The sequence below is a fragment of the Muscardinus avellanarius genome (genome assembly GCF_963383645.1).
Source record: "Muscardinus avellanarius genome assembly, chromosome: 13".
NCBI classification, from domain to species: Eukaryota; Metazoa; Chordata; class Mammalia; order Rodentia; family Gliridae; genus Muscardinus; species Muscardinus avellanarius.
This window is the reverse complement of record NC_137799.1, coordinates 21425154-21495920: the sequence shown is the minus strand read 5'-3', so window position 1 is coordinate 21495920 and position 70767 is coordinate 21425154. Positions and strand designations below refer to the sequence as shown.

Sequence of the window (70767 nt, the reverse complement as noted above, 5' to 3'; positions counted from 1 at the left end):
GTCTTATTTACTTCTCTCCGTAAAGGACAAACCTGTTTTGCTTTACCCTTGAGATGCTTACAAATTTCGTGGCTGAAGCATTTGACCTTTTGCACTAGTCCTTCTCTCCCTTACCACCGCTGCTCTTTGCAAAAGTCATTTGGAGTCAAGGTTTCCTTGCTTCACTTGAGTTTTTGTACTTGACCTTCTACAGCCAGTTCAGCTGCCTGCATCTTTCTGCTGTCACTGAACGGGTCTTGGAGCTGAAATCACACAAAGGCAAAGAGATTGTGCTCAAATCTTTCTCCAGGATAGTAACTGTATTTGAACAAATTTGCATTTTCAAAACAAGCATTCAGGCAGAACAGACTGTACATGTCTAGGCCAGACATTCTGAACTTCAGAGGTAAACATAATTTATTCACTTGCCAGGTCTCAGTTACATGTTAGTTATTTTATACTTAGAGAAAAAAAGATGCCGGGTGAGTATTTTGATAATATTCTCAAAAGTTTACATCATTCTCATTATCTTCCATCCTTACCTATGTCTTTAAGCAGAGAATTCATTGCATATTTATAAAAATCATAGAAACTCAAGGTGAAAAGTGATTTAAAATCACTTGATTCAACCCCTTTATCTTGCAAAGAAGAAAAGTGATTTTGTTAGCCATGAGCTCCTTAAGGCAAGTGCTAAGCCTGGTTCCTATCTTAGGCCCAACTCAGGACTTAGATACTCAGGATGCACCTGCTGGGTGGAGTCAAAGTAAATTTCCAGTCCAGTGGGAAAGCAAAGAGCAGGGAGACAGAAATCTTGCTTGATATCCTCTGAATTGTTACGGTGAGACTGTTTCGAGGGCCCTATCGGGCTCTCAAACTGTAACAGTGAGATGTAGCCATAGGGTTCTTATTTATTTATTTATTTATTTATTTATTTATTTATTTATTTATTTTTTACAGGTCTGGGGATGGAACCCAGAGGCATTCAGCCTCCGAGCTATACCCCCTGCCCTATTTTTTATTCTTTATTTTGAAGCAGAGTCTCACTAAGATGCAGAGGACCTTACTACATAGTTGAGGCTGTCTGTGAACCATGATCCTCAGGTCTCAGCCCCCCGAATGCTGGGATTCCAAGCCTGTGCCACCACACCCAACAGCTGTGGGTTCTTGTTCTGAGCTATCTGAGGAAAACAATAGCCTGAACTCTTTTGCTGTAAGCTTAAGTGATTTTATTATTACAAAGATGGAAAAATAGAAACATACTAAAGCCCTACACCCCAAAAGGGGGGGGGTAGGTGAGTGACTTGAAAATAAGTCACTGAAGTTGTTGAATACAGAACAATTTTATAGATACATGGTCCTTCATCTTGCTCTACCAATTAATCTTCTGACCCCACTAGATTGCCCCTTCTCTGAGGCAGGTCTTTTGATGTGGAGATTCCATCCTGTAGGCCTGTCCTGTTTCCAGTACAGACCCCAAGCCTTTTGTTCCAACCCAAAATGTGTTGCTTGATTATCAGAGTCTAGGATCTCTTGAAGACTTATGGCATCTCCCCACATCTTTGGGGAATTTTGCTTATCTTCAAAATGTAAAAGACCCTGGGCTCCCTCTATTTTCTTGCTAATCACCCTTGCTTCCTGGAACTCTGCAGGGTCCCTTCCTTGTCTGAGTTCCTGCCCACACCCAAGCTCTGGCACATTAATACCAAAGCTATTTTCAAATACATTTTGAAGCCATTTCCCAATACTGGCACATGAATGGGATCAACTGCCCACAGCCTGTTACTTTCTTCTATCCAACTAGGGCTGGGTTGTGGCTCAGTGGTAGAGCTCCTTTCTTTTTTGGTATTGGAGATTGAACCCAGGAGCATTCTACCTCTGAGCTATACACTAGCCCTATTTTATTTTATTTTTTTTTTTTTGCTTCTTGATGATTTATTAAAATGTTAAATAAGATTAGTTGCCACAATGAATAATTTTCCATGTATTTCTCTAACCTTCATTACTTTGTTTCTGTTTACCAGGTAACATTTAAAAAAAAATTTTAATTACTATCAACAACAACAGCATTCTAAGTAATTTGAGGATAACACCATTTTTCTAAGTATCTTTGGTGTAGGAACCTATCTTCTGGCTGCTAATTTCACCTTATACTATTGCCTGTCTGGACATTTGGAGAACTCTAGTAGGCAATTTTGGCTCAGAAATCATGCATAAATATTCCATGTTTTCTACCCTTTAATTCATTCACTTTGTTTTTGTTTTTCTATACCACTTGCTTCACTTTTGAGATAGCAAATGAACTCAGTTTATGTGTTATGATATTATGAAATACATAGTTGGCCTTCATCCTCATTTCCCGGCCTAGGACTCATAAAACCCTTAGAATCCTATTTTAATTTTTTATTTTGAAACAGGGTTTCACTAAGTTGCTGACAGACTTGCTAAATTGCAGAGGGTAGCCGTGAACCTGGGATCCTCCTGTCTCAACCCCCCAAGTACTGGATTACAGGCATGCACCACCATGCCTGGCAACTAGAGCTCTTTCCTAACATACAAGAGACTCTGGGTTCAATTCCCAGCACCACAAAAATAAACAAACAACCCACACTTCTCTCAGTCCCACCCTCCAAGTGTTTCCTAAACCACCAAAAATACAAAGGCAGCTTCGTGCCCAGGGAGACTGACGGAGCCTCCTCTACCTGTCCCGTTTGATCAGTTTTGCCTATATTATGGTCAGCATAATCAATGATGTGGTTTATAAATGGTCAGACTATATACTCTAAAATGTGACTCCTCTGGGAATTTTTAATCTAAGACCCAGACAGACACAGTAGGGAAAAAAACCGAAAACATCTCTTCTACGTTAGGGAAAATTTACAGCTTGCTTAAGGTTGTCATGGTGATCAAAAGCCAGGAACTATTTGTAGATGCAAGTACCTGTCGATCTCAGGCAAGGGTCAGAGCTGGACTGACAACAAACTGGGCATTTGCCAGGTTGCTTAGAACACGCCACTTCAGTTCTCACAAGTACCCTTGTGGTGGTTAGTAATGTCTTGGTTAGAACTGAGAACACTGAGGCTCAGAAATAGCCAGTTATTGCAGACCACGCAAGACCAATCTGAACTCAGGTCTGTCTGACTCTGAAGCCCCTCGTGAGTTGGGCTTTTTAAGATTATGAAGATGGTCAGGCTGATGCAGGTGTGAGAGTTGTTACCCAAGTGCACGGAGATGTGGGCATTCCCATGGAAGCACATCAGTAGGGTGGACTCAAGAGGATGCCAGCCTCCCCCAGGATGCCACCATTCCTAGGAGCCAGCTCACCAGCTGCTCTGTGCCTGACCACCATCACCAAGTCTAAGATCAAGGCACCAGCAGATTTGGTGCCATCTGCTTCACAGATGGTGCCTTCTGTGTCCTTGCGTGCAAAAGAGACAGGGCAGCTGGCAGGGGCCTTTTTAGGAGAGTATTAATCTACTCATAAAGGGGGAGCCCTCATGGCCTGATCATCTCCTCAAAAGCCCACCTTCTAATACTATCACATTGGTGGTTAGGTTTCCAGGAGGATGTAAACATTCAGACCATCACATAATCCTTCCACAAGCCTGCACTGTTCTTCCAGCACATTTCTGTGATAATAACAGATTATCATTCTGTAACGGCGGGAGCACCTCTTGGTGAGTGCAAAACTGGTAAATTCAACCAGGAGGGAAAAGAGTGAAGAATTATTATTTGCAACAAGTAAGGAGAGCATTGGGGATAATCCCAAGGCAGGGCCTCTTCAACAAAGCAAGCCAGAGGCTTTCACTGGGGGAAACACACATATTCATAGAAAGACTAGGTATCACATGCAGAGGCAGCACATTCCTGAGGATGCTCAGTTTGAAGCCATACGAGGGCTCATGTTTAAAAATATGGCATATTCCTCCACCATCTTGTACCCCATTAAGATGTATGACTACAGTGCCCCAATTTAAAAAATATGGCAGACAGTAATGGCTCGGGGCAGATAATTTAGTCTCATACTGAACAAAGTTTATTCTAAGTTGCCCAGAAAGAGTTGCAGTGATTTGGTGGTTTTGAGTGGCTCCTTTTAAGGTTCTCTGGAGGGCTTTAGCTGAAACAAAAAACAACCTTGAAAAAAGTTAACCACCATTTATAGGAGCAAGTTCCTCCAAGCACAGGGGAGTGCCTTTGAAGCACCTGCCTAGCAGCATTGTCTCTTTGGCTCCTCCCTGCCTCCCTCCAAGGCAGGCACTACTACTTCCACTGGGCAAATGAGAAAACTATCTGGGAATTTCTTTTGCAGGAGATTGCTGTAAGTGCTCAGTGAAAGTTGTGCTGGGGATAATTTACTTCGAAGATAATATTCTATTGGTCTTGACAGGTTGTTTCTATTCTATAATTTATTGCCACTGGCACTTCGTTAGAAGTGCTTTGGGCCAAGTACATGTTCCACCAGTGGCTCGTCTCCCTGGGTCAAATCCACCCTTGCCACACTGCAGAGGAGTGCCAAGATCAGCTTTCCCCAACCAAGAAGTTCTGATTTATCAATGCATTTATCTTGAAGATCTTGTCAAAGACAAAATGCAGGGCACAATGAAAGAGATGACCTGATTCGGACTGTTGCAATGGGAGGTGTCATGCACAGGTGGAGAGTGTTTCTGTGAGCACCTTCGCAGGGAGGAGGAGGCCAGGGCCTGAGGGGATGGTGGACAGTCAGGGTTGTTTTGCAAATACAGGAAGCCTCAGGCAACTGACTGTTTATCTGTGCACCTGACTGGTTTGGGAACAAACAGTTCAATCTTAGGTAAGCATTCAGGATTCAAGAATGAGGAGCCAGAGGAGGGTGGTCTTTGCTTCACTGGCAAGAGCAGAGGTGGACAGAGCCCTGTCTGATTTAGTGGGAGAGCCAGGCATGGTGGCACACACCTGTAATCTCAGTACGTGAGAGGCTGAGACAGGGGCATTGCTAGTTCAAAGCCGGCCTCAGCGACTTAGAGAGACCCTGTTTCAAAATGATACTAAAATAAAAGGACTTGGAGTGTAGCTGGGAGCTAGAATGTCCCTGGGTTCAATCCCCTGTACCACTCACAGACACATATACTAAAATGAAATAAAATAAAATAATATGAGACCTGTAATCCTAGTAGTACTTGAGCGGCTGAGACAGGAGGATCGCAGGTTCAAGGTCAGCCTCAGTAACTTAACAAGATCCCCGTTTCAAAATAAAAAGGGCTGAGGGTACAGCTTGGCGGTAGAATGCCCCTGGGTTCAATCCCAAGTGCCAATGATTTGACCAATTCATTAATTAATGGAAGAATTTTTTATTGTGTTACTTCCAAGAACACAAAATATAGGGAGCTTTTAGAAAACAAAAGGTGGGGGGGGGTGTTCTTTAATGTTGCTGTTTTCCAGGGCCACAGCTTCTGGTAAAGTTCAACACTGTCAGTCTCTTGAAAAAATTATGAGAAATCCCACTCTTATGTACACACACACACACACACACACACACACACACACACACACACTGGCTCTGTCCATTGCAGGTACAGCAGAAGCAATGTTTTCAAACTCAGCCCTGTCATCCCCTGCTCTCTTCCCAAGCTTTAAGCTGAAGATCAAAGTCCTTAGCTTGGTCTCCAGGCCCCACCAGAGCTGGCCTCTGCCTGCTTCTCTGGCCTCATCGCAGAGCCCTCTGCTCCTCTCTTTGGGCAGACCAGCCACATTGCTCTTTCTAGAATATTCCATGTCCTCTTTTGCCTCCAGGCCCTTGCTGAAGTTGCCCTTTTTGCTCTAAAGCGCTTCACCCTCCTGACCTCAGATCCCTAACCCTGCGCTGCACAAAATTCCTTTTCTTTAGAAAGAACCAACAGAAATACAATGCCACTCACATGTGTAATATTAAATTTTTCTATTGTTACATCAAAAAAGTAAAGAGAAAAAGTGAAATTGAGGTGTTTTATGGTTGTTATTAATCTTTCTTTTTCTCTCTCTTTATGTGTGTGTGTGTGTGTGTGTGTGTGTGTGTGTGTGTGTGTAGGGTACTGGGGATTGAACCCAGGGACATTCTACTTCTGAACTACACCTCTAGCCTTTTTAATTTTTTATGTTCAAACAGGGTCTCATTAAGTTCTCAGTGCTGATCTTGAGCACTCAACCCCCCACCCCGCCTCAGCCTCTCAAGTACTAGGGTTACAGGGCTGTACCACTGGGCCTGGCAAAATTTTTCCATTTTTAATTGTGGAAAAATACACATGACTAAGATTACTATCCTGACTTTTTTTTTTTTTTTTTTTTTTTTCCGGCACTGGAGATGGAACCCAGGGCATTCTACCTCAGAGCTACACCCCCAGCTCTATTTTTTACTATTTATTTATTTTGAAACAGGGTCTCACTGAGTTGCAAAGGGCCTCACTAAGTAGCTGAGGCTGGCCATGAACGATGATCCTCCTGTCTCAGCCTCCCAAATGCTGGGATTACACACATTCACCACAATGCCTGGCTCCATCCTGACTATTTTGAAATGTAAAGTCCAGTAGCATTTGTACATTCACACTATTTGGGAGTTTGTCTTCAGAATTTTTTCATCTTATACAAGCTGAAACATCATATTCACTGAACAATAACTCTCCAATTTCCCTCTCGCTCGTGTCCCTGGCAGCCACTATTTTATTTTCTGTCTCAGAGTTTGACTGCTCATAGAGGCGGAATCATAGAGCATTTGTCCTTTTGAGACTGGCTTATTTCACTTAGTATGTGCTTAAGTTTCATCTATATTGTAGCATGAATCAAAATTTCCTTCCTTTTTAAGCTCAAAGGATGTTCTGCTGTAGGTAAACAATGTGCCGGCATTGGAAAATTGCTTTGGTATTAATTTCCAAAATGTAAAATATAGTCAGCACCTGGGCACTCAGGCAGGGAGGGGACGACAGCTGTTACAAAGCAGAGCTCCCCTCTCTCTTTGCCTTCATTCTAATGATTAACCTACAGTAAAAGCCTCAGAGTCAATTGCAGCCTTTAGCCCTAAAACTATATAGAGGCAATCAGTGCCTCTGTTTACCTCCTCTCCTCGGTGACCTGGCCTGGGTGTAGGAAAGGTAAACTCTGTGTGCTGCTTTGAAGCACCCTAGTTGATGAGCAACCAGTACTGCCCAGTACAATAGAGTCAAGGGCCAGGTAGATTCTTGACCCCTGCACTTAGTAAGTGCACAGTCCGGAGACAAAGAGGCTCCCACCTGGCTAAGGAATAAGTTATTAGCTCGTTGCCTTGGTAATGCTGATAAGAAGATACCAATACAAAATCTAGTTAAAGGCTGGGGTCCCAAAAAGAGTTCAGCGTTCCATTTTCGGGCTCTCCAGCCTGTGTATCAGTATGCTGCTTTTTCTTTCTCTTCTCTATTTCCTACTGATTTTGTACTAAAGACTTCTTAAAGCTGCAAGAAGCTGCCTACTAGTTTTACTTTTTTCTATTCAACAAACTTTTGTTGAATAAGAAAAAGAACCCCCACCATTTAAACCCTAACAGACAGCATATTTGGTTTACTCATCCGTTATCTGTTGAGGGACACTAGGGCTGCTTCTTCTTTTGGCTGCATGAGTAATGTTGCTAGGAACAGGGGTGTGTGAATATTTAAGATGCCACTTTCAATTCTTTTAGTATAAACCCAGAAATAAAACTGCTGGATCATAAAGTAATTCTGTTTTAAATATTTTGAAAACCTGACTTACTGATTTGTATCACTTACAGCCCCATCAACAATGCACCAGTGTTTTAACTTCTACTCTTCTTTGCCAGTATTTCTTTGCTATTTTTTCCTTCCCTCCATTCCTGAACTTTCTTCCTTTGAGATGGGATCTCAGTATGTTTCCCAGGCTGGTTTTGAACTCCTGGGATCAGGTGATCCTCCCACCTCGGTTTCCTGTGAGCTGAGACTACAGACATGTGCCATGATATCTGATGACAGTGACGATAATTCTCCTTCTCTTTCTCCTCCTCTTCCTCCTGTGATAATAGCCATTGTAACAAATCTGAAGTGGTAAAATTAATTTTTGTAAGGCTCTTTATTTAGCTCAATATATCTAAAATGTTATCAGATCTACTTGCAATCAATAAAAATGGTGTGTGTGTGTGTGTGTGTGTGTGTGTGTGTGTGTGTGTGTGTGTTGTTGCGGTAAAATGTGTTTGGTGTGTGAGGGGAGACTTAATTCCCCCACCACAACCACACAAACAGAAAAACCGAAAAACAGTGGATTCTTGTCCTAAGCTAAGAATAAATATGCATAGCTTGGACAGTTACTGAAGATTTAAAGAAGTTTATTAAAAAGATAGAAATACAGGATATAGTTACAGCCCAGTGCCCGAGAGAGGGGCACAGGGGGGCAATTCGAATGGAATATACCACAGAACTCCAGTTTACTAAGTGTTTTTATCCCGACCAAGTCCATGGGAGGTCCTTTGATCTGTAGATATGCTAGCCCGGTATATCTAGCCCCTTCTCTGTTATCTCCATCTCCAGCTGGATTTGGGGTGGGAGGTGGGAGCAGTCCTGTCTCCAAATACAGCCCTCTACACCTCTTGTTTCATCCCCCAAGATGTGTGAAATTGTTTCTCTGGGATCTGGAATTTCTTCAGATTTCCCTTAGGCCATTTGTTTCTTTTTTAGAAATGTGAAGAAGCCTTTTTCCTGGCTCCAGATTTCTTCCTTCTCTTTAGAAGTGTAAAGAAACCCCTTTCCTGGCTCTAGCCTTCTTCCTTCTCTTTAGAAATGTAAAGAAACCCCTTCCCCGACTCTAGCCTTTCTTTAGTATATACAATATTTTCAAAATTGGAAATCTTTCCCAATACTGATACATTAATACATATTAAAACCCTTCCCCAATACTAGTACGTGTGTGTGTGTGTGTGTGTGTGTGTGTGTGTGTGTGTGTTACTGGAATTGAATCCAAGGGTATTCTATCTACCAGCTACACTTCCAGTCTTTTGTTGTTTGTTTTGAAACAGGGTCTTGCAAGGTTTCTGAGGCTGGCCTTGAACCTGAATGCTTCTGTTTCAGCCTCCTAAGCGCTGGGATTATAGCTGTGGGCCACTACACCTGACTTTCAAGAAAGTGTTGCAGTCAATATGTTTTTGCTCGTGATTTTGTTCAGACTCATTTGCAGTCAATTTCTAGGAAGGATTTGCAATTCTTTATTTCCTTGAACTCTTTCCAGGCAGGCTTCTTAGCTCCTGGGACAACAGAGGAGCAGATACCCAGGCCAATCCTGGATCTTGGGCTGTGGAGAGACTGAAATAGCAACTAAACACCACCACAGCCAACGCACAGCTGTCTGCGTGGCTCATTGGAGGGCATATACTAACATAGGTAAGATCTAACATAGGTAAGATCGGGGAACATAAACTTATTATCTTTATAATTATCATCAGAACAAATCAAGGGAGAGGAAGGGCTAACCACAAATCCTTCACATTTCAGTGTGGAAAATGTAGGTGGCCAGAGCCAGAGGCCAGGGAACTATCTCCCAAGAGGCCCCAATGGGAGTAGGGCAGTTTGGTCCTTGCCCTAGATTTTATTACAGGGCTACTAGAGGGACCAAGAGTGTTCCTATAAATTAGAATTAAAAGGTGCTTCTTCTGGGCAGTGTACATGGTTTCCGGCCTGGAATTTAGCCTGCTCACCTCTTTATGCAGTATACAACCTGTCTACCATGTTGCAGGGGCAGTACAGGCCTTTAGTAGCAGTTTGTCTGAGATAGTTAACATTAACAAAATATACTAGGCCGATAGATAAGAGCAAAAGGCCTATTGTTGAGAAATCGCCATCACAGGTGCCAGATATGTGCTCTTGAGGTATGAGCACATTCTAAGCTAGTTCCACATATTAACTGATTTAATCCTCCAAATAATCCTATTATACTATTGTTACCCCATTTTTTTTTTTTTTTTTTTTGCAGCACTGGGATGGAACCCAGGGGCATTCTACCTCTGAGCTATACCTTCAGCCCTATTTTTTATTCTTTACTTTGAAACAGGGTCTCACTGAGTTGCAAAGGGCCTAAGTAGCTGAGGCTGGCCATGAGCCGCATTCCTCCTGTCTCAGCCTCCCGAATGCTGGAATTACAAGAGTGCGCCACCACGCCCGGCTCTTGTTACCCCATTTTTAACATGTGGTGTCTGAGTTCAGAAAGGGGAAGTGATTGTTCAGCTTCAGCTAGCAAGTAAAGGCCAGAGCTGGGGTTATGAATTAGGCCATCTGGGAGTTTAGCCTCCATGAGTTACAGCTGAGCAGGGTCTATGAAGATCACCCTTGCTCCCAGCTTGTCTCTGAATGACCGACCCATCAATCTTTCTTAGGTCTGCTATTCCTCTGTACCCTTGGTATGACCTTGTTAATCTCTGCTGCAGGCTCTCAATTTGGAGGGCATTTGCTTCACCCTTACTTCCTAGTTCTTGTGGGCTACCTCCTCAGGGAATCCAGTTCTGACAGCAAACATCCACTCTGATCATCAGAAAATCCAAACCAGTCTGACATTTCAAAGGAGTTATTGTCCAATGTTTCTTTCTTTACACAATAAGCTCTTGGAATGCTTCCAGAAAAAGAATTCTGGAATCTGTAGATGGTGTAAGAAACTGGGCTGTTAACATGAAGCCTAATGTGAAGGCGTAAGTATAGAACCAGATTTGCGAATAAAACAATTATCCCTTACTAGAGGGAAAATCAACAGCTCCACTTGCTGGCACTGGTTACTGACTAGAAACTGCAAGAGGGATTCACAGCCAACTTCCTCATCTCTTTTCTTTAAATAAAAACTTTATTGAGATATAATTCACCTACCGTACTGTCCATTCTTTTAACGTGTACAACTCCCCGGGGCGTGGTGGTACATGCCTGTAATCCCAGTCCTTGGAAGGACTGAAGGTTCAAGGTCAGCCTCTGAAACTTAGGGAAACCCTTAGCAAACTTAGGAAACCCTTAGGGAAACCTGCTTATTTTTTTAAAAAAATAAACAGGTCTGGGTGGTATAGCTTGGAGATAGAATGGCTTTGGGTTCAATCTCCTGTACCACAAAATATAATACATAAATAAAGGGGCTGGGAGTGTAGCTCAAAGGTAAAATGCTCCTGGGTTCAATTCCTAGTACTACCACAACAAATAGATTTACAGCTCAGTGTTTTTGGTTTGTTTTTATACATGCATCAAGATATCCCACAATTGCCATTACCTAATTCTGAACATTTCTTTTCTGTCCAAAGATCATTCAACAAATTATTTGTTGACTTGATTTTAAGTGTGGCGACCTTTTCCCTCCCTGCTTGGTGCTGGGTTTGGAACCCAGGGCCTCTCTACATGCTAGGCAATTAAGAGCTCTATCACTGAGTGACATCCCCAGTCCAGTGTCCCTACTTCTCTAACCCAGGATTCCAGGACTCAATCACTAGAACTGGCAAGAATTCCCTTAAATTGCTCAATAGATTTTTTTGAGTCCCAAGGAAAGTTCCAGAAATGCACGGGGTAAAGCCTGTAGACAGCAAGGGGAAAGTGACTTGGTTCGGTTCCTTCTCTTTACATCGTAATGCAGGAATACCAGACTGAAAGGGACTAGAGCACTGACGACAAAACTATAAGGCTACCAGAATGAAACCAGCCAAGGGTCAGCTATTGAAACTGGCCTCCTGGGAAAGGGGAAGACAGCGAAGAGGGCTCGGCGCAGGCGCAGTCGAGGCATTCGCGCTCCGCTCCCGGCCCCGCCCGGTGGGCGTGGCGAGGAAACTGTCAGCTGACGCAACGGCGCGGGTCACGTGACGGAGGGCGGGGCGTCGGCGCGGAGCGCAGGCGCAGATCTTGGAGGGCGGGTCAGCTGACTCCAGGGGCCTTCGCGCAGGTTTCGGCTGTTCCCCTCGGCCTCTGTGTCATCGCGGCCATGGCCAGCCAGTCGCAGGGGATCCAGCAGCTGCTGCAGGCGGAGAAGCGGGCCGCGGAGAAGGTGTCCGAGGCTCGCAAACGTGAGTCGCGGGCTGGGGCTGCCGGGCGTGGCGGGAGGGGTGGGCGAGGGAGGCCCCGACGGCCGCCGAGGTAGAGGGGACGCTGGCGGCCGCCGGCTCGGCCTCTGAAGGCCTCACCTTTAGTTAGTCAAGGTGGGATTATCTGTTCATTTTTCCCACTTTCTACTGCTAGCTTCGCAGTTCACGACTACAACTTCTTGGAAATTCCTGTAGCGGCCCAAACCGTTTTCTTACATACATTCTTTTGTGTGTGTGGTTTTATTGGTGCATTATAGTCTCACATCATAATGTTTCTTACGTACATCCTTTGTGTATCTCACGCACACATATATACACATAGGGGATGGAACCTGGGGGGGGGTTACCTCCAAGCTACACCACCAGCTCTGTGTGTGTGTGTGTGTGTGTGTGTGTGTGTGTGTGTGTGTGTGTGTGGTACTGGGGTGGAACCCAGGGGGGCATTCTACCTCTGAGCTATACCCCCAGCCCTATTTTTTATTCTTTATTTTGAAACACGGTCTCACTAAATTGCAGAGGGCCTCACCAAGTAGTGGAGTATGCTGTGAAACCAGGATCCTCTTGCCTCAGCCTCTCAAGTACTGGGATTACAAGACAGCGCCACCACCCCCGGCTCACCACCAGCCCTTTTTAAACTTTTGTTTGGACACAAAGTCTCACTAGGTTTCTTACTTTCTCGCTCTGTTGCTGAAGGCTGTCCTTGAACCTGGGGTTTGCTTTCTCACCCTCCCATCCCTGGCCACATAATCGTTTTAATGCGGTTTGTAAGTGCCAGCGTTGTGCTGGTGCGCGAGCATCCTGGCATTACGGGTTCCAGCGAAGGAAGCAGATATTGGATCGGGTAATTGCTGATGAGTGGAAGGTTAGGGTTGAGAGAGAGAAGATTGCTAAAGAATTGAACAGGTGGTTCTAATCTAGATTGGAGCCTGGAAATGGCTTTCCCACCACCTCTCCAGTCAGCAGACCTCTAGTGCCAGCCAAGTAAAGCCAGACTCCTTAATGGATTGGAGGAAGGAAGGGCTTTTGGGTAAGGCATTTGCATTCTTGCCTCATCTCACGTTGAGGTGCTCTTCTTCCTCCATGGGGAAGTGCCACGATTCTGCAAAGCCAACTTCCATTTCTACCTGCAGGCATTTGCATACTGGCTGCCCTAATTGGAGGAACCTTTAACATTGTCCTCCCTTTGGTGTCTATCCCTTAGTCGTGTGTGTGTGTGTGTGTGTGTGTGTGTGTGTGTGTTGCAGGGGATTGAACCCAAGGGCATTTTACCTCGGAGTTACACCCCCAGCGCTGTTTTTTTTACTTTTGAAACAGGGTCTTACTAAGTTGCTGAGGGCCTCAGTAAGTAGCCGAAGCTGGTAGTGAACCTGGATCCTCCTTTCTCAGCCTCCCAAGTACTGGGATTATAGGCATCTGCCACCACGCCCGGCTCCTTAGTCTTCTTTGAAATCTGGAAATGTAGGCAGCAGTTCTTCCCAGAAGCATTTCCTCATTCTTCCTCCTCCCTGTGATTGTGCTAGGAGTCCCTCCCAAGTGCTTGTTTTCTCAGTTTCTCAACAACATGTTTATATTATATGGCTTAGTCACTAGACCAATATTGTCTGATTTAACTTTATCCAATTTCCCACCTGAAGACAAAAATGTTTTTACTCCTATTTTACAGTTGAGAAAATGAGGCTCAGAGAGAACTGATTTGACCAGCTGCTGGAAAGCAGAATAGTTGGAGTTTAGAGTTCTCCTTTCCCTTGTAGGGGTAAAATATCAAGGAATTATTAGTCTAATAATTACTTGATGTTTGTTCTAGTATAAACTCAGATAGCTCACATACAAATAGATTGTAAGTATGGCTCTGGTAGGGACTGTGATACTCTTCATTTCCCAGGAAAAGCTTCCTTTTGAGGGTATTAGCAGTGACAAGGAATCTCTTATTCATGCTCTGGTGTTCTTATTCTTTGTAGGATGTTTCCATTCATGCTGCAAGATGCAGTATTTCCAGAATGATTTCTGAAGAGTTTGTCCAGTGATGACTCATCAGTAACATTTGTGGGGAGGATTTAGACTATTTGGGGGGAATGCAGAAACAAATACTTGGAATATGGTGAGAAGAACTGAGTTCCTTGGAGGTAGCGGTTATGTTTTAGACCTTTCTTTACCCTGTCAAGCCTGATGTGTAGGGATTTTTGTATCTCTGGTAGCTATTATTTGCTGAATAAGTTTGTTTTAAAGGGATTAGTGGCTTGCTAATATACATTTTGGGATTTTCAATAGTTGGAAACAGATGTATTCCAAAGAGCTACAATTTGAAAGAAGTTATGCCTTGTCTGGATGAATAATTATGGCTGATTTGCCTGATTAAGAATTGGAACAAGGCTACTGAGTGTGGTGGTGCACTTCTGTAATCCCAGACAGGAGAATCGCAGGTTTGAGGAGGTGTAGCACAGATGTGGAATACCCCTGGGTTCAGTCTCCAGGATTACAAAAAAAAAGGGAGGTTATGATTCATTTCATTGGAGTGAAACAAAATACTAGCTCCCATTTGTAAGGCCCAAGAAAACAGGACTTTAAAGAAGCATGGAGACTGGGTTCAGTGGTAGAGTGCTTGCCTAGAATGTACAAGGCCCTAGGTTTAATCCCTAATCTTAGGGGATAGATATATTTCCTGTTCATATACTTTGAGTTTCCAGAAAAGCTTATCAAAATTAATTTTGAAGATGTTTGCTGAAAGGCAAAGATGACATTAAGGAATTAATTTAGGGAGCCAAGGGGTTTGGGAGTGATATATTATGAAATTATATGGAGCTACTGTCTGATGTCTGGGCTATAAATGTTGTTTGTAGATTGTTGTTTTGGAAAAGATCTTTGGCTTTTGAATATGGTCCCAAATGGTTAGGATAGCATGTGAAGGATCAGGGTACAGGTGGATTGAAGCTACACCTGTCAGACCCTAGTAGTCTAAATACAGATGTGAAGAAATAATTTTGAGAGCTGGGCGTGGTGGCGCACGCTTGTAATCCCCGCGCTTGGGAGGCTGAGACAGGAGGATCGCACAGGTTTGAAGCCAGCCTCAGCTACTTAGTGAGGCTCTCAGCAACTTAGTGAGACCCTGTTTCCAAATAAACAATATAAAATAGACCTGGGAGTATAGCCCGGAGATAGAAAGCCTCTGGGCTTCCCCCCCCCATCCCCTAGTACCACCAAAAAAAAAAAAAAAAAGAACGAACGAAAGAGATAGTTTTGAGAGATCTGTTCATTGTTTTAGACTAGCTGCATAGAGTGTTGGTGTCATGGGGTCGTTACAGGTTCTTAATCAGTAGGTAGAATGTTAAATTCAGTTCCATTCACCTACATGGGTTGAGTGGGCTCTGGAAAACTGATAATACAATGATATATGACAAAGCTTAGTATTAATTAATTTGGTACTGGGGATTGAACCCAAGGGCACTCTACCTTGGATCTACACCCCCGACCCTATTTTTTTTTTGTTTGTTTGTTTGTTTTGGTGGTACTGGGGGTGGAACCCAGAGGCTTTCTACCTCTGGACTATACTCCCAGACCTATTTTATATTTTATTTGGAAACAGGGTCTCACTAAATTGCTGAGAACCTCACTATGTAGCTGAGGCTGGTTTCGAACCTGTGTGATCCTCCTGTCTCAGCCTCCCAAGCGCGGGGATTACAAGCGTGCGCCACCACGCCTGGCTTGTTTTGTTTTGAAACAGGATCTCACAAGGTTTCTAAAAGCCTCACTAAGTTGATAAGGCTAGTCTTGAACCAGGGGTCCTTTTATCTCATCTTCCCAAGTATTGGGATTACAAGTGTGCATCAGCACACCCAGCTAAAGCTTAGTTTTAGATGCAGGATATCTTTTTCTGTGCAATAAATAAGTGCTTAGGTTGGTAGTCCAGAACTGTTTTTGTTCCTTTGGGGTATCCAAGAATTTTAGTGAGCAGAGATTCAAAGCAAAGAGGATGTGTTGGCTGGATTTAGAGTCTGTTTTCATACAACCCAGAGGTTTTTTTTTTTTTTTTTTTCCCCAGCTGTTGTTAAACTGCTGTCTTCTGGAAACCAGAACCCATTTCTCCCCACCTCTCAGCTGCTTGTGCTGTCCTGCCCCCCCTTAGCATCTTCCCAGTCAACACTTTACTGACTTTTTTGTGTGTTTCCAGTGTTACATCATTTGTTTCGTTAGTTGCACTTTAGATTGATGTCCCTTGAGAGCACATTAGCATCCTTGCTAAGCTCCTAAGCAGTGCTCTAATTATCATCAGAAACATACTTAGATGTTTACTTCCTGGGAGGAAGAATTCCCCAGATGGCTACTGTCACCCATCTTATACTGGTTGGTTGGTTCCTTCATTCATTATGTTGCCCAGGCTGGTCTCAAATTCCAGAGCTCAAGTGATCTTCCTGCTTCAGACTCCAAGTAGCTGGGATTACAAGCAGGTGCCACCATGCCTGGTGTAATATTGATTTTTTTTGGGGGGGGGTGTGGTTATGGGGATGGAACCCAACGGCATTCTACCTTCAAGCTGCACCCCCAGCCTGATATTTTATTCTTTATTTTAAAACAGGGTCTCACTAAGTTGCAGAGGGCCTACTAAATAGCTGAGGCTGGCCACGGATGGGCGATCCTCCTGTACTGGGATTACAAGTGTGCCGCCACCATGCCCAGATTTTTTTTTTTTGGTTGTTGCTGCTATTGTTGATTTTTTTAATAGTTGAAGTGAGAGAATATCCTGACACATTCCACAATTTTTTCATCATCTTTATGAGCTGTCCTTAGGAAAGACATTCTTTTTTTTTTTTTTTTTTTTTTGGTCACTGTTGGGGGTTGAACCCATTGCTTTGGTCATGCTAGGCAAGTACTCTACCACTGATCTCCTTCTCCAGCCCTAGATGGCATTTATCTTAAACAAATACTTCTTTATGCTGTTAGCTCAAAATTCCCCTTTTCTTATGCACATCTCTGGTGTCTTAAATTTTTTTTTAATTTTTTATAGTTAAAACTCACCATTTTGGCCGGGCATGGTGGCACATAGTTATAATCCCAGTACTTGGGCGGCTGAGACAAGAGGATCACGGGTTCATGGACAGCCTCAGGTGCTTAGTGAGATCCTCCATAACATAGACCCTGTCTCAAAATAAAAAAAAAATAGGTCTGGCGCCGGGCATGGTGGCGCACACTTGTAATCCCAGCTCTTGGGAGGCTGAGACAGGAGAATCGCACAGGTTTGAAGCCAGCCTCAGCTACTGAATGAGGCTCTCAGCGACTTAGTGAGACCCTGTTTCCAAAAAAGTATAATAATAGGTCTGGGAGTATAGCCTGGAGGTAGAAAAGCCTCTGGTTAGAAGCCAGCCTCAGCTACTGAATGAGGCTCTCAGCAACTTAGTGAGACCCTGTTTCCAAAAAAGTATAATAATAGGTCTGGGAGTATAGCCTGGAGGTAGAAAAGCCTCTGGGTTTCCATCCCCAGTAACTAACACACATACACATACACACACATGCTGGGGGTATCGCTCAGAGGTAGAATGCACACACACACACACACACACACACACACACACACACACACACACGCTGGGGGTATAGCTCAGAGGTAGAATGCACACACACACACACACACACACACACACACACACACACACACACACGCTGGGGGTATAGCTCAGAGGTAGAATGCCCCTGGATTCAATCCCCAGTTCCGCCACCAAAAAAAAAAAAAAAAAAAATTCACTATCTTAATGTTTTCTTGTCTTTAAACTACTTTCTCATGTGGCTCGCTCTCTCTTAAAAACAGGAAAGAACCGCAGGCTGAAGCAGGCGAAAGAAGAAGCTCAGGCTGAAATTGAACAGTACCGTCTGCAAAGGGAGAAAGAATTCAAGGCCAAGGAAGCTGCGGTGGGTCCCTCTTTTTCTGTTCAAAGCTTAAGTTTCCTGTGCTCCCCCTCCTGCCACCACTCTAAAAATAATAATCCAGCATGGCTCAGAGATTTTGATTCTTGGAGCTTTGAAAATTTTTATTTTATTATTTTACAGTGCTGGATTTTGAACTCTAGGCTTTATATGCTAGTAAGTGTTCTACCACTGAATTACACCTCCAGTGATTTAACTTGACTTCCCTTCCCTTTTGTTCTTGCCATCCTGGGGATTGAATCCAGGGGCACGCTTTCTCTTTTTCTTCTTTTTTTTGGTGGTACTGGGGTTCCTGAAAACTCTTCTACCTCCGGGCTACACTCCCAGACCTATTTTATACTTTTTTATTTGGAAACAGGGTCTTTTAAGCCAGTGCAGCTGGCTTCGAACCTGCACGATCCTCCTGTCTCCGCCTCCCAAGCTTGGGGATTACAAGCTTGCGCCTCCACACCCAGCTCAGGCTTGTATATTTCACTGGATGCTCAGGCTGAGTCTCTTTGGATGATCAGTTTTCTTTCCTCTTAGCATTGAATCTTAGTCTTCACTTAGTCATTTAACAAGTCTGTTACATGGTTAACATGTGTCAGGTAGTATGCTAGATGCTGGGGGATCAGCTGTGAATAGAAATAGGTCCCTGCCCTCACTGAGCTTAATTTACAGGCTTCATAAAAAAAGTATGTGTGCAAACATACGACTGTGAAAAGTGCTCTTATTGTCGTAAACATACGTAAAATGAAGCCCTGCTTTAGTACAGTATGTAGAGATTTACCACCATATAAACTACTGTGATACATGTAATCATGGCACAAAATCACATGGAATGCAAGGAAAATTCTAGAAAGGGGAGACTAGAGGAAGGATTCACAATGAAAAGAAATATCAGGACTCATATGGGTTACAGAGAACACCACTGAAACTGGTTCATAATTTATTGGCCTGTGTAAAAACCCAGGCAGAAGGGCTCTTGTTCTGGGAGCTTAACTAATACATTCAAGACTCTAGCTCTGCTCTGCCTTTGCCTCTTCAAGGTCTGTGCCTTTGTGTCCAGTATCAGATACACACCCTTCCAGGCCCAAGTCCAGTGGTTGAGCCATTAAAACTTAACACTTTTCTCTGGTTGGTGCTGCAGGTTGTCAGACTGCACACAGAATACTCTTGTGCCAGGGCTGCCACCTCCTGCCTGGATCTGCCCTTTCTGTTGCTGATGGAGATAATATCACTGTTGCACTGTAAAGCACATGCTCTTTTCCTATAATGTCCATGGTACCCTCTTTAGTTGTGAGACAACTTTCTGGAGCTTGGCAAATGTTTTGTATTCATACAGCAGAGGTAGTGGGGGGTTTTCCTCCCTTATGTAGGGATTATAGATGTGCGAACATGAATAGCAGCTGAGCTCTTGTGAAATGTACCAGGTTATTCCTATATGTGAGGAGTTCCAGTCTGAAGTGTCCTAAGTTTGAACTCAGAGGACTTGAGTTCGACTCTGTGTGTTCACCTTGGCCTTGGCCCTTGAGCCTTGGTCTCCTCATCTGTAAAAAGTGGAGTGAGAGCTTCCTCATAGGTTCATATGAGAAATAGTAGTGTGTGCAAATGCTGAAGCCATTATGTTATAAAAGGATGAAGGGTAGTGTCGTTAACTTACATATACACACAAATAAAATGAGGTGGGAACAGGTTGGGCGATGAAAAGGGTCAAAGTTACATCTTCTAGAAACCAGCTGGTCAAATTCTAGTAAAATAAGTGGGTGTGGCAGTTAACAAAAAGCCAGCTTTAAAGATGATATAGAAGGTAGAAGGAAATTCACAAAGCAGTGTGTTAATGTGACTAGGAGCTGCACAGTGAAGACATGCATACAGTAACACATGGAAGCACTTACAGCAGCAGTGCCAGGCTAACTTCTCTCACCAGATTTTCAGTCCTCAGAGCTGGCTACAGTTGGCTTGTTTATTTTTTTGGGTATATTTGAGGTAACATACTTCATAAGACCGGTGAATCTCCTAAATTTAAGAGCTAAAACATTAACCATTAATGGTGAAATTCCGTGTATATTCAAATTACACCTTTCTTGTGTTTATTTTTTAAGAGGTTAATGCCAGATATCTTCCCACTTGTAAAACCACACACCAAAATATACCTTACTGACATTTTTCTTTTTCTTTTGGTGGTACTGGGGGTGGAAGCCAGGGGCCTTCTACCTCTGGGCTACACTCCCAGACCTATTTTATATTTTCATTTGGAAACAGGGTCTCACTAAGTAGCTGAGGCTGGCTTCGAACTGGCACCATCCTCCTGTCTCAGCCTCTCAAGTACTGGGATTACCACCACACCCGGCTACTGACAACTTTTATATCTTGTATTTCTCCCCCGTAAACTACATATTTTGTAGTTTATTTCATATTGCTGAACATTATTTTTTTGTTTTGTTTTTCTAGTACTGGGGATTGAGAATTGAGTGCTTTGCCAATGAGTTATATATATCCCTAGTCCCTTTATTTTGAGACAGGGTCTTGGTAAGTTGCCCGGTCTGGTCTGAAACTTGCATCCTCCTTCCTCGGCCTGTGGAGTAGCTTGAATTCCAAGAGTGTGTCACTGCCACTGTAGTGCTGAGTCTTTAGGTTGATTCTAGTCTTTACGAGAAATGTGAATTTGTTTCTGGGAGAATTTTCTAGTAGTGAAATTGCTCTGCAGTTTGCTTTTGCATAGGTGTGGTTTCCAGTCACAAGGTTAGGTTGCTGTCTACTCATTCATTGTGTTGATTGATGAGTTGAGATTTCTCCAAAAGTCAGCAAATAGCTTATGAAACATTCTTGGATGACCAGAGCATCTTCTGATATCCTGTGTCATTATTCCTCAACTCTAGGCCCTGGGGTCTCATGGCAGCTGCAGCTCTGAAGTGGAGAAGGAGACCCAGGAGAAGATGACCATCCTCCAGACCTACTTCCGGCAGAACAGGGATGAAGTCTTGGATAACCTCTTAGCCTTTGTCTGCGACATCCGGCCAGAAATCCATGAAAACTATCGCATAAATGGATAGAAGAAAAGAGCACCTGTTGGTGGATGGGCATCTTAGATGGTCTCATGGAATGTGGAGATTTAGTGTTTAGCTTTAGTTCTGTTCTTGTGAAAGGCATTGCATTATTTCTGTGTGTTCTATCATAGTTTCCTTCACTTCTGGAGAGTAGCAAATCTAGCTTCTTTGTACAGAGTTGTCCTTATCCAGAGCTTTCATCGTTTTACTGCCCTTCATTAGAAATTTAATTGAGTGTATGTTGTCTGTTTTCCTATGCCTTTTAGCCCAAGCCACATATGTGTCAGTGTTGACTTTTCTTTTTAGATCTAGTAGGAAAAAAACACAATTCTTTAAAGAAAGAAAGGGGTTAAATAATTTTTTCCCTTATACTTTCTTGAAGGTCAGGGGCTTTATCTATGAAAAAGTAGTAAATAGCTCTGCGTAACTTGTACCAAGCAGCAGCCAGCCTTAAAGCAGTCCATCCTGGCTAGGGATTAGAACAATGAATAGTGAGAGACTTCTTTGGGCTGCTGTTAGTTTATCTTAATCAAAATTGCTAGATGATAGGACTCAAGAACTTGTTACATGTTATTATTTGGTGTACTTAACAAACATTTAAAAGTAAAGCTTTGTCCTGTATTTCCCCCCTCTGGTTCATCCTTTATGATAATAAAAGTACGCTTTGACCCAGATGTTCTACAGAATTTCTCTTTAGGAAATTAACACATGGATCACATTTGAAAACATAATTAGAAAGTATTTATGGTGTACATTTTTTAGCAGGAAAGAAATTGCTTGTTTTTTCCCCTGTAACTGTTGACAGACAGCCATTAGCCAAGGAGTCTGTTTTTCTGGAGGACCTTGTGGTGGGTGCTTTGGGCAAGTTCTTTCCTGGAGGGTGACATGATGTGGGAGATGCCTGTAGTGACTTCACACTAGCAGCCTGTGGCCTTCGTTGAGCTGACCGCTGTCTGGTCTGGTAGGTAGACATAGTTGAGAACCTGGGGGATTTCCTTGCTTTTCTGAAGCAGTGTGACGTAAGTAGATGGTAGTTTTGTAAAGCATCAAATGTTCTGCAGGGTGAGTAGATCTTAGGTCACTTGCTGTCTGTGCCATTTTTCTGTTCCTTTTTATAATCAAGGGCCTCCAAAGGGTTTACTGTAAGAGCTTTTCTAATTTTTACTGTTTTAAACACACGGCCACTTTACTGAAACTGCTTGCCAGGCTCACAGTGATGTCCCTATTGAGTTCCAGTGCTCTTGCTTCTCAGCCAAGTGTTGACCCTCCTTCCTTGGGCCATGATTAAGAACACTGAGAAGGTCTGGGAGGAGTGAGGAGCAGGGCACAGGTGGAAGGATTTACTCCAGTTCTCTGTCTTGGTTGTTCCTTGGAGCTGGTGGTTTGTGCTCAGGTTCCTCCCAGGTAAGTTGAACTGGTCACTGGGTGGGGCCAAGACTAAGGTCTCAGCAGCTCCCTTGGGCAGTTCCAAAGGGAAAGGCTTCCATTACGATCTTTGCTGGGAAATCATTTTTTTTTTTTTTTTTATACAGTGCTGGGGATTGAACCTAGGGCCTCCCACATGGTAGGCAAGTACTCTACGATGGAGCTACATCCTCAGCCCTTAGGGATTAGCATCTGTGAGACTGTTAGCTCTCCAAGGACAGTGATACAGAATGAACTTGAGATAACATGCAGAGCAGTGGGTGTGGTTTGTTCCTGTGGGAGTGTAAAAGCTGTATGCATGCCTATACTTATATGTGGAGTAACCAGAAGTAGAAATGTAATGGTTATCACTGAGAAAGGAGATAGGGCCTGGGTTTTATTTTTTGTTTTTGTACATTTAATTTGTTAAAGCACTGTTTAGCAAGTCTCTGGTCTCTGCACTAGATTCCAGTAGGACTCTTAGCAGTGTGACAACCAAAACTGTCACTAGATAGTGTCAGGTGTCCCTGGGTGCCACAACTATCCCCAGATTGGAAGAAAGAAGGGTTAAAATACATTGAAGCACTACGTGTGGTGCCTGGAACATTTAGGTGTTGAGTGAATGCTGAATGATGATGGCAGGGGCAGGCGCCACCATGGTGCCTACTGAGACCTTTCAAAATAAAGGCTGAGGAGGATCGCAGGTTCGAGGCTAGCCATAGCAATTTCATGATGGCTCCCCAACAGTGGCTTTCGACAGGCCAGTTAGTGTTCTAAGGACTTTTGCATTTATATTAACCAGTTCACCCTTAGCAACTGTTTCTTTGGCTTAGTGGCCGAGTGGTTAAGGAAGCAGCCCAGCGTCGTGCGGGTGTAGGACCCGGATTGTTCAGCATCATTCAAATGATGAATGCTGATGTTGTGGCAGAGGTTCATCTCTGGCGGCGTTGCCACAGGCTGGGTGGCCTGGGCAGCTTGCCCATGTGTGCCTCCATGGTTCACTATTTCCACTCCGGCTCTCACCACAGTGCATGAAGGTTCCGTGATGGCAGAGAGGGAGGAAAAGTGGATACCTGCACCACTGTGGTATGCTTTAGCCCTGCAGTGACACGTGACACTTCTCCATGAGGCTCTTGTGACCCAGCCTGACTGCAAGAAATAGGGGGACCATGCGTATTCCACTAGTAAAATAGTAAAACAGGATTGCCAGCAGCTTTCCTTCTTTTTTTTTTTTAATGGTGCTAGAAACCACACTCAGGGCTTCGTGTGTGTGAGGCAGGCCCTTTACCACTGAGCCAACCCACAACTCCCCAACAGTGGCTTTCTACATGCCAGTTAGTGTTCTAAGAACTTCTGCATTTATATTAACCAGTTCAGCCTCAGCAACTCTTTCTTTGGCTTAGAGGCAGAGAGTGGTTAAGGAAGCAGCCCAGGGTTGTGTAGGCATAGGGCCAAGCTCCTTCAGCATCATCGGGCGCCTGTGCCTTTAAGTATTGCACATCCTCTCAGTACTGAGCTTAATAATCAGGTTCTTGTGTGTTTCTTCCTCATGTGATTCTCTTCACTGTCCCCATCCCCCCCTTCCTTTTGGTACTGGGAGTTGAATCTAGGAACATTCCATCTATGCCCTCAGCCTTTTTTATTTTGGAAGCAGGTCTCTGAGGGCTGGTGGCACATGCCCAAGTACATCCCAGTACTTGGGTGGCTGAAACAGGAGGATTGCAGGTTAGAGGCTAGCCATAGCAATTTAATGATACTCTGTTTCAAAATAAAAAGGCTAGGAGTGTAACTTGAAGGTTGAGCACTGGGTTCAATCCCAGTACCAAAAAGAAAAGTTCTGGCTAAGTTGCTGAGGCTGGCCTCAAACCTGCGATTTTCCCGTCTCAGCCTCTCAAGTACTAGAATTATAATTGTGTGCCACCATGCCCAGCTTCTCCCATTTCCTTCCTTCCTTCCTTCCTTCCTTCCTTCCTTCCTTCCTTCCTTCCTTTCTTTCTTTCTTTCTTTCTTTCTTTCTTTCTTTCTTTCTTTCTTCTTTTTGGTGGTACTAGGGGTGGAACCCAGAGGTTTTATACCTCCAGGCTATACTCCCAGACCCATTTTATATTTTATTTGGAAACAGGGTCTCACTAATTTGCTGAGAGCCTCACTAAATAGCTGAGGTTGGCTTCGAACCTGCGCGATCCTCCTGTCTCAGCCTCCTAAGTGCGGGGATTACAAGCGTGCGCCACCAACCCCAGCAGCTTCTCCCATTTTCTAAGCTGATGCTCCTTACTTGTGCTTTGGGCAATTTTACAGTTGCTGAGAGAGGAGGATACCCCAACATTGACTGTTTCAAGTACAGAAACTGACCACTCCATTCTTTGGTATAGCTAAGACTTACTCAAGCTTTCCGAGATGGGAGACATAAAAGAGCTTACGGGGAGGCGTTGTGTAACCCTGTGGGTAGTGTCTTGCACAAATTCCCTCAGTAACCACTCCTACTTTATGGATGCGGTGGGGGGACTTGGTAGGATGAAGAAACTTGTTAAAAGCCACACATGAATCTCTGCATCTGTTTAGGGAAGGAGCCTCATGTTCTGGGCACTTTACACAATGGCCCTGCAGATGAGGCCCCACAATCCAGCAAAGCCGAGGGCTGTTCAAGGTCATAGAGAAGTGGCAGACTGAAGTCAGAGCAGTCCGAAGCGGGCATGTGAAAACCCTCGTGCTCAGAGGATGTGGCGCATGCTTGTAATCCCAGCTATTTGAGCTGATGTGGGAAGATCACAAGTTCAAGACCAGCCCGGGCAGCTCAGTGAGACCTTCAAGGAAGGGCTGGGGGTGTAACTCAGTGATGCAGCACGTATCTAGTGTGCTGGAGGGCCCAGCGTTGCAAAAGACCAACTCCCAAAATCCTATGCTCTGCCTTCAGACTCAGGACTCCTGGGCAGGGTACGGCTTCCTCTAGCCCTGGTCAAGCTCTGGGCCCTGCTGAGTGAGGCTGGCAACACACATTCTCCATTTCTTGGGAGGTATTCGGCCTTCCTCCCACTCAGGAAGATTGATGGTACCAGAAATCAATTAAAGCTGTCTGACAGAAAGAATGGGCTGTGGCGGGTTCTGCGGGCCCCTCATTTTTCACTTCTATTTTTCTTTCCTTCAGAGACAAGCTGGCAGATGTCAGAGTTTCTCTCCTGTCAGCTGGTCACCCATCACTTCGGTAGCTCTGAGCTGACTGACAACCAGCGGGTAGTCTTAGCTATGTACTTTCTAAAAATTACTTTTTTTTCTTCCTGTGCACATAGGCACTGAGAGACAAGCTAGGCACATTATTGAAAGGTTTGGTCAGTGGTTTGGGGAGAGGAAGCTGCCAGACATCATGTCAACAAATAACCTTTTCTGGCTTTTCCAGCCTTTTTTTTTTTTTTTTTTTTTGAGGTACTAGAGATTCAACTCAGGGGCATTCTACCTCTAAGCTATACCCCCAGCCCTATTTTTTATTCTTTTTTTTTAAACAGGGTCTCAGTAAGTTGCAGAGGGCCACACTAAGTAGCTGAGACTGGCCATGCACCTGCAATCCTTCTGTTTCAGCCTCCTGGGTACTGGGATTGCAAACGTGCCACCATGCCTGGCTCCTCTGGCTTTTACAGTTTCAAATGGCTCCAATTGGCTCCTGGACTGAGTGAACGCAAGGCCGCAGCGTACTGTACTGTACGTACTGTACTGTACTGTTTGGCCAGTGGGGGATGGGGTTGTTGGTGCAGATGGGTAGACCCAGACAGCAGACCACTTCCTCTTTTTTCCTACTTGAAAATAAAGGGGAAAATGGCAGCATTCTAGAACAGATGGTGGCACTTAACCAAGAGAACCTGGGCTGGGGTTCAGCGTGCACAATGGGGCTGCCAACTGATATTTAAAAGGCCAGTTACCTGTGTGTATATGTGTGTGTGCGAGTATGTTGCTGGGGATTGAACCCAGTCCCTCCCACATATTTTTTTTAAGAAAGCTCTACTACTGAGCTACATCCCCAGCCTTTTTTATTTTATTTTGAGACAGCCTCATGAAGTTGCCTAGGCCGGCTTCAAACTGCAATCGTTTCCAAGTACTGGGATTACAGGTGTGTGTTTGGCCCAGTTACCTTCAGTTGTCCTTCCCACTGTCCCCAGCCAGATGTTTTTTCCCCTTCTGGCCCTGCTCTTTTTCCCCCTTTATACTTGTCTCTGGCACTTACCTTTCTGAATATAGCGTAGAGACGGATCCCTGACACACACACCTCTCCCCACTGCTGTGGATTGTTGGCCTTCCTGATAGAATTCAGAGTCGGTTTTCTTCTTGTTTTGACCCAGTTTTCTGACAAGCAGCATGTGAAGTGTGAAGTGTGTCACTCCCAACCCCCTCCTGACAAGCTCCCGCGCTGTCGACGTCTGCCATGTGTATCCTACAGAGGAATTCAGCATTGGCTGATGTGACTTCCAGGAGTTGAAGTGGATGTGTGAAGCCCCCTGCTCCTGGTTTCAGAAATACGTGTGTGTGTGTGTATGTGTTTGTGTGTGTGTGTGAATGGAAACCAGGGACACTCTACTTCTGACCTATACCCCCAGCCCTATTTTTTTTCTGTTTTCTTTTTTTTTTTTTTTTTGTGGTACTGGGGTTCCTGGAAGCCCTTCTACCTCTGGGCTACACTCCCAGACCTATTTTTATATTTTTATTTAGAAACAGGGTCTCCTAAGCCAGGGCGCGCGGCTGGCTTTGAACCTGCGCGATCCTCCTGTCTCCGCCTCCCAAGCGCGGGGATTACAAGCGTGCGCCACCACGCCCGGCTTCTGTTTTCTTTTGAAACAAGGTTTCACTAAGTTGCTGAGGTTTTTCTCGAACCTGTGATCCTTCTGTCTCAGCCTCCCAGAGTGCTGAAATTATAAGCATACGCTACCACGCCCAGCCAGAAATAAATTTTTAAATAGTTCACACTTAGCCAGGCACAGTGGTACACACCTATAGTCCTACTACTTGGGAGGCTGAGACAGGAAGATTGCAGGTTCAAGGTCAGCTTCAGCAATTTAGAGAGACCCTGTTTCAAAACAAAATAAAAAAGGGCTGGGGGTGTAGTTTAGAAGTAGACTATCCCTGGGTTCAGTCCCCAGTACCACATTTAACAAATGACATTTATTAACAATACAAATTCCAGGTGCTTTACCTACATCACTTAATTCTCTCTCTGTCCCTCTGAGGTAGACATTATTCTCCCCATTTTACCTATAAGGAGACTGAGGCTCAACAGTGATCAAGTCAATTATTCAAAGTCACAGAGCTAATTAGTGGTAGGTAAAGCCTGGATTGAAACCTGTGATTGTCTGATTTCCCAGCTTGAATTACTGCAGATTTATTTCAGTTTGTTCAGGGTATGATAATATTATTATTGGTATGTGTCTAAAAAGAAGTTTTGAAAATTAGCAAACCCATCGTCGGCAGGCCAGTTTCCCCAAAGATCTAGCTTTTGATCTTTGCTTTTTATTTACTCATCCAGTGGTCCTGAGCTCCCCTCCCCATCCGCTGCAACAATCCAAGGTTCCGCCAGGCTGGAACGGAGTTGAGCTGTGCTTCAAACAGGTTGCCAAACAGTGCTGGCAGCCAGGCCCCAGACATGGCTCTAGCTTTGCGCACTCAGCAGGACGGTGGGCCCTACCGAGTAGGGTGGCTATGGCTGGGTTTGCTGTTATTTGGATTTACCTATAGTTAAGGCCCTAGTGATTTTACTCATATGTATTCATTCAGTACTTCATATATCTATATCTATATCTATATATATATATATATATTTTTTTTTTTACTAGAGATGGAGTCCAGAGACATTCTATGATTGAGTCCAGAGACATTGTACCCCCAAGCTACATCCCAGCCCTATTTTATTTTATTTATTTTTATTTTTTAGTGGTGGTACTGGGGTTCCTGGAAGCCCTTCTACCTCGGGCTACACTCCCAGACACCTATTTTTTATATTTTTTATTTGGAAATAGGGTCTCTTAAGCCAGAAAGTCTGGATTCGAACCTGCGCGATCCTCCTGTCTCTGCCTCCCAAGCCCGGGGATTACAAGTGTGCGCCACCACACCCGGCTATTTTATTTTATTTCTTAAAATTTTGAAACAGGGTCTCACTAAGTTGCTGAGGGATAAATTGCAGAGACTGATCTCGAACCTGTGATCTTCCTGTCTCCGTGTCCCAAGTGCTGGGATTACAGGTGTGCGCCACCACGCCTGGCCCAGATACATTTAACAAACACTGAGGCCAGGGTGCTGGCACGGCTTTTAGCATGGGCAGAAACAACCCTATGTCCAAAAAGCTTATTCTCTTTTGGGGTGAGAACTAAGTAGCCACTGTGCCCTGTGAAAGGTGTGGACGTAGGTTGAATAAATGAGAAAAGGGCTGAGGAGGCCCAGACTGGGTCCCCTCAAGGCCCTGTTAGCTGAGACCTGAGGATGAGTCAGTGGGCTGATGAGGTAGGGATGGGGCTTGGGAGAAACCGTCCAGGTGGAGGGGGAATGGTAACCACAGGATGGAAGTGAGAGAGAACTTGAGGAACTGAGATGCTTGGTGTTTGGTGGGGCTTAGGGTTTTAGGGGCTTCAGGAGAGTAGAGACAGATCCATCTGGGTGGGCTGGGGGAGGCTTGAGGTCACCACAGAAGCCCTGTGACTCCAGCAAGCTATGGCTGCTGAAGTCTGCCCTCCAGCAGGCTCTCCTTGCTGTTACTCCCCTTTGACTGGATTGTATTTACCATTTCTATATTTTACATGGAGCCCACACTCCTGCAGGGCACAGAGTCAGGACTGGCCTTGTGCAGAAGTTCCAGAGATGAAAGCGCCCAGTGCCTTCTTGTCTAAGAATGCACCTTACTTTTACTGAGTCCTTTTTTGGGAGGTGGTACTGGGGATTGAATCCAGGGACACCCTACTACAGAGCTGCACCCCAGCCCTATTTTATTTATTTTGAAACAGGGTCTCACTAAGTTGCAGAGGCTGGTCTTGAACTTGTAATCTTCGTGTCTCAGCTTCCCAAGTACTGGGGTTACAGGTGTGAACCACTGTGCCAGGCTTACTGAGCACTTTTTGCTTAGCACTGCATCATTTAAATTTTGCAATCGGTCATGTCAGCACAACATTATTATGCCCCTTTCATAAACAAGGGGGTTGAAACTCAGTGAACTGAGCTAAGTTTGTGTGTTAGTAACTAGTGGAGCCTGGTTGGCCAGCTCCAAAGGTCCCGCCTCTGTGTCTTCATGGCAGAGAGGACTGATGGGTTTACATGTAAACACACAATAGAAAGCCAGTAATGAGATTGAACAGGGAAGGCAGCCTGGCAGAAAGGGCAGGAGAACCACGTCTGGCTTCATGCACAGAGAAGGCAGGTGTTTTGGAGAGGTGGGGTTGGGATGGGGACCAGGCCACACATTGGTTGCAGGATCCCTTTCAATATGCTGTCCAACATCCCTTGGGTGGATATACCCCATGCCCCTAGTCACTCACTGCTGCCCAGAATAATACTGGGTCCTTAACAGGCACCCACTGCTGATTTGGTAAATGAATGAACTCATTTTCAGTAGCCCAGATCCTCTCTTCCCTGAGGGTGCCTGGGTGCTATCTGCCCCTTAGATTTCTCATTACCGCTCGCTGACTCCAAGCACTCTGCTGGTAAATCCTGTGGTCTGAAACCCTCCAACACTTCGGCAGTATCTGTGGAAACTAATAATGCGTGCATGTCCGCTCGTAGAAGTGCAGGCCGTGGCACGCGTGTAAAAAGGCGAGCATGACAATCCCAGCCGTCTGTCAGCAGGAATGGGAGCCACCAGCATGTGTACCAGGAGGGAAGGGCCCGGGAGAGTACAGGCCCTTTCTGCAATAAAGAGGAGTTTATGATCCTCTTAAAAGAAAAATGAGGCAGAGTGGAGTGTCCTGGCAGGAGATGAATAACCAGCCAGGCACTTTGTAGAATGAAAAAGCAGGGTGCTCCAGGGATCAGAATGGGTTCCCTTTCATATAAACACATGCATGTACATGTGTGCTCTAAGAGAAAATAGACCAGGTTAGTGCTTTCCTCAGGGGAAGGGCACTTCTCATGGCAGGCCTCTGCGATTAAGAATGGCGACCATGGTGGCGCAGACAGAGTGAACAGTCGCCCAGGTATAAAGTGCCTGGTAGTGTCAACCACACTTTACCCAGATTAACTCATTGAGTGTTTTGTTGTTTTAACAGTATTGGAGATCCAGCCCAGGGACATCCTACCACTGAGCTACACCCCAGCCCTTTTTATGTATTTATTTTTATTTTGAAAGAGGGTCTTGCTAAGTTACTGTGCTCTCTGGCGGGGGAACCTACCATCCTCCTGTCTCAGTCTCCCAAGTACTGGAATTACAGGTGTGTGCCACCGCGCTCGGCGTCATTGAATCTTAACACAGCCCCGTGAGGTGGCTATCATGACTGATTTTTACACAAAACAAGGCACAGAGGGCTTAAATACTTCACCCAAGCTGACACAAATAGTGGGAGGCTTGGATTGCGCTCAGGGAGTCTGATCCCCGCGCCCAAGCTCTTCCCCATAAAACAGCACTGGCTTTTCCATTAAAAACAAGTCCCTGAGATACTTATAATACTGCCCCCTCCCCGGGCCGGTGGCCGGTGCCTGTCCCGGGCTGGGGGCGCGCTCAGGCGGGGGCGCAGGGCGCGGGCACGTGGCCGGCCCTTCCGGCGCCCCGGGGGAGCGGGCTGATGAAACGCCGGCGGCCCCTCCCGGAGCGGGGCGGGCGGGCCGGGGGCGGGGTGGCGCGGGCGGCGGCGCGGGGAGCTGCGGCGGAGGGGCGCGGCGCCCCCGGTCTTCCGCGCGCCCGGGCGGCGGCGGCGGCGGCGGCGGTGAGTGCGCGCGTGCCCGGGCGGAGTGCGCGTGCCCGCGCGCCGCGGTGGCCTCGGGGCCTGCGCTCGCTCCTTGGGCCCGGGCGCCTGGCGGCGGCCTCACCCAGCGGCGCGCTGCCCGGGGTGCGGGGCCCGGCGCCTCCCCCGGGCGGCTTCTGGGGTGCCGGACACCCCCGCGCCCCGCCCCAGCTGCAGGCCCGGACCACGGGAGCCGAGGACCGAGACCGACGAGCCGCGGCCCGCACGCTGGGACGTCCCGCGCCCCGCAGCCGGGTGTCCGTCCTGGCTGCTCCCCGATCGATCGGCGCCTCGACCTCGGACGGTTCGATTTCTTCTTGGGGTCTCACTCTCCACGTCTGTAAAATGGGGAGTTTGGTCCCTCCAGACTTTAGCACCCCCAAACTTCTGCGACAGGCCCTCTTAGGGTCGCGTGTGGGGTTTCCAGTCCAACAAAACGGAACCTGGCCGGGGAGCACGGTGGTTTCTCTTTCTCCGGGAGGAATCTCGGGCCGCACGTCGTTCTTAGGGCTCTTAGGGAGGCTGGGCCGCCTCTGCAGAGGTGGGGACAGCTTGTTGGCGCGGCCCTGCAAAAGGAACGACCAGAGGTCAGTGAAAATGCAGAGCCGCCAAAGGGAGTCCTTAGCAGCCTGTGGCCAGAGCCCCAAGGCTCCACATTCTGGCTCCCCAGCCTTCGCCTGGGTGCCTGGCTCTCCCCTGGTACCCCTAGAGCTGGAGCAGGGCTGAGTGGAGCGGGGCCCTGGATGCAGGGAGGGTAATAGGTCAGTCTGCCTTTGGGGCTCGCCAGCCTCCTGCCCTTTGTAGCCCGTGGGCAGCTGTGGCTGTGATGGCTGGCCGTCCTGGCCTCTGCCCCACTCCTGTTCCTACTTGGCACCGCCACCTCTGCCAAGCCTAGGAGCCTCTTCTTCTCCTGGGAAACCTAGAACCCTCCCCTCAGCCCCGGGACTACATTCATAGCCTGGCCCTGGTTCTGGAAGGTTCTTAGGGAATGTCTGTGGAGTAAAAATGACAACCGCTAGATTCCTTCAGCAACGGCTGATTTCCCAGTGCTGGTCTGATTTATCCATGTGAATGCAAAATATCACAAATGGAAAGTGTCCCCGCTTACATGTGAGGAGACAGAGGCAGAGAAGCCCAGGAACTTGCTCAAGATCACTCAGGTGGGAAGCGGTGGGACCAGGCAAGTTACTTTTAGCCATCACTCACAGTAGCCTCTGGTGAATGAATGAAGTCTGATTGTGGCTGTGGGCAGCTGTAGGCAGCTGACACAGTCGTAGGCAGCTGACTCGGTGCTGTGGTTTTCCCCCAATGCCTCCGTGTGGGATTTTGTAACTAATGGGACTTTCTGTGAAGTGTGGAGACCTCAGACCTCTGCAGCTCCCGCTGGTGTTTGGGCCTCCTCACTCCAGGGCTCCCCGGGCTTTTCTGAGACTCCAGTCCAGCTCTGGCCAGAGAGGTTGGTAGCGGGGATGCCCCTGAGTTTCTTGTCTGGAGCATAGATGGAAGGGTTTATCTGCCTTGTGGGCCCACAGGTAATCAGATGAGAAGCAGAGAAGGGTGGCAGTGGTGGTCAGAGCAAGGTACCTCCTCGTGGTTATTTTTCTTGTTTTCATGGCTCTTGGGGTCACAAGGTATGATTAAGGAAGGCATGATCAGATAGATTGGCTGGTAAACGCTTGGCATATTTGTGAATGCCATATCTGCCTCTGGGCCAGGGCTTGGACTAGATAAGGAGGGGAAATCCTGCCCTTCTAGGAGTAAACATCTCCTGCCCAGTAGAATTTGTTTCTAGATCATGCCTGGGAAATGCAGTCTTTTCTGACCCACTATTTTGAAAGGTGGTTTCAGTAACAGGTTCAGAGACAGCCAGACCAGGTCCAGAGGTTCAAGGACATTGGAAATTATGGCCTTGGACTCTGGAGCCAGATAGCTGGAATTTTTCCCTGGTTCCTCAGCTGAGAGCCAACCAACTTGGGCAGATCATGTTATCACAGGAGGAGGAGGAAGAGGAGGAGGAGGAGTGTGTGTGTGTGTGTGTGTGTGTGTGTGTGTGTGTGTAGGGTCCTTGGCTTACATGATAGAAAATAATTTTAGCACATGCCAGTCAGAGGCATAGACACACATTATTATTTAGGAAATATTTATTTATGAAAGCAATACATAGACATTCAGGGGAGACCGTGGGTCATCTCCAGAATGAGGGATGCCTTTTGGGGGTTTCTGGCTCCTCTTTTTAAAAAAACATATATTTATTGGTGTATTGTACTTCTACATCGTAGTGAGGTTCAGTGCGACACAAATACACGCACAGCCCTTGGTTTGGGTCCTTTCCGATCCTTCCCCCTCCACACTTGTTGCTGAGATTGTTAATGTGCCCTTCATGTATGAAGATAGCATTATGTAAACTGTCTCCTTCCTCAAACCTCTTTGTCCTCTGCCCTCCTCCCTCCCCCAACTTCCTTCCACTATTCTACTGGTCTTTCTCCTTTTTTTTTTTTTTAGTGGTACTGGGGATGGAACCCAGGGGCCTTCTACCCTGGGACTATTTTATATTTGATTTGGAAACAGGGTCTCTTAAGCCAGCTGAGGCTGGCTTCAAACCTGCGCGATCCTCCGGTCTCAGCCTCCCAAGCTCAGGGATTACAAACGTGCACCACCACGCCCAGTGTGTCTTTGTCCTCTTTTACCCCACATCCCTTGTGTTTTCTGAAGGGGGTCTGGGGGTCGGGGTCAGCGCAGGAAAGACCCAAGGCCAGCCGTTGGAGATAAGCAAGCAAGCAAAAGCTTTATTAAGACAGCTTACATCAGGCAGCTGGGAGGAGGGGGCTTCCGCTCACAGTGGAAGATCACACAAAGTACGGGGCGTTTACTCGTTGGATGGTTCATACCCCAGTGGGTGTGTTATCAGGGGACTGGTTGTTGGGCATCCCATGGCCCCTTTGGCAGGCTATGAGGTAGTCAGCACAATCCGGAAGAGAAGCCGGAGAGCCGCCATCTTTGGCATGACTGGGCTGCTTATCCTAACATTTTCTATTTTCTCTCTAGCTTCCAAGTATGAGAAGAAATATGCAACCCTTGACTTTCTGAGACAGTCTGATCTCGCTTAGCATAATATTCTCTAGTTCCATCCATTTTCCTGAAAATGACATAGTTTGTTCTTTTTGGCCGAGTGAAATTCCATTGTGTGTATGGACCACCTTTTCTTTATTCATTCATCAATTGTTGGACACCTAGGTCGGTTCCATAATTTGGCCATTGGGAATTGTGCTGCTATAAACACAAGTATGTTTGGCTACTCTTTAATTTTTTTTTTTTTTTGAGTTACTAGGAATGGAACCCAGGGGCATTCTACCTCTGAGCTCCACCCTCAGCCCTAGTTTTTATTTTTTATTTGAAATAGGGTCTCATTGAGTTGTGAGGGGCCTCACGAAGCAGCTGAGGCTGGCTGCAAACCCGCGATCCTCCTGACTCAGCCTCCCAAGTACTGGGATTACAAGTGTGCACCACCATGCTGGGCTGCTTGGCTCCTCTTTTAAAGGAAACGTGGTGAGGGGCGGTATGGGAAGGTGGGTAAGGATATCAGTTTGGTGAGCTTGGGATCACATGATGGTTTATGGTGTGCTGTTCCTCCACATGGTCTCTATTGTCTGGTCAGTAGATAACCCTGGAAAGTCCCCTATTGTAGGTTCCTCAAGATTTTGTATCTCTCACGCTGAAGCTATTTATTGCGTGTGTATGTGTGAGGTTAATTAACAGTGTACAAGAAAATCATCCTAAGTGAGTGCATTTTGGTTACCTTTAAGCTTTACAGATTTCCAAGAATTTGGGAGTGACGGGCTTAGGAGAGAGACTGGCTTAGGGCGTCACGGGCCTGTAAGAGTAGGCAGAATTTCTGAATTGAAATTCTATTTCCTTCTCCTTCCCTTCTGTCTCCTTTGTACTATTTCTTTCTTTCTTTTTTTTTTTTTTCCTCTTCTATCTCAACTTCATACCTGTGCCCCTCAGATTCCCGTGAACTAGAACATGTTTAAGGGAAGGGGCCCTGCGGTGGGTAGAGACGTGGTGGGATGCTTGTGTCTCCTCGTTATAGCCTCACGGCAGCTGAACAAATAGGCCGCTCTATCCCCATTTGCCAGATGAGAACAGCAAGGTTCGGGCTGGGTGCCTGGACAGCAAGAGTCACAGAGCACGTGAGTCACTGTGCAGGGATGCAGGTCCATTCTGGCTCCAAAGTCTTGAATCTTTTCACTACTTTTTTTTTTTTTTTGGGGCACTGGAGGGTTGAACCTAGGGGCATTCTACCTCTGAGCTACACCTCCAGTCCTTTTTATTTTTTATTTTGAAACAGGGTCGCACTAAAGTTGCAGAGGACCTCACAAAGTTGCTGAGGCTGGCCTTGAACCTGTAATCCTCCCAAGTACTAGGGTTACAGGTATGGGTCACTGCACGGGGCTTCTCATCACATTTTGTTATTTTCGTTCCTTAGTGTCTGATAGATGTGTGATAATTGTTAATTAAAAGCTCATCTGGTGTATATTCTCTGCTGGGAGAAGGGGCTTCCAAGTGACCTTTGGGAGCTGAAGCCCAGGTCAGCTTCAGATGCACATACCTGCACGGTCACTCCAAGCCCCTCTCTTAGAAAGCCCCTCCCCAGGTGTGATCCAATGCTCTGCCATGGCTCCCTGGGAATGCTTCATGGTCTCTGAACTAGGGGCCCTGCACGTCCATTTTGCATGGGGGGGGGGCCCTGCAAATTGTGTCATTGGTCCTGTTTAAGTGTTGAGAGATGCAGAAGGCGATGGGGCCATGGGGACCAGTGTCTCTGTTTTCGGATGCCTGGGCCCGCTTGGAATCCAGCAGACGTGGACACTTCAGGTTTTCCCTGGCATTGCCAGCCTTGAAAAAATCCCAGGAGACTTTTCACCAAACACGGAGCAGGGCTGGTGTGTCTCCCAGGGGACTTGGGCATGATTTATTTTGGCAAGGGGCAATTCTCAGGTTTCTACTTGGACATATAACAGGTAGTGTGCAGGTGGCAGCCATCATAGGTGTCACAGGGATTCACAGTTTCCTCAAGGAAGCAGACACAAGGGTGTGCCTGTCTTTTGCTGATAAAAGGGATAAAAGTGGGTAAAGGTGAGACCCCTGTCCCTCTCACGCCTGGCTCTGGGGGAAGCATTTTCAAGGTCTTTTATAGCTAAAGGTCAAGAAGGCTGGTAGTGTTTCCATATTAGCTTTGGCTACCTGGAAGCTCAAAACTAAAATTTTTAGCTCTGGCACAGCAACTGTGTCAACAATAAAAGCAGTGTGTTTGCGTGCACGCATGCGTGCGAGAGTGTGTGTGTATGTGTGTTACTGGGGAATAAACTCAGGGGCATTCTACTTCTGAGCTACACTTTCAGCCCTGTATTATTTTTTGCTTTGAAACAGGGTCTCACTAAGTGACTGTGCACTGTCCTGGTGATCCTCCTGTCTCAGCCTCCCAGGCACGGGGTTGCAGGGGGCGCCGCCACACCTGCCCATTAACAGCAGCTGTTTTAGAGACTGCTGTTCCTGGAGTGTGTTCTTTGTTCCAGGTGCTGCTGTGTGTCTTTTGTATGCGTCGTTCAGTGATTCTGGGGCTGCCTGTGGGGAAGGGGCCTTGGTGTGAAGCTGACACTCTAAGGTTAAACCACTCGCCCTCGTTGGAGCCACTGGGAGGCGGGCTGGCATTTAATCCGCTTAGTATGACTTAGTCCATGTTCTTGAATACAAACCTCCTGAACACCTGGCTCTGCTAGGGAGCCCAGGGATTTTTGTTCTTTATGGTTATCTTTTCTTTTCTTTTTTTTTGTAATTTGTATTTTCATTCCCCTGATTTTTTTTCCCTGTGAGGACTGCTCCCCCTTCCCTCCCTCCCTGCTCCTGTTTTTCTCCTGTTTTGTGGTTGTTGCCATGCTGGGGGGTCAAACCCAGGGCCTGTGCATACTTGCAAGCATTCTGCTGCCAGGCTGCACCCCACCTTTCCTTGCGTGTCTTGCAGTGTCTCGTGTGGAGCTGTCCGAGATCCTCTGTGTAGACAGGTCTCCTGTAATAAGTATGCCTCACTCATGCCTGGCCCCCTGGGACGACCTCAGTAAGGGAGTCTATGCAGGGCCTTGGTCAGCAGAGTGACCAGCGGGTCCCCGGCAAGGCTGAGCTGGAGCAGTCCCCTGACCAGGAGAAGGCTCTCAGCCAGGGCCTGGGAGGGTTTTGGTTCCTCCTCCTCCCTCCAGCAAATTTCCTCAGCATGATCAGAAAGGCCAGAGTCAGCACAGAGGCTCCCGGTGGCTCTCCCTGGCCTTGGTGACTCCGGCCCGCAGTGCTCCGGGACCCCTGCCCCCTTTCCAGGCCCAGATCTGAAGTTCCTTTTTGTGCTGTTTTCTGAAGGCCAGCAAAGCTGAAGCCGAGCCACCGCTCCAGAATGAACCGCAGCTTCGGGAAAGGGAGGTAGAAGCCGGTTGTCTCCCTGCCATGGCATGCGAACCGCAGATGGACCCCGGCCCGTTGCCCACCCCCGCCCCTGGCTGGGGTGCCCTACCTGGGGTGGGCCCTGCATGGGGGCAAGGTAAGGCCAGCAGCCTGCACGCCCTCTCCTAACTCCAGGCCATGCTAGGCTGGACTCACGGAGCACGTTGGGGGCAGGGGAGGGTCACAGGGGTTCTTTAGGTGAGGATAGGCGACTCTTCCAGGCCACTGTTTTCCGTTTCTACCTAATTCTCTGTCATCGCCCTCTGCTTGACTTTCACTTCCGAAGTGTCTTCTCTTCTGGTCCACCCTCTTGCTGCGTGGTAGCCAGAGTAGTCTTCCTCAACACACACCCAGCCATGTCGCCTTCTGCTTCGGTGCTTCCCATCAGGCTTTGCATGAAGATGTGTCACTTACAGCTGGCAAGGCCGCCCTGCACGCTGATCCTTGCCGTGCTCTTCTTCCCCAGGGCTTTTGCACACACGGTTCCTTCTTCTTGTTATGTTTTTGCTTTCCTCCTTCTCTCTGCCTAATTTCCATTTCAGAGCTCAGTGCAGTTACCCCTTCCATGAGGAATCTTCCCGATGGCTCAGCCCACGTTCGGAACCTGTGATATGTTCTTCTGGTATATTTTCCTGCTCACAGCACTTATCACAGCCTGTAAATCATTATCTGCATAATAAATGTTGCACATGTGGCCTCCCCACTAGACTGTGAGCTCCTGGAGGCAGGGGCTCTGTGCTGTCCTGTCCCTCCCTGTGTCTTCATCACCTAGCGCATGGCTTGGCCCGTAGTAGGTCCTCACTAAGTATTTTGTTGAGTGAATGAATGAGTGTCTGGGTCTAGGCAAGGGCAGCTAGTGCTCTCAGTTGTGTGGGGTCCAAGGAATGTGGGTGGTTTCCTGGAAGGCCTGCTTGCAACAGGGGTTTCTTTTATTATGGCTCTTACTAGGAAAGCAGGTTATACACATACACACACAGCAGGATGGAATGAAGTTATTTTCCTTTAGGACTTGAAAGACACTGCTCTGCCAGCTCTTGCTCCTGGGTGGGAGGTGTCTCTGTCCTGCACAGGGCACTTGCGTGTACACACATGCATCTTTCCTCGGTCACCTTTCTTAGCCTAGGTGTGAAAACAGTATTTCTAAGTGAAGGGCTTGCTGCCCTCATCTTAAGGAACAGATGAGAAGTAGTAGTGCCAAGAACCCAGGAGCTCTTGGTTTGGAAGGCGAACAGAAGCCGCAGAAGGCTGACGCTCACTGTGCAGAGCCGGGAGGGAGGCGCTGTGCCTGTGTCTGGAGGCCGCTGCTCAGTGGTCACTGGGGTTCATTCTGTGCCGGAGGTGGCGAGCGGTCTGAGACCCACCTGCCCCATGACTGCCCAGTCCCGGGCTCCCTTCCCTTCCTCCACAGTTCTCTCTCACTTGTTTTCTCTGTTGGCACTGCCTGGTCTGCCACCTTTCAGAGGCCCCTTTTCCTTTAACATGTTCACACACACACCGTTTAGGGCTCCTGGAGGGGTCGGTACAGCTGTGACTGAGGTCTCAGCCCCGTGCCTGGTGTGTGCTGAGTGTCTAGAGACCCAGACCTGTTCTTAGTTCCTGTTGGTTTATTTTCTTTCTATTCTGTTTTCCTCATTTGCATATCCCTTGATTTACACACACACACACTCACACACACGCACACACGCACGCACGCACGTATGTATGCCTATACTGGGGATTAAACAGAGGCATTCTACCTGTGAGCTATACCCTCAGCTTTCTATGGTATTTTTAGTTTGAAACAGGGTCTCAGTAAGTTGCTGAGGGCCTTTCTACGTTGCTGGGGCTGGCCTCGAACCTGAACCTGTGATCCTCTTGTCTCAGCTTCCTGAGTACCGGGATTACAGGCATGCGCCAATACCTCTAGCTTCAGTTTTTGTGAGGCGGTACCGGGGACTGAACCCAGGGGCAGTCTACCTCTCAGCTTCTTTTTATTCTTTTGTTTTAAAACAGGGTCTTGCTAAGTTGCTGAGGCTGGCCTCAAACCGGCATTCATCCCATCTCCGTCTCCCAAGTGCTGGGATCACAGGTGTATGCGCCATGCCCAACTTTGCCTCCAATGTCATATTATAATTTTATCTCTGTATATTTTGTGTTCATGAAGCTCCCTTCGATCTGTCTCTGGAACAAGATGTGGGAGGGTAAGCACACACGCAAACTAATTTTGGCTTCACTGTGATGCTTGAGTCCTGACTGGCTGGCTTTAGAATTTTGACGACGGGGACTAATTCAACACCGATCTTGTGCCTCGGACTTCAGTTTGTCATCAGAGTTATGTGTAAAGTCTGCAGTGGCCAGGCTCATCTCAGGTGTTTACCCTGTTAGTGACAGGCTGAGCTACAGTTTGAACCCTGAAGCCATCTGCTTTGGGCTTTCTCCATGTCCTTTGCTCCTTCAAAGAGAGAGGGGAGGGGGGCAGAGCAAAGTGGGCAGGATGTAGAGTTTAGAATTTTAAGGAACCCTCGAGACTATAGGTGATTATCCCCTCTTGATATGAGGAAAGAATCCTTACAGGAGTGGTGGCATACACCCACAATCCCAGTACTTGGGAGGCTGAGACAGGAGGATCACAGATTCCAGGCCAGCTTTAGCAATCTAGCGAGACCCTGTTTCAAAAAGTAAAATAAAGCTGGGCGTGGTGGCCCACACTTGTAATCCCAGCATTTGGGAGGCTGAGACAGGAAGATTGCGGTTTGCAGACGGCCTCAGCTACTTAGCAAGGCCCTTTGCAACTCAGTGAGACCCTGTTTCAAAATATAAAAGGACTAAAAAAATAGGGCTGGGGGACTGACAGGAGCTCTGGGCCAGCAGAATACCCATTTGTGGTTTAATCCCTCAGTCTGGCCTCCATGTAGTGGCCACAGACACTGTGCCAAAATGTGCAGTCCTCCCACACACATGGCTGAACGCCGGACCCAGGAACTTCGGGCTGGAATCTCCCACGGCTGAGGGAGTGAGCTGGGCTTCATCTCCGGCAGCCCTTCCTGTGCTCCAGCGACTTCAGACCCCTTCTCCAGCTGGACTCATGGTCTGGCTTCCCCCAGCATGAGGCGAGAGCTCTGGTAGCTATTGTGACCTGCCTGGGTTGATGTGGTTTCTGAGGAATGAAAGGCCTGATTTATGCTTTTTTGTTTTGTTTTGATTTGGTTTACCCCCAGTACTGGGGATTGAACTCAGGGTCTTATTCATGGTAGGCAAGTGCTCTACCACTGAGCTGTCTTCCACCGCCTTTTCGTAATACTGCAGATTGAACCCAGGGAAATTCTACCTCTGAGCCACACTCCTGGCCCTTTTTCTTTTTTCTTTTGAAACAGGGTCTCACTAAGTTGTTCGGCTTGAACCTGCATTCCTCTTGTCCCAGCCTCCCAAGTACAGGGATTATAGCTGGGTGCCACTGTGCCTTCTGCTTTAAAATTTCTTATGTTGAGATGGGGCCTTACTAAATTTCCCAGGCTGTCCTTGAACTTGCAGTCTTCTTTTCTTGGCCTGTGTGAGTAGCTGAGGTTCCAGGTATGCACCTTCACTCCTGGCCCTTAATTGATGCTTTTAACATGTTAATTGGGTCGAAGATATTTGTGGGAGGTGCCATGGTTTGAGTGCCCCCCTCCCACACACAAGTTGGAGTTCAGTTGCTTCTGTAACAGTATTAAGAGGTCCACCTTTAAGAGGAGATTCAGTCACTGAAGATTCTGTCCTCAAGAGTGGAATAGTATGTGTGGCCAGCTTTCTGCCACTGTGATAAAATACCTGAGAAAAACAACTCAGGAGAGGTTTTTTGGGCTCAGTTTCAGAGATTTAGTCCATGGTTGGCTGGCTCCATTGCCTTTGGCCTGTGTCGAGGCAGAGCACTGTGGTGGGAGCTGTGGGGGAGTGGTGCTCACTGAGGGCAGCCGGGCAACCACAGGAGAGGGGCAAACAGGGGTGAGGTACTCCCCAAGGCCTTGCCATCAAGGACCACTTTCTTCAAGGAGGTCCCACCTTCTACAGTTCCCACCATCTTGGTGACCATTCAGCTGTTGATGACTAAGCCCACTGATGAGGTCTGTGCCCTCCAGAGCCCATCACTTCCCCACACCCGCACCTCTGGGGACCAAGTTCCCACTACCTCCGCCTTTGGGGTCCATTCCAGATCCAAACCAGAGCTGGCCATTACACAGGGCAAGTGGGCGACCTCCAAAGCGTGTCCTTGGGTTCCTGATCCGAAGGAGGAATAGGGCCCCGTGGTCTTCTGGCGACGCACACTCCCTTGCAGTGCTATGCTGCAGCTCCAGGGTGCTCACCAGATAGATGCCTTGATCCTGGACATCCAGCCTCCAGCACCGGGGGGCCAAGTTAACTTCTCTTGTGTGTGATTTACCCAGTCTGTGGTCCTCCATTACAACAGCAGGAAATGGAATCAGACAGGAGGTTACCAGTCAGTCAGTGCCCTCGTTTTCGTTGTTGCTGTTACGAAATGACCACCGACCCAGTGGCTTAGAAACCACATATGTGTGGCTCTGAGCTAGCAGCAGGGCGCTGCAGGATCTGTGCCTTCCTTTGTGGAGTCTGCAAGGGAGAATCTATTAGTTTTCCAGCTCCAAAGGCCACCCGTGTCCTGAGCCGCCTCCTCGAAGTGAAAGCCAGTGGCCGGTGGTGCCGTGCCTTACTCCCTCAGTGGCGCCTCCTGCTCCGGCTCCCTCTCCCACTCCCGAGGGTCTTGTGATCACCTGGGGCCCACCTGGACGGTGGGGATGCTCTTGCTGTTCGAGGCCCGCCGGTGTGGGGTCCTAATGCCACTTGCAGCCTTAACTCCTTTTGCTGCAGAGGTGGCAGTTCACAGGTTCAGGAGACGAGGGTGTGGACACCTTTGGGGGGGCCGTGGTTCTTCCTGCCATAACTAGTTACCTCTCAGGCTCTCAGGAGCCTGCCGGACACATAAGAGTCATTCAGATGAGCTTCCTTTGTGGTGCTCCTTTACAAGGCTACCGCATCATCCCTTGCGATGGGGAACTCAGTACCACCCTTTCTCTGTGAGGACAGTGCTTGGTCTTGGATAATTCCCACTTGTACGGTCTCCCCTGTGTCCCAGGAGCCCCCTTGCTCTGGCCCCACGTCTGCCTCGCCTCCTTGCGGCATCCCGGTCAAGTCCAGTTCTTTGGGATTTGAGACCAGCCACTGGGTCCCTCCTTGTCACAGACAGTCCTCACCTTCTTGGCGAGGCCAGAGGGGCTGCCCTCTGTCTGGCCTCCGCCAAGGTGGCTCCCGGTGTGCTTTCAGAGCTCCACAATGGCCAGGTGCTCACCGTCCTCCGCACCGACAACACCTGCACACCCATCTCCTTCGATCTGGGGGCGGCAGAGGAGCAGCTGCAGACCTGGGGTGTTCAGGTGGGTGCTGGTTTTGTTGACTCCCTACCCTTCTTCCCTCCATCCACCTGTCCATCCATCTGTCCATCCATCCATCCATCCTTTCATCCAGTTATTCAGAAAATATCAAGCACTCACCCTGTGCTCGCTGTGGTGGACACATGAGGAGGGTGTAGGGATCTGTCCTCTCTTCCCAGTTCACTCACTTAACAGATGTGTGTTTTGGGGTGTCCATTTGTACCAGGCACCTAGCTGGCTACACCGTGTGAAAAGGACACGGTGTTGTGGAATTGGACTGGTATCGGATGAGTCAGGACAGCAGGGCATAAATGGCACAGCAGCGGGATATACAAGGCATTGAAGACATTCGTAGGAGAAAATGATATGCTTGCCTGCAGGCAGATGGTTATGAAACTTCACAGAGGAGTGGGCCTTGATGTGGGGTCTTGAGGGATACGTAGGAGTATGCTGGGCGGGCAGGAGGAAGGACGACATAGGAGAGGGAACCACATTTGCAAAGGGAAGCTACATTGTCTTCCAATGTGTGAATCCAGACTTCACAGCCCCCAACATCTGGACGCAGATTGGGCTCTGCTGCTCACTCCCTGTGTGACGTGGGGCGGGTGACTCACCTTCTCCGTGCCCCCGTTTTATCATCTACACATGAAGACTGTATGCAACCTACCATCTAGGGTTTTTGTAAGGATTCAGTGAAGCAATGCTCAAGGATTTACTGTGTCTGACACAGACTACATGCTCACCAAACTCTTAGTGTTGGTGAGAAGTGCAGTAGGTGTGATTTTCTCTCTTCCCAAAGCCCCAGCGAGATGAGGTCTGCCTTGCGCTGGCCAGCAGCGATTATCACAGGGGAAATGTGCAAGGCTCACATTACGATTTTGGAATTCTTGAATGCTGAATTGAATTTTTTTTTTGTTTAGAAGTCATTTTCCAAATTGATGTTAACCCCCCTTGGCATGAGCTGGCTTCGTCATTCCACGTTTCCCCTCTGCCTTTGTACACAACTTTTTTTTCCTCTCAATCTTGCGCATTGATCCCAGGGACACTCTCTCTCTAAGCTACACCCCCAGCCCTTTTTAATTTTTTTACTTTGAGACAGGGTCTTGCTAAGTTGTTGGGGCTGGCCTTGGGCTTGGGATCCTCCTGCCTCTGCTCCTGAGTAGCTGGGGTTACAGGTGTGTGCCAATGATGCCCAGCAGAAGAACATCTTCCTCATAAAGTTGTCCTCACATTGAGTTTTCTTATGGGGGAATAGTTTATATATTGTTCTACCACATTCCTGAATATAATTTTTAATCAGAAAATTCCGTTTTCTCGGTCTGCTCTCATGGGGTCTCCATGCTCTGCAGACACTTTTGTTTGGGCAGTATGATGAGTGGTTGGTACTTTGGACTGTGTTAGATGTGGGGCCTGCCTCTCCTGTGTTCACCATATGACCAGCCCTGTGCCAAGCACTGTTTACATATTATCTATCTCATACAAGGTGTGTGCACCTCATTTATAAAGGAGGAAACTGAGGCCCAGAAAAGGGGCAGCTTGCTCCAGGTCACAGAGTCCTTGAGTGGCAGGGTGAGTTTGAACCTGGGGCTGTCCAACACCGGAGCCTGGGCTACAGGATTAGGCTGTCCTGTGTCCACTGCGAGGCGCTGAGTCTCGGGCCTTGGGGATCCCTCTGCTTTGAGGGGATCCTTTGGGTCTCAGCTGCTCCTCATAGAGCTGCACCCTATGATTTCCACCCAGTGGTCCGAGCTCCTCATTCTGTGTCTGGAACATGCCAAATCCCCCTTCCACAGGACCACCCCCTGGACTGGACCTATGCACTTGCTGGTGGGAAGGAGGGGAGGGACTGGCCCGCCCATGGCTGATGACCTCTCTCCCTTGGGTGGCTGAGCAGGTCCCTGCCGACCAGTACAGGAGCTTGGCCGAGAGTGCCCTCTTGGAGCCACAAGTGAGAAGATACATCATCTACAACTCGCGGCCCATGCGGCTGGCCTTCGCCGTGGTAAGAGGGAGGTGGTGTGCTCACCCCTAGCCAATGCCCCTGGTGTCTTTGGGCAGATAAGGGACTTGGGGGCTGGTGGCCTAATTGCCTGGGGAAGAGCAGTACCACAGGGAGCTGGACTGGTGTAATTCACAGGAGAGCGTTGTGACCAGGTCCCCGCATAAAGAGTGGACATCGGGGTTTACTATGGGCAGAATTTAGAATTGGGAATCTGCAGACTCACTGAGCTCTGAACTTGTGTCTGATTTCTCCAGGGCTCTTCCCTTCTCTGGGACTTGGTTTCCCCTTCTGTTCACAGATAGGTCAATTTCAGTTCTAGTCATATATACATGTATGTATGTTCATGTATGCACACATGTGTATCTATATAGCTGTATGAGTAAACACATGTGTACGTGGCAGTATTTGTGTGTCAGTATTTGAATGCGTGTACTCTGAGCCTTTGCTCTTGCCCACGATGACTCGCCGCTGCTTCATATGTCCCCGTGGTCGATAGCGCAGCTGACTCCCTCCTCCCACTCTAGGGAGAAGCCAGGGTCGGGAGCCAGCATTTCATACCCTAGTGAGCTCTGGGTCATGATGTGGTAACTCATCCACCCTTCACAGGTTGCGGTTGCAGCAACCCTGTGACGTTAGCATTAGTGTCCCCATTCTACAGGGGGGAAACTGAGGCTAAAAGAAGTGTTACCACCTATCCCAGGCTGGACGGCATGTACGCGGTGACTGTGGCCTTCTAACTCAAGCCTACCTCACTCCAAAGGCCGCCCTTTTCTGTTTTATTCTAAGTCAAGGCAAAGTAGGATTAGGAGTAGCCACCAACCCCTGTCCTCTCCTTCTGCTTGTAAACAAGGAATTGGGCGCTCACTCCCAGGGGCTACGTCTGGCTCTTTGGGCTTTGTGAGCTGTTCTGCTCAAGATGGTGTCAAGAGTGTCCAGGCCCTTTCAGCAGAGCTGCTTCACTGAAGGAGATGCTCCTGACCTGCTCTTTGCCTGGCTTCTTGCAGGTGTTCTACGTGGTAGTGTGGGCCAATATCTACTCCACCAGCCAGATGTTTGCCCTGGGCAACCACTGGGTGGGCGTGTTGCTCGTGACCCTGGCCGCGGTGACCTTGACGCTGACTCTTGTGCTCATCTTTGAGAGGCACCAGAGGAAGGTAAGACTTGCAGAGGCAGAGGCCCCACCCTCTCTGCTGCCTCAAAAGGTTCCTCCAGCCATGAAAATTCACACCAGCTGTGTGCCCAGTGACTAAGAGAAACCAAATCACACGCATGATTCAATCCTCTTTCTTTTTCTTTCTTTCTTTCTTTTTTTTTTTTATCAACTTTCAAAGAGAGAAGATTTGGGCTCACAGTTCCAGAGTTGGCTCTGTTGTTTCTGGGCCCGTGTGGACGTAGCGCTTGATGGCTGCTGTGTGTGGCAGGGCACGGCCACTTGCCTCCTTGCTGAGGAGCCAGCAAAAGAGTGAAGAGTACTTTTGCTTTTCTCATCTAATCCCTGTGGGGTTTTTTTTTTTTTTTTCCTGGAAGCAGGCTGTTTTAACAGAGAGCCTGTGAGGAGGGCACTGATAGCCAGCATTCCTGTGATAGTTAGTTAATGGAGCCATTTCACAAGCCTGTTCCAAGGTGCTCATGACGTGCCTGTGAGTGGGCATGGGGTGGCTCCTGAGCCCACCTCGCTGCAGCACTGGTGCCCAGGGTGGGGGTGGGGGGAGGTGAGCACGTTATTTCCTCTTGGGATGGGCCGGCACTCACCTGGTGTTCTCTTGATAGCGATGCCTCATTTAATCCTGGAATTGTCCTTTCACTGGTCAGAGTGTAGGTAACTTGTCCTCCACGCTGCTAGAAGTGAGCACTCCAACTCCTGATCACATTCAGAAAGGAGACTGATACCTCTCAGCTTCATGTATGATCCAATAATTGTAATGTTTCTCCAATGTCTGTCTTTAATTATGTATTAAGTTTTGTGTGTGTGTGTGAGAGAGAGATAAGGGGATTTAACCCAGGTGTAGTCCACCGCTGAGCTAAACTCACAGCCATTTTTAATTTTTATCTTTTTTTTTTTTTTTTTTTCGGTACTGGGGGTGGAACCCAGAGGTTTTCTACCTCCGGGCTATACTCCCAGACCTATTTTTTATATTTTATTTGGAAACAGGGTCTCACTAAGTTGCTGAGAGCCTCACTCAGTAGCTGAGGCTGGCTTCAAACCTGTGTGATCCTCCTGTCTCACCTCCCGCCCGGCTTTTTATTTTTATCTTGAAACAGGGTCCTGCTAAGTTGCTGAGGGCCTTGCTAGATTGCTGAGGCTGTATTTAAACCTACATTCCTCCTGTCTCAGCCTCCCAAGTACTGTGATTACAGGCATATGCCAGTCAGCCTGGCTGCATTAAGCACTTTATATGCAGTAGGTTGTCTACTAAGTGCTTTATGTGTTAAGGCACTAAATGTTTTGCCAGCCCCCTGGGTAGAGGTCATGCTGTTCCGCGTACAATAGGAGAAGCTGAGGCTTTGAGAGAAGCCAAAGACCATGCTACTAGTAAGTGGCAGAGGTGGAATTCAAGGCCAGTATTCTCAGATTCCAAGCCATGTTCTAGTTAGGGCCCCACTGTATGGGTTTGTGGGCCTGGTCTAGCATAAATCTAGTCGCTCAAAACAAGACAGATTTATTACCGTATGTTTCTGTGGAGAGGAGTCCCACATGGGCCTCCCTGGGCTATATTCAACTGGGCAGGGCTGCTTCCTTCTAAAGGCTCTAGGGTAAGGTCCTTCCTGGCCTCTTCCTTCTCCCAGAGGCTGCCTTGTTCCTTGGTTCCTGGTCCTTTCTGACTCTTAAACCTCTTTACCTCTTTCTCTGACTCTGATTCTTCTGCCTTTCCTCCCCTCCCTCTTTTAAAGGCCCTTGTGACTGCATTGCACTGGGATAATCTGAGATAATCTCTGTATTTTAGGTCAGCTGAGTAGCAACACGAATTCCTTCTTCCACTCTATTTCCACACGTAATATCACATTCACCGCATCTGGGGCATAGAACGTGTGGTCTTTGGGGACACGATGCTGCCCGCCACACCAGCGTGGCCCTTGCAGCACCTTGGGAAGCTCTCATCCCTGCGTCCTGCAGTTCTGGCCCAGTGCTGGGCTCTGCGCTCCTGAGGAAACACTATTCCAGCGTTTCTCAGAAGGGGAGCGAGGATGTGGGGAGAGGTGGTCAGGGCTTACAGTGTGAGTTCCTTTTGTGTCTGGGTTCACAGGGACAAATAGGAATCTTGTGGCTCAACCATTCTGAAAGGATCTTTGTTGGGCTTTGCCACAGACCAACAAGACAATGCCACCCTTGGGCTCTGTTGAAGCTTTTGTAACCCTGTGACCGGCCTATAAAAAAATAAGCTAAGCCAGCCGCTCCTCAGCCAGAGGCTTCTCTTGGGGAGAAGGGAAGCAGAAGCCTGCGGGAGCCTGGCCCTGGCGGGTCCTGGAGCAGACAGATGTGAGCTGCGGCGCAGGGGACGCCCGCCTGGCCCTCTGCCGCCTCCTCTCCCTCCTTTCATTATTCAGCTCAGATTCCAAGCCATGTTCTAGTTAGGTGTCTGCAGAGCCCCTGTGGTATCTGCAGAGCCCCTGTGAATACCAGGTAGCAAAACCCCCCAAGAGCCCTTTCTAATAATGACTGGCAGCTACTGAGCACCTACTTTGCGCCCTGGGCCTTGGGCCCGATGCCAGCTTCATAAGGAGACAGGGCACCTCTGCTGTTCCTGAGCTCTGCAACCCAGGTGAGTCACTGCCCCACCTCTCAGGGCCTCGGGGCCTTCCTCTCTGAGGTGACATAGAAATTGTATCTCTACTGTAGGGTTGTTTTAAGAATGAAATGATTTAATACATGTGAAGTGCTTGTGATAGTACTTGGTATAACATAAATGTGCAGTTAATATTAACTGTTATTGCTGGTTTTGTTCGCTCCCAGGGAAACTGAAGTGCAAATAGGTTAAGTAGCTAGGTTTTGGCCACACAGCCCTCTCCAGGTCTTCCTTGGGGTCTCAGTTAAAGGCCTCTAACCCCGGGATTTCTTGTCACTCAGGTCCATGTGGATCCCCTTTCCCGACTGCCACTGCTCTTGCTGTTGGCACCCAGCTGCATCGCTGCGTCCACAAAAGCCTAAAAACCTCACATATGCCATCTTGTTTTCCCTCTGTTCAGTGCCCTTAGCCTTCCTCAAGGTCAAAATGTTCACGAGGGCAGGCGAGACTCTGCCCCATTTCACATTGCAGGCAAATGCCTAAAAATATCTGTTCATTGCCAGTATGGCTTAATGGAAACGATGTTTTAATTTCTCTCCACCTTCATGCTGGTAGGACTGGCTGATGTGATGTGAGTGCCCCTCTTCAGAGCCTTCTGCATGGATTAACTCTTGCCTCCTGACACCTGCAAGGCAGGGCGGGGTCACCTCCAATTTGGGCATGAGGAGGTGGAGGCAGAGAGGGGAGCAATTTGCCTGAGTCAGGCAGGCAGGGGAGGTGGAGTCAGGGATTGAACTGCTGGTGAGTGGCTTCAGAAAGGACGACCCACCCTTAGCAGACTTGTAGGCAAGATAAAGTATGATTATTTCTGTGTTCGTAGTAGTGGCATTCCCGGACAATCCAGCATATATTAAACTCATGCAGTAAATAAATAAAATCAACATCGACAACAAATCAATTTAGGTGTGTAAGATGGAGTTGGGTTGGCAGGTCGGAGACCGCTAAGCATCTTTTCACTTGCACCTGTGGGGGGGGCTGGGAGTCCACACAGAATTGTGTCTGTTAGCACATGTCTCTCAGGGGAAGGCGTGTCCTTGGCCTCCTCCACCATGTGCCAGCGCTGTCCATCTCATCCCTGTGACAGCCTAAAAGGCCTCCTTACATTTCTCAAGCTCTTTTTGGAGGTGCTGCTGCTCTGGGAACCCTGGTCCTTGATGGGCTGCTTTCTTCTTTTATGTGAAGGTCGCCTATGGGTGTCTTCCCCAAGCTGTACCTTGGGTCCTTTGCCTGCTCCCCCTCCTCTCCCTGGCCTCCTAGCGTGTCCTCTCTCAGTGTGTGTGTGGCATCAAGGGTGTGAGTGGGGAGAGACGGAGTCAGCCACTCCTGTCCTTACCTGGTAGATGCTCAGACCCGCCCAGCTCCCGTCTCCCACCAACACCCGACAGTGTTCGTGCCCTGGTCTGGCGCTTCCTATGTGATCTCAGATCTCACCACGTCCCCGGGAGGCACGGACACTGGAAATATGATATCATGTCATCATTATGATCAGATCGCTAGCTCTGTATTCTTTTTTTTTTTGGTACTGGGAAGTAAACCAGAGATACTCTGTCACTGAGCGATACCCCAGCCCTTTTCATTATTTTTTAAATTTTGAGACAGGGTCTCACTAAATTGCCCAGGCCAGCCTTTAACTTGTGATCCATCCTTCTTCCTCAGCCTCCGGAGTAGCTGGGATGATAGCTCTTTATTCTTCTACAACTGAAGACCACAACACTCAGGGAAGGAACATTCCTGCTCCAGGGCCACACAGCTAGGAAGTAGCAGGGTTGGGCTTAGGCTGTAGAAGTTACTGTCCCAACGACAGCCCCGCTGTACAGGAGGGGAGAGGAGGGGCCCTGGGAGTGAGGATTGCTGCGTGGCGTCTCAGGGTGGGACAGTGTGTGGCCACTGCCTGGAGTCCAGGAGCACCCTGCAGCGTGGAGGTCAGTCCTGGGCCTGGTGTTTGTCTTACAGGCCAACACTAACACAGACCTGAGGCTGGCGGCTGCCAACAGAGCCCTCCTGAGACACCGTGTGCTGCTGGGGGTCACGGACTCGGTGGAAGGATGCCGGAGTGTGATCCAGGTACCGTGCCCTGTGTGGCCTTTCCCTGTGGCCTGCATCATAACTGTGCTCCAGAGAACAGCTGGCCTGTGTCCCCAGCCTGAGCAGTGTGTGTGGGGCTCTGTGGCCGCCTTTTCTTCCACTCCAGGGTTCCTCCCTTGAGCCTCCTCTGTGCACACTGAGGATGCTGAGGGGCCCCGTGTGGGCCCTGCCCAGCACGAGCTCACGGGTGTAGAAGGATGACAGGCACTCGGCCGCACAGTCATGGTGACCTTGCTGCTTCTGCAGCAGAGGGATGGTCTTGGCAGGGCTAGGAGGCATGCCACATGGCTTTTTTTTTTTTTTTTGCAGGTCTGGGGATAGAACCCAGGGGCATTTGACCTCTGAGCTACACCCCTTGCCCTGTTTTTTATTCTTTATTTTTAAACAGGTTCTCACTAAGTTGCAGAGGGCCTAAGTAGCTGAGGCTGTCCACGAACCACGATCCTCAGGTCTCAGCCTCCCAAATGCTGGATTACAAGCGTGCGCCACCATGCCCGGCGGCACATGGCATTTTCGAGGGACTGTGAGGAGCTCACGGTGGCTGGGGCCACCGGGGATTGGCTGCAGGGAACCATGAGCTGGAGAGGCAGGTCACTGCTGCAGGCCTGTCCAACCGTCGCAGTCACTTTCTTTGTCCTAAAGGCAGTGGGCAGATCTTAAAGTGATGGGTGCACAGCCTTGAAGCGGGTGGGGATCCTGCCTGGCTCTGCACAGTGAACTTGCAGAGTCTCCTCTGCCTTCTCACCAGCCAGGGCCCCTTGCACTGAGGAGCCTGAGGTGGGCATGCACGGGGCACCCGGGAGGAAGCTCCTGTGCCCAAGCCTGGTTTATCCCATAGGTGTCTGTTGATAGCTCATGTGCCAGGCACTTTCTGGGTACTTAGTGGCAGCAGAGAGCACACACAGATACCTGTCTGCTGGCGCTGATCACACCAGAGTAGTACAGAGTGATCTGCCGATGACGGCGTGGACCAGGAGCTCCTGTCCTAGGAGCTCCTGCAGGTCCTTTTCAGCCTCGTTTGTCTCGAATCTCCTTTGGCAAGTGGCACATAGGGGTGACTTGGCAAGTGTTAGTTGAATCCAAGTGCAGCTGGGTGGTAGATGGATGGACACTTTACCTTTTCAGACCACTGGACTCATTCATTTTTCAGGACAGTCTCTTGGGACAAGGTGATGCAGTGTCTGGGACGTCGTTCACCATCACTAGGATGCGCAGGGTGTTGGTGGGTTAGTAGTGCGGGAAAGGGAGAACAGGAGTGGCCAGGAGATGTAACACTTGAAGCAGCATGATGCATAGCTCTTGACTACTTTTGTATCTGTTTGGAAGGTTTTTGTTTATTTGTTTTTGTTTTTTGGTGATGGGGATTGAGCCCAGGGGTAATCTACCTCTGAGCGACACCCCTAAACCTTTTTACTTTTTGTTTTGAAACAGGGTCTTGTAGGTTGTTGAGAGTCTTGCTAAGTTGCCGAGGCTCGTCTCAAACCTGCAATCCTCCTGTCTTAGCCTCCCGAGTATGGAGATTATAGGCATGCACCACCATGCCTGGCCTGGGAGTTTTTGTGGTTAAAAAGTTTTCAAAAGTCATTTAAAAATTTCTCTCTTGTGCCTAAGACAGTAGGAGAGATGAGTTGACCAGCATGACCTGGGGTCTCATGGGTCAGCTGCCGGGAGAAGCACATTGGTCAGTGGACAGAGGTGTAAGTCAAGGAACTCCACTTTTTTCTAGAACTTTGTGATGTGGGGCACCAGCAAGGTGTCATCATGTGTGACTGAGAATTTGGCCTATAGAGTTTGGCCTTGGCCTCCTGGGGACTGTTGGGGCAAGAGGGGAGGTCTGGGTAACATGAGGCCTTCCCACCCTGCTTCCCTCCCCCTAGAGCACCCAGGCTCTAGATCTGGCCTTGGATCTGGCTGTGGGCGTCACAGTGGCCTCACTCATTGGCAGGTTTGGATTCCAGACATAAAGGTGCCCTAACCACTGTGGAAGCAGGTGGTACCTGACCGATGGACACACGACGTGTTTGTTTGTGGTCTGTCTGCAGTGCTCTGGGACTTGGCGATGGAGCCATGGCTGTTTTGCACAGGGTTAGACATGTTCTGAGTGGGCACACAGAGCTATTTTCCCCCAGCCATACCCATGAGGTGTGGATACAGTGTGCGGCTCTGGGATAATGAGCAGAATGGTGTGTTTCTGCTACAGAGTGGGACAGTCGGGCGGTCCTCAGCAGGGTGGGCCTCTGGTGGAGGGAGATGGAGGAGACGCAGGGATGGGGCGGAGGGGCGGCGCTTGGCCACACCGGCTCTGCTGGCACTCTCCACAGCTCTGGTTTGTCTACTTCGACCTGGAGAACTGTGTGCAGTTTTTGTCCGACCACATTCAAGAAATGAAGACTAACCAAGAGGTAAGAAATTGTGTGAAATATAAACATAGCATGGCTAACCTGGACACTCATTGTTGGTAGGGGGGAGAAAGGGAAGTGAGTGGGGAGGGGAATAAAAAGTCCTTGGAATGTGGCACCCCTATGTGAAGTCTGCGGCTGCTTTTGCCTAGGGAGTGATGGCTGCTTTTCTGTATACGTGCGTGCGTGCATGCGTTACTGGGGATGGAACCCAGGGCATCGACCTGTGAGCTGTTTTACCTCCTGTGTTCTGATAGGGAACGGTATGATCTCACTCATGGGACTCAGTTCCAGTTTCTTCTGAGGTCGGCAGTGGAGTCTGTAGCCAGTTCCGTCCTCTGCTGGGCCCGCAGCTCAGGGAGTCACCCACCTCCCACGCCCCACCTGAGTTAGGATACACCTGCACCCCTCTCTTTTCTTTGCAGTCGCTGCTCAGGAGCAGACTGAGCCAGTTGTGTGTTGTCATGGAGACAGGGGTGAGCCCCGTGGCAACAGAGACAGCGGAGGGACCTGAGAGTTTGGAGGAGGCTCCGCTCCTGCCCAGCAGTCCTCGTCCGCAGGAGAGGCCGCTCATGCAGAATGAGCTTCACCAGCTGGTCCCCGAGGCTGAGCCAGAGGTAACGTGTGCACTGTGGCGGTTGGGCTGTCCTCCCGCACGGGGCTCCTGCACAGAGTCCACGTGGAGGCTTCAAGTGCTGGACCCCTGGGCTCATGGCTCCTCTGAGTGTAGAGCCCATCCAACTCGTGCAGCCCCAATCTCCCAAGCTTCTTTTCTCACCTCAACACATTTTAAAAAACAGTTTATAGGAATCATTTTATACCTACTGGGATTTTTGCATGCATTCAAAAAAAAATCTTAGATGTTCTTTTTGACAATGATTTTGGATGGATAGTTGCTGTTGATGGATGATAGCTTACTTCACCAATATTGAACAAATATTTGGTCTTTTTTTGTTTTTGTTTTTGGTGGTACTAGGGGTGGAACCCAGAGGCTATCTACCTCCGGGCTATACTCCCAGACCTACTAAGTAGCTGAGGCTGGCTTTGAACCAGTGCGATTCTCCTGTCTTAGCCTTCCAAGCACAGGGATTATAAGCATGTGCCACCACGCCCGGCAAATATTTGGTCTTTTAACAATCTATTTATCACCAGGTGTGGTGATGCAAATCTGTAATCCCATTACCTGGGAGGCAGAAACAAGAGAATCATTGTTTGAAGTCGGGATCAACAACTTAATGAGACTCTGTTTCAAAGTAAAAAATTAGAAAGGGCTGAGGGTATAGCTCAGTGGTAGAGTGCCCCTGGATTCAACCCTGAGTTTGTGTGTCTGTCTCTCTCTCTCCCTCCCCCCTTTCTCCCTCTCTCTCTCTCTCTCTCTCTCTCAGTTGGTCCACTCAGTCTCTGTTCATCACTTCCACGTATTCACTTCATAGCTGTGGGATGTTTGGGTCTGATGTGATTCTTGGAATTCCGCTGAAGTCTAGCTCCTCCAGCTCAGAGCTCTGCTGGTTCTGGTTCATTGCTAATAGACTAGAAACCTGGACCTGGCTGTAGCTTGTGCTGCTTCTCCACGCCCTGAGGACAAATCTGCAGCGAGGAGCAACCTTTGGAGACATATGGAATGTCAGGACATCACTTGCATTTTATTTTCAGTCAAGGTCTTTGGGGATTCAAGGTCTAAACCAACCCAGACATTCCTCTTTTGCACTGCTGGGGAGTGGGAGGCCTGCCAGTAGGACTGTTTTTAAAAGAGAAAACGATGCATGTATTAATCTGTTCACTTGCATCATATTGAATTTTTCATTTCCTTTTTCTTTTTAAGAGCCGAATAGATTGGTAAGGTTATGTACTTTATTGTGGCATGCATGTCTGGCTTTATGTGCAGTAGCCCATTAAATATGGGTCTTTTAAATTATTTTTTCAAATTCATTCAAACCCATAGTAATACACTTTCCTGTCATGAATATCAAATATGTGTGTGTGTGCATGTTTTTAAAGTAGCTGCCTTCATAATAAAGTGAGGGAAAATACAATCACTGTTCTGGTCTCAGTGTGGGCCAGACAGTTCTGTTTCAGTCAGAAGCCAGTGTCTATAACAGAGGGATAGAATGGCCACTTACATTTTTACAGATTTTTGTCCTGCATAAAGTTATTTAGCAATTCTCTGAAGTGTGTGTTGCTTTGTCTTCTTTTGGTTTTCCTTTTTTATTTTTTTATTTCTTTCCTTTTTTTATGATACTGGGGATTGAACCCAGGGGGCGTTCTACCACTGAGCTACACTCCCAACCCTTTTGTTTTTTACTTTGAAACAAGGTCTTGCTAAGTTGCTGAGGGTCTCACTAAGTTGCTGAGGCTGGCCTTGAACTTGCAGTCCTGTCTCAGCCTCCCAAGTATGGGGATTATAGATACATGCTGCTGTACCAAGCATTCTTTCTCTTCTTTAATGTGTGAAAACAGGTTTTAAGAGGGCAGTCGACTTGTCCAGAGCCACAGAGCAGGGGAAACTGTGTAAAGCCAAGGCACAACTAAGGCCCTGCTGGTTCTTAGGGGGCTGGTTTTGTTGCTACAAGTTAATTAGTTAATCTTTTTGCTTTCCTTTTTTTTTTTTTTTTTTTTTTTTTTATTTTGGTGGTTCTGAGCTATACCCCCAGCATTTTTTGTTATTTGTTTGGAAACAGTCTCAATAGGTTGCTAAGAGTCTTGTTGTGTGGCTGAGGCTGTCCTCAAACCTGCAATCCTCCTGTCTCAGCCTCCCAAACACTGGGATTACAGAAGCATGCCACCAGGCCCTGATGTTTAGTTCTTTACTTTTTTGTATGTGGTACTGGGGTTGGAGCCCTGGGGCATTCTACCTCTAAACTACACTCCTAACTCTATTTTTATTCCTTATTTTGAAACAGAGTCTCTCAAAGTTTTGGAGGGCCTAAGTGCTGAGGTTGGCTGGGGCCTCACTAAGTTGCCGAGGCTGGCTTCAAACCTGCAATCCTCGTATGTCAGCCTCCCAAGTACTGGGATTGTAGGAGTGTACCACCAGGCCCGGCTGGTTCTTTGCTTCTTATACTCTTGGTTTTAGACTAAATTGGTGAGAAGACGAATCTGAGTTAGTGAATAGTTGATGCTTTGAACAATATTTTCCAGCTCAAAGGGCAACTCAAAACAAACACCAGTTCAATAAACCATGTGGACTTTCCACTTCTTTGGACAGTAATACTGATGTAGTGATACTGATGACATTTACGGAGCACAGACACTGGGGGCCGTGCCCTCCATCTGCTCCTGCCTTCCTCACCCCAACTCAGAGTGGCAGATGCTGCTGCTTTTCTGTTCACAGTGAGGATATGGGCTCAGCTCCTGAAGTAGCCTGCTCAGGGCTGGTCACTGAGCTGGGAGTCTCCCAGTGCTTTGAGAGTGCGTGTATTTTGTGCATATTATTGTTCTTGTTGCCTTTGATGCTGAGGATTGAACCAGGGCCTCGTGCACGCCAAGCACGCGCTGTACCACTGAGCCTTCCCAAGCCCAGTGCATATTTTTATCCCCACGCAGAGGTCAGGTACCCAGCTTGGGCATGTGGACACTGAGGCCGCACTGGCCACAGCCTAGGAGGTACAGAGCTGGGCTTGCAGACTGGGCTGGCATCTCCCGAGAGCCCTGTGCTGGCCAGGCCTGGTTCTTCCCAGTGAGCACCATTCCAGGGCCCAGGGGCAAGAGGCTTGGCTCCCCTTGTCCTGTGGCCCTCACCTGTTTCCTCGCCTCTTCCAGGAAATGGCGCGGCAGCTGCTGGCGGTGTTTGGTGGCTACTACATCCGGCTCCTGGTGACCTCCCAGCTTCCCCCGGCAGTGGGGACACGACACACAGACTCTCCAAGGACTCCATGCCCCTGCCAGCTTATAGAAGCCCACATCCTAGGCACAGGGTGCTGCCCTTTCCTGGCCAGGTGACCTAGGGACAAAGGTATTCCTCTTCTTCCAAGACTGAGCTGTGGGAGGGCTCAGGAGCCCAGGGTGGTCAGTGGTGAGCTCCAGAGGGTGTGGGTCCCGGCATTTGCAGGGCCATCATGCTGAGGCCTGGCCCTGCATAGAAACACCGTTTAGACCGTGCCCCGTGCTGAGCCCTGGCCTTTACTGATGGCTGCCGAGCCGCTCTCTCCCCGGCCCCTCTCTGCTGCTTAAACTGGGGCCTGAGGGGAAGGGCCACTCCCTCATTCCCTTCAGCTCCTCGGAGCCTAGGGGGAGGTGAAGGGACCTGCCAGGGAAGGTCATGTGTCCAAGCTTGGTCTCACATGATGTCCCTCTCCCTCCATGTCAGGTGGGGAAACTGAGGCTCGAGAGTACATTGCTCTTCACGCCTTGCCTCTGACCTCTGAAGTTTTAAGACTGCCTCTCTCCAGTCTGAAGAAAAGAAGAAGCTTCTCAAATTCCCCTTATGGATTTTTCGCTCCCATACGTTACGGACAGCGGTGGAACTGTCTGCTGGAAGCCAGGCACAGAAAGTGGAAGATGGAAGGCAGGAGACAGCAAAAGGAAGCAGTGGGCAGGTGCCCTTAACAGGAATATCTGCCAGAGCCAGGTCCTGTTTGACTAGAGGGCTGGTTTGTTCAAAGACACGTGTGCTGTGGTTGTGGCTTTATCCTGCAGACACTGAGTAACAGTCGTCTTTCCTGACACTAACATCGCCCCGGAGTGAAGTGTGATCAGCCGCTCCCGGGTTCTGTGAGGAGCTCAGACCCCTAGGTGTTCTGCTCCCAAGGACATTGGAAGACATGCTGTTCCCCCAGCCCAGGGCCAAAGCCCTTGCTTGGTACTGGGAGCTCCTGGCCCAGAGGCCCAGCCTTCATCTGCAATTTTGACTTCATCTCCCACAAAATCCCTTTATAAGTTCTATTTCTCTTTATCTGTTGGATGTTTCAAAGCCCAGCTTTCCTTATTTTCCTTCAGGAAGTCTTCCAATACAGTCAACTCTGTTGCTGTGTTTAAATTTTTTATTTTTTTATTTTTTCGTGGTACTAAGGATGGAACCCAGGGGCATTCTACCTCCAAGTTACACCCCTAGCCCTATTTTTTAGTCTTTATTTTGAAACAGGGTCTCATTGAGTTGCAAATGACCTAAGTAGCTGAGCCTGTCTGCGAACCGAGAACTCCTGGATACTGGGATTACAAGCGTGCACCACCACGCCCAGCCTGTGTTTAATTTTTGATAAAAATGTTTACCTCCTTTAAATTTTGATGCAGCTGCTGCCTGTACTGGTGTTTATGTTTTATGTCAATCCTGTACCCCTGTGCACATGCCCACTTTTATTTTTTATGTATGACGTAGACCTTCCAAAAAAGAAAATGAACAACCATTGTGTATTGATTGTGTCGCCATTTCCCTAGCAGCTCCTTGACTTGTTCTCTCGCCAGTTGAATGGTGAGGTCCAGGTCTTGATGGAGCTGGGTTCTGGCCTTGACCTTCCTTCCACTTTCCTGTAACTTTTGGCAAGTTGCTTTCTTTGGCTAGTCTTCAGTTTGCCCTTCTATACATTGGGTGGATTGGATGATTGTCAAGGGCCTCTAGGACCAAAGTTCTGGGAATTTTGAGCTCATTCTGCTGTCTGATATGGCTTTATCTACAAGCGGAAAGGTCCTACAGATCCCCATGCTGAGGGGTCCTGGGCATGATATGCCTGACGTCTTCTATCTGGCTGGAGACCTGGATTCTTGTCCTAGATCTTCCTAGCTGTGTGACTTTGTCTAAGTCACTTAACCTTTCTGAGTTCACTCCTGATAAAGTAGATCTGGTGAACTTGAAATGTGATAATGCAGGTGACATACCTTGTAAAAGAAAAACCTGGCTCTTCACTTTCTCAGAGCCAGAGAAGAGGGTTCAGGTGCATAGATCCACTCTGGAAATGCCTGTTTTAGGTGTCTGTTTAGCCAAGTCCCAGGCCCTGGGACAGTTGTGTTTGATGAAACTATTCACAAAGATGATCACTGTACTGACCTGGCACAGGCAGTGTTGGTATAAATGTGATCAATAGAAGCCTGTATTGATCATCAGTCTTAAAATCGCAGTAAGTATCAACAGAATAAAAACGCGTTGGTTAAATGACAAAACAGCAATTTTTCCCTTTAAAGGTCTACTGTGGGGCCTTGGTACATTCCGGATGGCCTCATTGGGTGGGTGGGACATAGCGTTGTCTGTGTGTCTGGTTTCCTCATTTGTAAGACTCCTGTAGTCCCCATCTTACCAGAATGCTGTGAAGATCAGACACCTGCTGGGAGCCTGCTCCAAAGCCCTTGGGCTCCATGTCTGTCAGAGGCATGGCAGCAGGTGCGGCATCGTGACTTGGAAGCGAAGCCTGTTCTCAGTGCTTAGGTTCTAGAGTCCTGTCTCTTCAGATCTGAGCCCTATCACTCAGGAGCAGCGTCCTTCCTGGTCCTGTCAGTCCTTGTGGGTGGAATGGGGCTGTGGCTGCATCTCTGCGCACTTGAGCTTGGAGCCAAGAGCTCAAGAGCTATTGCCATTTTTCCTATTTTTATTTTTCTTATTATGTTCCTATTATTATTTTTAAATTCTCACTGTCTTCTGTATATTAGGTACCTATTTATATTTTTTTGTTGATGTCTGCCTTCCATCAATTATTCCAGCACCATGGGGTCTTTTTGGGGGGGGGCTCTGGGGATGGAATCCAGGGGCATTCCACCTCCGAGCTCCAGCCTCTGCCCTATTTTTATTCTTTATTTATTGAAACAGGGTCTCACTAAGTTGCAGAGGGCCTCACTAAGTAGCTGAGGCTGTCTGCGAACCGTGATCCTACTGTTTCAGACTTCCAAATGCTGGGATTACAAGCGTGCGCCACCATGCCCAGCTACTATGGGGTCTTTCTATGAAAATAAAGATTCTAGTCAAGTCTGCCTGTAGGGGCCTGGTGGAGGCACTGCAGCATGAAACACAGGCTGGGCTCCTTATATCTCCCCAGTAAGGCCTTGGCCCATGGAGGCAAGTTCGTTGGTTCGCTCTGCGGTGCTGAGGATGGCACCTGGTGCCTCACACTCCTTACTGAGCCCCAGCCTGCGATGGCTGCTCTTCCTCCGTATCTGCTGGACGCCATTTTCTGCCTGAGTCTAGAAGCACAAGGTTTTACTCGTGTTGCTCAAACCTATATTCTTACTAATCTTGGTTTGTTTGTTCTTTTAATGACCCAGAGAAGAAAATCTCTAAATAGGATTGTTGATTTCCATGTCTCTTTTTGCTCTTGAGTTTTTAAAACTTTATTATTTAAAAATTGAGATATAGTTCACATACCAAAATATTCAACATTTAAAATAATTTATTTATTTGTATACTGGGGACTGCCCTGAGGGGCATCCTAACTTTGAACTACACCCCCAGCCCTTTTTAAAATTTGTTTTTTTTTTGTTGTTAACCAGTCAATTATAAGGTTTTTTAAAATCTGTATTGAGATATAGTTTACATACTAGAGAATTCACCATTTTATTTATTTGTTTATTCATTTATTAATTTGTAACTGTTTATTGGTGCATTGTAGTCATACATCTTAATGGAGTACAAGATGGTGGAGGCACACATGTACATATCACCCAATTAGCCCTTACCCAATTCCCTTCCCCTTTCCTCCCCCTCCCTCCTTCTCATGCTTGGCTTAGTGATTGACTTTGATATGTTTGTTAATGTACATCATGAACATTAGAGAATTTCCCTCTTCCCCCCTCCCATTCCCTCAGGTTGCCTTATTTGCTTATCTATGGTTATCCCCTTTTTCATCTAGAGTCCTCCTATGACCCATTTTATCCCTAGATTTCACATATTAGGGAGAGTATTTGATTTCTTAATTTTTGTGACTGACTAACCTCACTTAGCATAATATTCTCCATTTCCATCCATTTTCCTGTAAGTGACATAATTGTGTTTTTTTAATAACTGAGTAAAATTCCATTGTGTACATATCCCATAATTTTATAATCCATTCATCTGTTAATGGACATCTTGGCTGGTCCCACAGTTTGGCTATGGTGAATTGTGCAGCTATGAATGTAGATAAGCACAGGATAGTTTGGTAGCTTGGTTTCCTTTCTTTTGGCTAGATACCCAGATGTGGTTTTGCTGGATTATCTGGTAAGTTTGTTCCCATTCTTCTGAGGATCCTCCATACAGTTTTCCAAAGTGGTTGCACTAATTTGCAGTCCCACCAACAATGTATTAAAGTTCTTACTTCTCCACATCCTTGCCAGAATTTGTTGTTGTTTGTGTTTTGAATGATTGCCATTCTAGTTGGAGTTAGGTGAAATCTCAGAGTAGTATTGATTTGCATCTCTCTAATTGCTAATGATGTTGAGCATTTTTTCATGCATTTATTGGCAATTTGAATTTCTTCTTTTGTGAAGTGTCTATTTAGTTCCCTTGCCCATTTTTTGATTGGGTTATTTGTTTTATTAGTGATGAGATTCTTGAATTCTCTGTACAATTTAGATAATAGTCCTCTGTCAGAGGAATAGTTAGCAAAAATTTTCTCCCATTGTGTTGGCTCTCGGTTGAGGCTCTTGACAGTTTCCTTTGCTGTACAGAAGCTCTTCAGATTTATGCAATCCCACATATTGATTCACCTTTTAGTTTCTTGTGCCTTTGGGGTCTTGTTGAGTAAGTTTTTACCTGTGCGTATGTGTTGCAGTGTTGGACCTATGCCGTTTTCAAGGAGCTTCAAGGTCTCTGGACTAATTTCCAAGTCTTTGATTCATCTTGAATTTACTTTTGTGTAGGGTGAGAAAGTGGGTTTAACTTCCATTTTTCTGCAAATGGTTAACCAGTTTTGCCAACACCATTTATTGAACAGGATATCTTTTTCCCAGTGTATGTTTTTGACTCCGTTGTCAAAAATCAATTGGCTGTAAGTGTGCAGATTTATTTCTGAGTCTTCTAATATGCTCCATTCGTCTATGTATCTATTTTGTGCCATTACAATGCTGTTTTTATTATTATGGCTTTGTAGTATAGTTTAAAGTCAACTATTGTGATTCCTCCTGCATGGTTTTTGTTGCTGAGGACTATTTTGGTTATTCTTGGTTTTTGGTTGTTCCAAATGAATTTAAGGACTGATTTTTATATGTCTGTGAGGAATGACCTTGGTAATTTAATGGGTATTGCGTTGGTATCTGTAGATCACTTTTGGAAGTATGGCCATTTTGATATTTCTTCTATCCATGAACATGGAAGATCTTTTCATCTTCTAAGGTCTCCTTCAACTTATTTTTTCAATGTTTTATAATTTTCTTTGTAGAGGTCTTTTACCTCCTTGGTTAAGTTTATTCCTAAGTATTTTATATTTTTGTGGGATATCCTGAGTGAAAGTATTTCCTGGATTTTTTTTTCTCAGTGGATTTATGGTTGGTATACAGAAAAGCTTCCAAGTCCAGAAACCATGCTGCATTTTTTTGATTGGTTCTATAAACCTTGTGGTTAAGTTTGTTGGGTCTCCTAAGTATAGTATCATGTCATCTGCAAATAGTGAAAGTTTGAGTTCTTTTTTATTTGTGTTCCTTTGATTTCCTTTTCTTACCTTATTTTTCTGGCTAGAGTCTCAAATGCTATATTGAAAAGAAGTGGTGATAATGGATATCCTCGTCTCATTCCTGTTTTTAGGGGGAACTCTTGCAATTTTTTCCCATTTAATATGATGTTGGCTGTGGGCCTGCTGTGATGTTGAGGTATGTTCCTTCTATTCTGATTCCCTGCAGTGCTGTTGGCATAAATGGGTGTTAGATATTGTCAAATGCTTTTTCAGTGTCCATTGAAATGATCATGTGATTTTTGTCTTTGGTTCTGTTTATGTGATGAATTACATGGATTGATTTTTGTATTTTGAACCAACCTTGCATCCCCGTGATGAACCCTACTTGGTCATGGTGTATGATTTTCTTTATGTGGTTCTGAATGCGTGTTCCTAGTATTTTGTTTAGCAGTTTTGTATCCAATTTTATCAGTGATATAGGTTTTTAGTTTTTCTTCCTTCAGCTGTCTTTATTTGGTTTTGGTATTGAGATGAAGACTTCATAGAATGTATTTGGGAGAGTCCCATTTCTTTCTATTTCATGAAATAGATTGAGGGGTATTGGGATTAGCTCTTCTATAAAGATTTTTGTTATTGCTATTTCAATCTCTTTGATTTCTATCAGTTAATCTCTTTGAGTATTTTCTCTAGTGCTTGTTTGGAAGACATACATTTCTTTAGATTGTTTGTCATGGAAGATTTTTATTTCCATGTCTAATTTGAGAGATAGTTTTGCTGGGTAGGAAATGTTTGGCTGCAAGTTGTTTTCTTTCAGAGTTTGAAATATGTTACTCCAGGCCCTTCTGGCTTTCATGACTTGGGAAGTCTGGAGCCTTGGGAAGACTTGGGAGATTTGGGAAGTCATGGTTTGGGAAGTCTGGAGTGATTCTAATTGGTTTACCTGTGAATGTCACTTGGTCTTTTGCTTTTGTTGCTCTTAAGATTTTCTCCTTGGCTTCTTTCTTTCTTTCTTTCTTTCTTTCTTTCTTTCTTTCTTTCTTTCTTTCTTTCTTTTTGGTGGTACTGGGGTTCCTCGAAGCCCTCTACCTCCGGGCTACACTCCCAGACCTATTTTATATTTTTTTATTTTGAAACAGGGTCTCTTAACCCAGAGCGGCTGGCTTCAAACCTGCGCGATCCTCCTGTCTCTGCCTCCCAAGAGCGGGGATTACAAGCGTGCGCCACCACACCCGGCATTCTCCTTGGCTTCCACATTGGTCAGTTTGATTATTATGTGGCATCGTGAACCTTTTCTTCGATCTTGTCTAAGGGGGGTTCTATAAGTTTCCTGTACCTGTGTATCAACCTCTTGTTCTATGTTTGGAACAATTTCTGATATTACTTCTTTGAAAAAATTGTTGATCCCTTTAGTTTCACCTCCTATTCCCTCTTCTATGCCAGTTATTCTTAGGTTAGCTCTTTAAAAATGGGCTTCTGGGGTCCAGCCCTAGCAAGAGTCGGGGGTCTGCGAGCGGTGAAGTGAGGAGTCAATGAAGTTTGACGGAGAAACAGCACACAGACTCAACAGAGAGTGAAGCTGCTGTCTTTATTTTACATTTTTGCTCTCTCTACTTTAGGTTTGGTCAAGCATTTTATACTTTATTTTTTGGCTACACTCTAACAATTTTTTCTAGAATTAATCCATCAGTAAGTATACAAAGAACTAATACATCAAGGCAAGGTGACAAACGGCCAGTTTCTTTTTCAAAGGAACATTTCCTCTTACAAACAATCATGGAAAAGATCAGAAGTTTATTATTAACTACTAACATAATATCAAAATAATATCCTATGCTAAACATTATACTTTCTGATTAATATACATCATTGTTTTTTAATCAATAGGCACTACTAAGGAGAGGAACATTTCGTACTTTCCCATGTCCCAAGGCTGTGCCTGGGTACCCATCTATTCTGCTGCTGTCCACGTACCCATTGTACAACCAGAAGGGGGTAGTGTTACTGAGGGGTCAGTAGCCACTCTACCATAGCCTACCTCTGATTAAATATGCTGGCCTTTTAGAATTCATAATGGTAGGAACAACTTGTCTTGGTTCTGTTTTAGGTGTATTGTTAATATTTGCTTGGGAAAAACCTGGGGAGGATCGGTTGCCTTTAAGGCTTGTTCTGCTTGTTATTGTCTGAGTCTTCATAGAATTCTTGTTAGATCGGTCATTTGGAAATTTAGGTGCAACTCATATATAAATGTAACAGTTTCAGGGAGTAAATCTTGAATTATTTTAAATAATTTGAAGCAATTAATAACATAAGTCTCAGGTATCTTTTCGGTAACAAGGCCAATTCCAAAATTTCCCCAAATCCCCATGCCTAATACTATTCCCCAGAAGATGTCGTGCGGATGTTCCAGGGAATGTCTGCCATGCAGCATTCCTGCTAAAACGAGCCTTGCTCAATTTTAGACTGGGAAGAAGGTGCGGCAATGGGCCCATATTTCTTCAATATCTAATTCATGCTGTCGAATTGTTTTTTCTAAGTTATATATTATGCGTTCACTTTTGGAATGATCATCCTCTAGGAACGAGATTCTATTCTCCCTGAGGTCTAATTGATTGTTTGCAGTTTGAGTTGATGCCTTCACTTAAGTGATTGCATCCTTTATTTCTTTCAGACTCTCTGTAAATTCTTTTCGGAAGTCCTGTATTATTTCTACAGTTACATTCCTGAGTTGACCTTCTGGAGATCTCTGCAATTCTGTGTTGTCAGGTTCTGTTATTGAGGGGTTGTGGGGGCTCATTGCTTCCTTATTATTCCTCCTTCTCATGATTTCAGAAGTTTGTATCTGTTGCTTTTGATATATTTCTCTCAGTCTCTAGGTGTCAGCTGCTATATCCAAGGGCAGGTTGTGTTGTATTCAACAGTGAAGATTGAGTGAGGGGAGAAGTGAAGTCGTAAGTGCAGGAATAGGTAAAGCTACAAATAGGAACAAACGGAATGAGAGGATGAGTTTGGTAAGGTAGTATATAGTAGAGATCAGAGATAGTGAATATTTAGTAGTATTCTAGGAACTAATGTAGAGATCTTAGTATAGTGGTATGAACTGAATTTAATATAAGACAGACAGAGAAAAGGGATGGAGAGAAGAGTAGTTATGTACAAGGAAAGAAGCTTGGGAGAAGGATTGAGAATAGAGCAAACAAGCAGGCACACACACACACACACACACACACACACACACACACCACAAAACAAAGACAAAATAATGCAACCATACAAATATATAACTATTCAGATGACTGGGCCTCTGCAGTCTCCTTTTGTGTAGATACCGAGTGCCACCAGCACCTTTCCTGCTGCAAACCTGGTTCTATGAGTCTTTCTCAGTCTATGTAGATGGCCAGTATCAATGGGGCTGGATCTATTTTTTAGTGTAGATAGCCCTTCATGCTTTCCACAGATGTGGAGTCTCAGACTTTCCCTGCCTCTGTAGGTGGCAGATGCCTCTGAGACCAAACTCAATCTAAGAATATCTTTTCTGCACAGCTAGGACTGGGCTGGTCTAACTTCTCTCCATTCAACATGACTGGGTAGTCTGTGGTGATTCTGGACATCTTACTATTTGGATCTAGTGTTAAACGTAGGTCTCCTTCCACACTTTCTGCTGAAGCAGAGCTTGAGTCTGTCTGAGCCTCTGCTATGTCAAACAGCAGACTCCATCCCCACCTTCGCCTGGTTGAACTGCAAGGTCTCAGGATCACTGAGTTTATTGCAGCTGTGTGAGTCCCTGAGGGTGCCGTACTGGGTGTTCTCCCACAGGGATGGTGGCTTCACTTATGGTGTTGCTGAATGCTGGTCTGGATCTCTGGAGGATGTGGTAAGCTTGGCTACCACTGCTGCAAGTTGTAGACTCCAGCCCCACCTTCACGGAGTTGAACCCCAAAGTCTCAGACCCAGAGAGTTTATCACAGCTGCGCAAGTCCCTGGAAGCACCGCACTGGGTATTCTCCCATGAGGACTGCTGCTTTGCTTACCAGTGGAGATTAAGTGGTGTTGCTGAGCACTGGTCTGGATCTCTGGAGGGCACGGTGAGCTCAGCCAGCAGTAGCTGGTTGCGCAGGAGGAACTGATTACTTACAATTGCAATCATCTACAGCTGCATACAAGTCCTTGGCTGTTTTCCTGTTTGTCTCTGGAGTTGGGTGCAGCAATGAGGCAAGATGGCGCTGCCTCAGTGCCCGCAGCTGCGAGGTGGGTGAGTTTCTTCTTTTGTTGTTGTTGAGTGTCACTCTGGATCTCTGGAGGGCGTGGTGAGCTCGGCCATCACTGCTGGAAGTTGCAGCCGGTGTTTGCACAGGAGGAACTGGTAACTTACAATTCCGTTGATCTGCAGTCGCTTACTTCAGGTCATTGGTTTTCCTGTTCGTCTCTGGAGTCGGGTGCAGTGAGGCATGATGGTGCCTCCAGGGCGCCCGGGGCTGCAAGGCAGATAGGTTTCTTTTCTACTCTCTGATAAGTCTTCTAGCCTTTTTTCCCATCACCTTTGTTTTTTTTAAAGTTGTGGTGTTGCTGGGCGTGATGGCGTGTGCTTGTAATCCCCGCACTTGGAAGGCAGAGACAGGAGGATCGCACAGGTTTGAAGCCAGCCACGTGCACTGGCTTAGGAGACCCTGTTTCAAAAAAATAAAATAAAAATAGGTCTGGGAGTGTAGTCCGGAGGTAGAAGGGCTTCCAGGAACCCCAGTACCACCCAAAAAAAAAAATTAAAATAAAGTTGTGGTGTTTTTAGCTTTTGTAAGAATGCTGTTTTAAGGCAATGGAGATTGAGGTCCGCAGGACTGGTAGGTGCTGCTTCCTTTGGTCGCCATCTTTCTGAAAGTCTCCAAAATTCTGTTTTGAAATAGAGTCTCATTAAGTTGCTGGATCTGTGGATGTCCACACACAACATATTTATTCTCTTCTGTCCAGCTGTGCTCTGTCATTACGTGCCTACAAAATTAGAATTTCTATGACTCCTGGGCGAGTTGATTCCTTTGTCTTTATGAAATAGGGCCTGTTATCACGAGTGGAGTTTTCTTTTCCTTAAGATTCACTTAGATTTCTTTATTTCCCCTCTCTTTTAAAAGACTTACAGTTTTAGAGTAGTTCTGGCTTCACAGCAAAACTGAGAGGAAAGTAAGAGACTTTCCAGATTCCCCACACGTGTGCATCCTCCCGAAGATCAGCGTCCCCACCAGCGGCGCACTTAGGAAATACGATAAGCCAACGTTGACACGTTACAGTCCCCTAGTCTGAGGCTCACATTACAGCACATATCTGCCTTTACAGCATCGTTCAGAGTGCTCTGACTGCCCCAAGCCTCTTACCCCCGACCGCCACTACTTGTCTCTCTCTCTTTCTCTGAACCCAGGGAGATTCTAACTCTGAGCTACATTCTTAGCCCTTTTTATTTTTTATTTTGAAACAGGGTCTTGCTAAGTTGGCAAGACAAGCCTCAAACCTGCAATCCTCCTGCCTCCGCCTCCCATGTTCTGGGATCGCAGGCATGGGCCGCCACGCAGGCTTACTCAGCATTTCTGCAGCCCTTTCTCCTTTCACCCTCTGTGGTGCTGGCCTTTGCATTTGAAACCACAACAGGCATTATTATAGTGCCTTACACAGTCGATATTCATTTAGATTGATACGTGTGTGTGTGTGTGTGTGTGTGTGTGTGTGTGTGTTAACTCTATTACTTTTTTATTGTTCTTTGTTTCTTTCTGCATTTCCACGCATCTATCTTGGATCTTTTTTTCTCCTCTAGGAATTAACTTTAGAACCCTTATTAGTATAGTATGGTGGTTGGTATGAAATATTTAGAAATACCCGTAGGATTTTCCTTCCAGATCTTACATGACAATTTCATTTTTGTTTGCTGAAAAGTCTCTTCTTATTTTTGAAAGACATTTTTGGTAAGTAAGGAATTCTTAAAGGATTCTAAAGTCTTTTGGTAAGTAAAGAATTCTCTAAGACTCCCTAATTTCCATTCTTTTGGTTCTTCATGATTCAGTCTGAATATTTTAAGCTGATTTAGTTTCTATGCCATTAGTCTTGCCCTCATTTGTGTTTTAAATGGTTGTTAATTCTGTCAGTTGACTTAACTGCATCAATCATATATTCAGTTCTATAATTTTTATTTGACTTAAAATAGGTCTCAGTTTTCATATGAAATTATTCATCTTGTCATCTATTTTCTTCAATATTTGATTGCACTTATTTTAAAGTTCATGTCTTCTGACTCCAATAGCTGATTGAGACAGGTGGATTTTCAAGGAGAGAGAAAAAGAGCTCCTTAGTAGATGGAGACCTAGATCTACAAGAATGGCATGTCTCTTTAGTTAAATGAACAGAACCTCTAGCAGTGCTTCTACCAGATCATCTAGAAGAAAAACAAATCAATTTAAATGTCCTCAGATCCAGGCCAAGCATGATGGCTCACATCTGTAATCCCAGTACATGGGAGGTCAAGACAGGAGGATTCCAAGTTCAAGCCAACCTCAGCAATTTAGTAAGACCCTGTTTCAAATTAGAAATTAAAAATGTCTGGGGATGTACCTGGGAGGTAGACTGCCCCTGAGTCCAATCCCCAGTACCTATCCCCCCAAAAAAGTCTTTAGATTAAAAAATTATACAATATACTCACAAATGACTTATGTCAAGACCACCTAACAAAAAAAAATGAACTCCAAATATCAAAATGATTGTCATGGGACTTGATTCTCAAAGAAGCAGCCGTGAGAACCTGTACATTTCTTCCCAGGAGACTGATACGTATGACCAGAGCTGCACCTGTGTGCATTCCTCATCTTTTCTCCTATGAGCGGTGAGGGGTGCCTGCACCCTGCCTTCAGGGTGCAACATCTTTGCGGACCTTGAAATCTTTGCTCGTCCCCTGCTTTGACGCGACCTGGAATACTTTTCAGTGGAGAAAGTCAAGGACCATCCAGGCCAAGTGCAGGTCTTATCGTCCTCTTTGGAAGGACCTCCTGGGACCCCTGTCTGGTGACTTGATTAGTTGGTGGGTTCTTTTCTCTTGCTTTTCAGTCAGTTGCTCTTTTGATACTCCTAGTAATTTCTAGTTGAATAACAGACGTTGTTTAAATGAAAAATTGAAGAAATTTTTCAAAAGAAGATTTTCTTTGGCTTCTAGGAAAGGCCCCTGGGGATCAACTTGGCCCTGGGTTTGTTTGTGCGAGCCCTCTGTTTCTGATTAGCCTACATCCTCAGTTGCAGCCTTAGGAGTTTTAGCTGAAAACTTCTTCCTGTCCATCCCTCAACCTCTAGTTGTTCTTGGCCCAGCCTGTTAGCCTGCTAAGAGCTCTGCTCGGCTCTCCAGCCTGCTGGGCCTGCCTGGGTCTGGGCGGAGGCTACGTAGGATCAGGAGGCCTCTCTGTCCATCTTCTCTCTTTACTCTCTGCACTTCCATACTTTCCATACTTTCCAATACTTTTTTTTTTTTTTTTAATTTGGTACTGGGGATTGAACCCATTGACATTCTACCTCTGAGTGACACCCAACTTTTTTTTTTTTTTTTCAGTACTGGGGATGGAACCCAGGGGCAATCTACTTCAGAGCTATATCCCGAGCCCTATTTTTTTATTCTTTATTTTGAAACAAGGTCTCATTAAGTTGCAGAAGGCCTCACTAAGGAGCTGAGGCTATGAACTGTGATCCTCCTGTCTCAGCCTGTCAAATGCTGGGAGTACAAACATTTTTATTATTTTTTTAAAACTTTGAAACAGGGTCTTACTAAGTTGCTGAAAGCCTCGCTAAGTTACTGAAGCTGGTCTTAAACCAATAATCCTCCTGCCTCAGCATCCTAAGT

At 46.9% G+C, this 70767-nt stretch overlaps 2 protein-coding genes across 2 annotated transcripts; both read left to right on the top strand.

Moving 5' to 3' along the window:
* The first annotated feature begins 11897 nt into the window (after window positions 1-11897).
* On the top strand, window positions 11898-21314 carry ATP6V1G1 (ATPase H+ transporting V1 subunit G1). Its single transcript, XM_080709627.1, has 3 exons — window positions 11898-11980; window positions 17796-17896; window positions 20773-21314. The coding sequence occupies exons 1-3, from the start codon at window positions 11899-11901 to the stop codon at window positions 20944-20946; spliced, it is 357 nt and encodes a 118-aa protein (XP_080565753.1). The 5' UTR covers window position 11898; the 3' UTR covers window positions 20947-21314.
* A 16422-nt stretch (window positions 21315-37736) lies between these two features.
* Window positions 37737-57834, top strand: TMEM268 (transmembrane protein 268; the record flags this gene model as incomplete). The annotated part of the gene is made up of 9 exons (XM_080709068.1): window positions 37737-37830; window positions 43029-43138; window positions 45030-45137; window positions 46142-46291; window positions 50876-50986; window positions 53329-53409; window positions 53832-54023; window positions 57166-57358; window positions 57713-57834. 8 exons carry the CDS (start codon window positions 37737-37739, stop codon window positions 57343-57345), a joined length of 1026 nt encoding a protein of 341 aa, XP_080565194.1. The 3' UTR covers window positions 57346-57358; window positions 57713-57834.
* Between the last annotated feature and the right edge of the window lie 12933 nt (window positions 57835-70767).

What these genes read in the sequence shown, in the direction of transcription:
- ATP6V1G1 (XM_080709627.1), top strand. Translation starts at nt 11,899, where the DNA reads ATGGCCAGCCAGTCGCAGGGGATCCAGCAGCTGCTGCAGGCGGAGAAG. An exon ending in GGTGTCCGAGGCTCGCAAAC is followed by an intron (nt 11,981 to 17,795) that starts GTGAGTCGCGGG and finishes TCTTAAAAACAG; the next exon opens with GAAAGAACCGCAGGCTGAAG. An exon ending in TCAAGGCCAAGGAAGCTGCG is followed by an intron (nt 17,897 to 20,772) that starts GTGGGTCCCTCT and finishes CCTCAACTCTAG; the next exon opens with GCCCTGGGGTCTCATGGCAG.